The following is a 72,089-nucleotide window of genomic DNA, read 5'->3' as shown; positions in this document are numbered from 1 at the left end:
TATTTTCAAATCCCTAGGCCCAAATCCCCAATTTACACCTCAAAACATGTAATCTAGTCGGATTATTCGATGATAATTCAAAATTATGGAGTAGAAATGATCACAATTGACATACCTCAAGATTTCCCATGACTTCTCGCTCAAAAATCGCCCCAAGCCGCATTCTTTTCATCCAAAAATGTGGGAATGAGCTAAAAAACAAGACAGTTTAATTAAACAAGATTCTGGTCGCTAAAAGCCCTATTCCCATCGCTAAAAGTGCTTAATCTGGTCGCTAAAGGTGCGCACCAGATCCTGTTGCACCTGCAATATTTATTTTCACTAAAAGGCTCTAACTCCGCCATAAAAACTTGAAATTCAATGATTCTTATTCCTATGAGTCACAAATAATAATATGAACATAGACCTTCAATCGAAACTCAATTCGGAGCTCCTTTTCTCAGTGCGTTACCCAGTTCGCTCGCTAAACACTTAACTCATGTTTCGCATCAAAAACCCAATCGTGACTTGATGAAATTAGACCAAATTTTCTAGACCACTCCTATAATTCATTTTCAAAATTCCGGAAGTCTCGAAATCAAATTTCGATCTCTAGAACTAAAATGGAACTTTGGATCATTACACGCTTATGCTCAAAACGGCAAAATCTTCCAAAACTTATCCGAGCCTTATGGGACCCCGACCAAACATGACAAAACACCCCATAACATCATTCAAACTTGTTCCAACCTTCAGAATGATCGAAACAACATCAAATCTTCGAATCACCCCTGGATTCAAGACTAAGAAATCCAAAACATCCGAATCCTGAATTCGAACAAAAAGTCTATCAAACCTCGTCTGAATGACCTGAAATTTTGCACACACGTCACAAATGACATAAAGGACCTACTTCAATTTCCGAAATTCCATTCCGGCCCCGATATCAAAATTTCCACTACTGACCAAAAAATGCCAAATTTCTAATTTCGCCAATTCAACCCTAAATCTACCACAGACCTCCAAAATACATTATGGATGCGCTCCCAAGTCCAAAATTACCTAACGGAGCTAACCAAATCATAGAAATCCAAATCTAAGATCAAATACTAAAAAGTCAAAACATGGTCAAACCTTTCAATGATTTGCATAGGTCATAATACATCATATGGGGCTAGTCATGCCTAAGAACTGGCGAGCGAAGTGCAAATGCTCAAAATGACCGATCGGGTCGTTACATATGGCCAATAATAAATAATGAATGAAGAACTTTTAGTAGAACATAATAAATTCAAGCAATAAATGAGATAACGAGACCAGGAGAAAGTGTTAGAGAGCATAGAGAATCTTCTAGCATATTTAGTGTGGAGCAAAAGTGTACGCGGCGAAATTAGAGGACTTGATTTCTCACTGTTGACTCATTTTGCAAGAATGCTTCGAGACCCCGAGGACAGGAAGCCACAGACGAGTTACCGACCTCGGGGCTCGTCGAGGCCCGACTCAGAGAAGACAAAGATCAAAGCCAGGACAGAGGGGGAAGTTCTCAAAGCATACGGCTAAGTCTGACAGGGCTGGCCTATCCAGAGCCCATGCTGAGGCATCGCGTCAAGCCATCCCATCTCCATACTTTGTAATTAATTCCCACGTACTTGCAGCCGAGTTCCCCTCCTATATAAAGGGGACTCACACTACGTTGTAAGGGGTTGATGTTGCTCCATTTTCTCCACGAATGCAATAATATCTGTCGCACCTCCTTTTTGCCGCGCCCGCGAGGGTGCGTAGGGAGTTTTCTCCAATTAAAGGACAGTCGAAACGGGATTTGTTTGTTTGTTTCAGAGTCGCCACCTGGGAATTTTAAGGCGTCCCAAGTCACCAATTTTAATCCCTGAATCGAGGAGAATATGACTCTGTTTATTATTCTGCGAACCAGAAATCCGGATAAGGAATTCTGTTAACCCGGGAGAAGGTGTTAGGCATTCCCGAGTTCCGTGGTTCTAGCACGGTCGCTCAACTGTTATATTTGGCTTGATTATTTTTGATTTATTAAATAGATTTTTATTGCATGATTTTATTGTTACCGCTTCTATTTAAATTGTTTATAATTAAAGACCCTTCTTCGAATCGAATCACGCGTACGTGTATTCGTTTTATATATTAATATTTTTTAACGTGAAAATCGTGTCACGCGTACGTATACACAATATAATAATTATTATTTATTTTTTTTCGAAATTTTTTATTATATAAAAAAGAAGACTTAAGTTCGAAATTGTGCTAAAAATAAAATTAAGAACGTTCGTCGCTCTTGTATAATTAAATATTGAACCGCACATCTCGAGTTATATGAAATTAATATTGATATTCTCCGAAGAGCCCCCTTTTTATTAAATGTTCGTTCGAAGTTGCGCGAACGCATAATCCGAATTTGCTTTTAGAAATAAAATTAAGGCGAATTCTTCTTCTATATATCTTTTACATAAGATGCCACGATTTGTTTATAAATCCCATGTCCTTCTCATGTATTTGTTTTAGTCCAAAGTTATAATTATTTAGTTGATTTTTTATTACGAAGATTGAGTTTGAGATAAATAAACCAATTCTTATATTCTGCCTATGCGAATATTTGCAAACACTAACTCTATATTTTGTAAAAAATCATTGACATTATTTCATATATTAACAGAAATGAATTGATCGCGTTCCTAAAATAACTAAGCCATTTGTTATTAAGAAAGAGAACTAATCTACCAATTGATTTAATACTATATTAACCAACTAAAACAAAACTGAAACTTAAACTAATAAAATTCAAATGAGTAGAAAACATCCTTATAATCAAACTTCATTTACTTGCCATGTTGAAGATTTTCATGACATGAATTTTCAGATATGTACCTGATATTGGAAGCAAAAGAAAATGATGATGAGAATCAGCAGCAATAATAACAGTACAATAGCAACAACTGCCCAGCAACAGTAACAACCCAGTAACAGACCGGTGGAGTAATAATCCCAAAAACAAAAGCTTTTAAGCTTTAAATGAAACTACAACCATTAATACTAATTTCAAACAAAGAAAGAAAACAGTAGATTTTTTAGCTTTTATTTTTATTTTGAAAGCTTAAATATTTTTCAGAATTTTTTTTTCTCTTCTATTCTCTGTCCGTTTTTTTTTTCTCTCCATCTGTATTCTTCTTCCTATTTGTGTTCAAGACTTCACATATATATAACACATCCCATAAACCTTTTAATCAATTAAATCAATACTTTTTCTCTACCCAACCCATTATCTTTCCACTCATCCCCATTACATTAAATAAACATATCACACCACCCCATTATATTTTGTCCCCCATGCTTTATTTAAAATAATGCAAGATTCCCCTTTAATTTAAATCTTGTCCCCCCTTTATATTAAATAATCATATCACAACCCACCCCATTTCATTTTGTCCCCCATGCTTCAAATAAACAATTTCAAAATGTACAATTCCTAAACTACCCCTTCCGACCTTACTGAAATTACCAAACTACCCCTGAACGTACTACAAATTTACCAAATTACCCATCAGCTATAACACATCATTTAATCAAACATAACCAAAATATAGACAATATGATCAATCTCTAACAATGTTCAAACAACAATATGAACATGGATGAACATCATAACAACAATATCACATGAACACGATTTTAACAACATTTCAACAACAAATCACATGAACACGAATTGAACAACAAAGAACAACTAAAATTTGATTGAACAATATTTTAGCAACAACAATCCTATTTTCGGATTCAACAACAACAACAAACAAAGTATGAACATTTCTAATTCAATCATATTGAACTTAAAATCAACTCTAACAACATTACAACAAACAATTCTTATATTAAACTTAAAACAAGATTATGAGAACAATTCAAGCAATAATCATAAATGGTAAACAAGAAATCAAACTATACAAAATTCGGATTCAAGATCATCCAAACAAAGTATGAACATGAATGAATCTATTTTAAGACAACAAACATGACGGATTAAACGATTAAAACAATATATTCCTTTAATACAATTAAATTCTTTAAACAAATAACAAGATCGACGAAGAAACAATTATGAACTTAAACTCGAACTTAACAATATTAACAATTTCTAACAATACATAAACACATGAAACAAATTGAAGAAATAGTTGATTAAATTTCAATTTGAATCTAACAAACATCAAACTAACAAATACTTACTTAAACAATAATACAAACATGAAATAAACATGAAAACAACTAATTAAACTTCCATTTTAAAATCTGAAAATTAATTTAACAATCAACATGAACATGAACAAAACCAAAAAATCAAATATCTAACCATAGACATGAATAAAACAAACATTCGCCGATTTTAGATTCGAAAAATATCAAAACAAAATACGGACAAAATAAAATTCAAAAATCTACTAACCGGAGATGAACCAACGACGCACTTTTATTGTAAGCAAATCTGTCCGAGCCTCGACCAAAGCTTGAACGAAGGACGACGAAGACGAAGAAAAAGTAGAAGCAGCCGCAGCTACTGCCGTGACGGGCAGCGGCACGACGTCGAGAAGCAGAAGCAACGGCGGAGGAAGGAGTAGCAGCGGCAGCGTCACTGTTGCGACGAGGCAGCAGCGGCGACGTCCCAGCAGTGGCAGAAATGGGCGGCATCAACTCGACGAAGGAAGTAAAAGCAGTAGCACGGCACAGCAGTAACGGGCATGACAACGATGGTCGTTTGGTGGTGGTTCGGGTGCTCGAGGAATGCAACCATGGCTGCTAGAGAAGCAGTGGTCGTCCATGGATGACGCAGCTGGGTCGTTTGGTTTCTTGGACGGAGAAGATGGAAGTAGAAGGGTCATTTGGTCGTAGCAGAAGCAAAAGAAACGAAATGGAGGAGGAGTAGCCATGAACGTCGAGCTCAAGCTCGAGCTTGACGAAGAACGAAGGAGGAGGAGTAGGCATGAACGTTGGTGAAGCTGAAGGCGCAGCTGGGTCGTCCATGGTGAGGATGAAGGGCAGCCATGGGAGGTGGGGTTTGGAAGGTTTGGAGAAGAAGATGAAAAAAAATGAGAGGGGGGGGGGGCGGATGAGTTAGGTCATTTTTAGGGTTTTTGGTTTTTTTTTTGTTTTTTTTGTTTTGTTTTGTGTCTTTGAAATGCAAGATAGGGGTATTGGGTCTTTTGGGTTATGGACTGGGTTGACCCAGTTCGAAATGGACTGGGTCGTAGGGAAGATTGGGCCATTTTTTGGGCCTATGGCTTGAAATCGAAGACGAGGCCCAATTCCGACTTTCTTTATATTTTCGCTCTCTTTTCTTCTTTTATTTCTCTAAAACTAAATTATAAAAATACTTAAACTATTATTAAGAACTAAATTAAGTTATAAAAGTGCAAATTAACTCCAAATAACAATTAACGCACAATTAAGTAATAATTAAGCATAAAATTGTATATTTGGACATTAAATGCTAAAAATGCAAAAGATGCCTATTTTTGTAATTTTCATTTTTTGTAAACAAATTTAATTAGTAACAATTATAGAATTAAATCCTACATGCAAATGCGACATATTTTTGTATTTTTTATTAATTTAACAAATAAACAAACACAGACAAATACAAATAATTATACAAAATATCACAAAATCTCACAAAATTGCACACCAAAGAAAAATCATTTTATTTTTGAATTTTTTGGGAGTAATTCTCATATAGGGCAAAAATCACGTGCTTACAGCTGCCCCTCTTTGCCCGGAGACACGAAGGGTTTTCGTGCAAAGATAAAGCGAGCGATTTTTGCCCATCCGAGTACTCCGTTGAAGCATTTTTTGAAAAAGATTTGACCGAACCTTTGCTTCAAAGGTTTCCTACATATCCTGGGCTAAACAGGAATCAGGTCAATGTAGTTCGGGAAATTTTGGTAGCTGGGACTACCGTTGGACTGCAATGTTACTGTTGTTGCATGCTATTACTACTGCTTACCGATCTCCTTGTTACACCGTGCTTAAAAGAAAACAAGAAGCTAAGCTATACTGCAATTTGTTTTTGTTGCCTTGCTTCCTTGTCTGCTTGCATTTCTTCCGGTACTTTTTCTTCTTTTGACATATGCACTTGAGTTTGTGTTGTGACCTCTTGTTGCAACCTTCTGTTTCCCGGTGCCGGGGAATTTTATTGTTTCCTGCTGGGGATTCCTATTGTAACCCTCTGTTTTATTGTTCTTTGACTTGATCTTGAAATGTATGCCTCTGTTATCTGGGCGGGCTCCCAAGTTCAATGCTTGAAAATTAAAGACTGAAATGTATGCCTCTGTTCTATTGGCGGGCTCCCAACTTTAACAACAAAAATGAATGCCATTCCTCTCTTCAGGCGGGCTCCTGACTTCAACAACAACTTTGAAAATAATTCGCCATTCCTCTCTTCAGGCGGGCTCCTGACTTCCACCAATACATCGCCATTCCTTTCTTTAGGTTGGCAAGATTTCAACAACTTTTAAAAACGCCTTTCCTCTCTTCAGGCGGGCTCCTGACAACAACTTTGAAAATAATCGCCATTCCTCTCTTCAGGCGGGCTCCTGACTTCAAACCATACATCGCCATTCCTTTCTTTAGGATGGCAAGATTTCAACAACTTTTAAAAACGCCTTTCCTCTCTTCAGGCGGGCTCCTGACAACAACTTTGAAAATAATCGCCATTCCTCTCTTCAGGCGGGCTCCTGACTTCAAATCATACATCGCCATTCCTTTCTTTAGGTTGGCAAGATTTCAACAACTTTTGACAACGCCTTTCCTCTCTTCAGGCGGGCTCCTGACAACAACTTTGAAAATAATCGCCATTCCTCTCTTCAGGCGGGCTCCTGACTTCAAATCATACATCGCCATTCCTTTCTTTAGGTTGGCAAGATTTCAACAACTTTTGACAACGCCTTTCCTCTCTTCAGGCGGGCTCCTGACAATAACTTTGAAAATAATCGCCATTCCTCTCTTCAGGCGGGCTCCTGACTTCAAATCATACATCGCCATTCCTTTCTTTAGGTTGGCAAGATTTCAACAACTTTTGACAACGCCTTTCCTCTCTTCAGGCGGGCTCCTGACAACAACTTTGAAAATAATCGCCATTCCTTTCTTCAGGCGGGCTCCTGACTTCAAACAATACATCGCCATTCCTTTCTTTAGGCTGGCAAGATTTCAACAACTTTTGAAAATGCCTTTCCTCTCTTCAGGCGGGCTCCTAACAACAACTTTGAAAATAATCGCCATTCCTCTCTTCAGGCGGGCTCCTGACTTCAAACAATACATCGCCATTCCTTTCTTTAGGTTGGCAAGATTTCAACAACTCTTTTAAAATGCCTTTCCTCTCTTCAGGCGGGATTTCAACAACTTTTTTTAAAACGCCTTTCCTCTCTTCAGGCGGGCTCCTGACAACAACTTTGAAAATAATCGCCATTCCTCTCTTCAGGCGGGCTCCTGACTTCAACCAATATATCGTCATTCTGTTCTTCAGGGGGGCTCCTGACTTCTTCTTAAATTCTTCATCCTCGTTCTCCAGGTGGACGCCTGACTTCTTCTTAAATTCTTCATCCTCATTCTCCAGGTGGACGCCTGACTTCTTCTTAAATTCTTCATCCTCATTCTCCAGGTGGACGCCTGACTTCTTCTTTAATTCGTCATCCTCATTCTCCAGGTGGACGCCTGATTTCTTCTTAAATTCTTCATCCTCATTCTCCAGGTGGACGCCTGATTTCTTCTTCAATTTTTTTCATCCTCATTCTCCAGGTGGACGCCTGATTTCTTCTTCAATTTTTTCATCCTCATTCTCCAGGTGGACGCCTGACTTCTTCTTTTCTTTTCTTTTTCCTTCGCTCTGCTTTGTTCTTGCTTGCTGGGGATAATACCACTGTGGGAGTCTCCTTTCTTCCCCTCCTTCAAATTCATTTTTTTTTGAATTTTTTTTTTTTTTTGTTTCTCAACACTGCTAGGGATAAAAGTGTTATCTTCTTGGGATAACGTTGTTGAGGATAATGCTGCTGGGGAATTTTATCCCTTCAAATCGATGCTTCATTCTTCTGGAAGCTGCTGAGGATGATAATGGTTTTTGCTTTTCTGAGCACAAATGTCATCCCTTTGTTCTGTCTGCTGGGGAACAACTTCTTTTATTAAAACTTGTTATGCTGGGGGTAAAACTGGTTCAAAGACCACTTCCCTTGAGACTGATGCTATATTCATTTTACCCTGAATGGGTATCTGACTTCCAGAAAATTTTCCAAATGAAAGGAAAATTTTCTGCCCCAGTTTGACAGTCTCCCTTATGGCCTGCATCTCTGTCATCAATGCCACTTCCTTTACCTGTTTCAATTTAAACAAAATTTGTTAGTTTAAAACGCGGTGGTTGGTTGTGATACTCCCACTGGGATGGTTTTCCCTTTTCCCTTCCTTGCTCTGCGTTCCACAACTTGTTGGGGATGATATTATTTGCTGGGGATAATCCTTTTCTGCTGGGGATATCCCTCTTCTTTCGTGGCATGGCTCGGAAACTTGCATTTTCCCGACCTTTTAGTCTCGCATGAATTTCCCAAATCATGCTTATTGTTTTTCTTGTTTTGTCCACGGGCTCTGGTCTTGAGGTTTAATAACCTTTGATTTCGGCAAGGATATCCCTCTTGACACTCGTCAATCCTTTTGCTGGGGATATCTTTCTTGACACTGGCCTCGCGCTTGTTCCTTCCTGACTATATCACTTGGATGTACTAGTCAGATCTTATCTTGGAAAGCTGATGGTCTACTTTGAAGTCATTTCCCACTGGTCTTGACCAAACAGACTCTACTGGGGAAATTTCTATGAAAGGAAAAGATAAAAGGGAACAGAATAAAAGACAAAGGAAAAAATGACTCTTTAACAAAAGAAACTATAAATAAAAATCTATCAAACGAAAACACTGACTCTAATGGTCATGACATGCATATGTGGCCTATCCTTTGTCATCAATCGTCTTTCGAGGTCTTCCCTTTACTATCCCCCTCTGATTCCCAATCTTATTCGACTTGTAGTGCCCGAAGGGTTTTCACTATCAAGCCTCTCTCATTTTGGTTTTTCTCTCAGCTTGCGTCGCCTTATGGTGTCCGTAAAAATTTTCACCGATAAGACTTTCTCATTTGTATCGCTTTCCAGCTGGGGATTTGGAGTGTTGCCGGTATGACTCTCTCTGCTGGAGATTAGAGTCCTTTCTGCTGTGGAACAGAATGTTATGTTCGTCGGTAAGATTCTCATTTGTCTGACTTGGCATCTTTTGCAGACTGATCAGAAGGTCTTTCTTTGGACCGTAATGTGGATTTTTTTGGATAGGCTTAAAAAGAAAGGGTATTAAAGGCTCACAAACAAAATAAATTTGGGGTTTTAAAATTACAACCTTCGGAACCAATTTTGCTTACAACGAGTACAACTCTTGCCCCAGTTTCTTGCTTGGGGATTATTTATTTATTATTTTTAATTTCTTTTTACACCATGACCGAGCCGTGAGGCGCCTACGTATCCTCTTTGAGGAATCAGGTCAAACGTAGTTCCCAATTCCTCTTTTTCATTTGACTTTCTTTCTTCTTTTTTTTCATTTTTCTTTTTCGTTTTTTTTTTTTTTGATTTTTTCTTTACCTTCCAGGCTCGTATTTCCTAGTCATTGTTATTGATTCCGAACGAGGGGTATGAAAGAAAATAAATAAGGCTCAAAAGGGGTAACGAAGGATAAAGTGTTTAGGTAGCAGAACAAAATGCCTTCGTCATTCCAGTCTTCAAAACATGCCAAGTGCAAACAACACAATTGAACATAGATTTATAGTCTCTTCCGATGGTGCTGGACTTGACAATTATGTTAAACACTTGCTTTTTCATTTGTCATTTCTAAAGCACTGCTGGGCGACACTCTCACTCTCATGCACGACCCTCATGCCAATTTGGCGAATCTTGCATTTAACGGTTTTCTTTATGTTTTACTTGCCCCAGTTCCACATGGCTCGGGTTTCAAATAATATCAAACTGTTCTTATTTCCCTTAAATGCTTTGATCACCTCTCCAGGGTTTTATGATTAACTTTAAAGACTAGGCCCAAACTGTGTGCGCATGTCATGTCCCTAGAATCGGCATTGAACGAAAATGACAAAAGGACTAAATAAAAAGATGACTGGAAATAATAAAAGACCGGCTTTTGTATTTGACTTCCGGCGAAATGGTTAGAAAAACAAACAAAACAACCAGAATAAAATCTTAACACAATATCAACGAGACTTAAACAAACTAATACGACAAAAATGAAAAGATAAGAAGGTTTGACACAAGACAATATTCGGATTACAACCCTAAGAATAATCCGGATAACAGAAATGACAACAAAATAAACCACCAACAAATTCTCTCTTGCTAACCAAGGAACGGAGTGTCCTCCCATTTTATCAAAATTGGCATCTTAGCCACTAAGCTTTGCATTAGTATTGCCAAGACCATTATCAGCTTCCATATCATCAACCTCCGACAACAAGTTCTCGATAGGGTTTGAGTGCTCCATGTTACTGTTATCGATCACAATCCGCCCTTCTTGAATCATTTTCTCTACTTCCCTTTTCAAATTACGACAACTCTCAATGTTGTGCCCTATGACATTGGAGTGGTACGCGCATTGCGCTGCCGGATCAAAGTTTTCTTGCATGTGGATCTGGAGTATATGCGGGGAGCGGCTCAATCAAGCCAGCATGCTTTAGCCTTTCAAACAGACTTGCATAAGATACTCCGATAGGGGTGAGAGCCTTTCCTCGTTTCAGCAACCTTTCGTTCCTAAATGCTTGATTGGGCCGGAAACCTGATCCAGGGGGCTTCCGGTAGGCTTGTGAGGGTGGATAGGCCTTCTGTGGAGCTGGGTATTTGGAAAGTGAAGCCCATCTTTGGGAACCTCGTGGAGAGAAGTAGCATTGGGGAGGGGAGTAGCGTGGACGAGTGATGGAGCTACTCGGGTAGCTAGGAAAGCTGTCATAAGTGGGTTGGGATGGAGAGTATGGGGGATGGGTAATGCCAGAGTTTGAAAAGCTTGGCGGTGGTGGGGGTGGTGCTTTCCCAGTTATCCATGCCTGATACATGTCTGCCACATGTTGTCTAAGCATTTTCACTTCTTCTACCAACCCGTTGTTCTGTTCGACCAATTGTTGTCGGTCATCAGTACCGACCCATCCTGTTTTGATGTTCTGTGTCATTTGCTTTGCAGGGAGGAGTTACCACAACCAACCACTTTTCTATATATGAACACAACAAAAGGAAGCCAGCACATTAGTGTCAGGGCATTTGACAGATAATCATATATTAGAGATGCAATGCACCTAAGCAGTTAAACCGTTTTATCAGAGATGCGATGCACTTGCGCTTTCCTTTATTTTTCTTTCTTCCTTTTTTTTCTTTTTCAGTGGTGGTCGAATCTTATGGAGATTGCCTACGTATCATGACCCCGCATGAATCAGACCTTGCGTAGTTCGGACCAATAAAAGATAAGCAATACTAATCATTTTTTTTTCAATTTTCATATTGGGTTTCAAAGGTTTAAAAATGACCTACAAACTTGAAAATCAAACGACCCACATATTATAATCAAAAGTTTTACAAAAAACAAACGGCCAGCTTCCTTTCTCTGTTTGACAAATGCAACCAAACGGTTATTTTTGCAAATGCGGCCCCTTCCAAATTTTGAGGCCGGAGAGGATTATTTTATGATTCTTTACACACTTGTCCGTTATTTTACGAAAATAGTCTTTCGACAACTGAAAGATACTCTAAGGTTATTTTGGCAAGAACGGTTTAAGACGCGACCGAAGCTGGCTCGACTTATTTTGACTAAAAAAAAACAAACGGTATTCACCTGAACGTTGACTCTTTTTTTTTTTCAAATTGCAATAAAAACCAGGTGTTGCAAACACGGCCCTTCAGCGCCTCGGGGACGAAGATTTTCAAGGCTGTGTGGGTCAACTAAACATGACCCAAAAGGTGGTTGTTTATGCAAAGTCAGCCTTCCGGCGTCCTTTTCGGGAACATTCGGCTATGTCTTGATAAAAGAGCGTCACCCGACTTCTTTATGACAAAATTAAAATTTGACATATATTTTTGTTGGCTATTTTTTAGTAAATGGGGAGGTTGGACACCGCCCGACGTATTTATGACAAAAATTAAAATTTTGACACGTTTTTTTATTTATTTATTGGTTTTTGGCTATTTTAGCAATAAAGGGGGTTGGACCCGATGAGGGTTGCCTACGTATCTCACATCCGGTGAGAATCAAACCCGCGTAGTTCGGGCAGGTCGTGAATAAAGTAAGTAAACTAATTTTAAATTATTATTATTTTGAATTTGTAAAAGAACTGCTTTGAAAGGAGAAATGAAGTATGTATATTTTTTTGAATTTTTGATTGATTTTTTTTTGAAAGAAAGACTTCTAAGAATTCCTTTTCTTTTGATTTGAACTTTGAGAATTTCAAAAGTAAAAGGAAGATTTTTTTTTTTGTTCTTTCTTATTCTAAGAAGAAAGAAAATATTTTTTTTTTTGGAATTTTACCTTTAATAAATGAAATGCTTTCTAAAAAAAATATTTTTTTTTGAATTTTGAATTTTCTTTTCAATTTTTAAAGAAGAAGGAAAATATTTTCGAATTTGTTTTATTTTATTATATATATATATATATATATTTTTAATAATTAAAAAGACTTTCTTAAAGAAGTCAATAATGGAAAATATTTTTGGATTTTTTGTTTTGAAAATTGGGAGTCTAAAAAAAAACTTTTCTAGACTTTTTGGCAGGACAAATATTTTTGCAACAAATAAAGATATATATACATTTTTGGAAATAAAGAAAATTTTTTGGATTTATATATATATATATATATATATATATATATATATATATATATATATATATATATATATATATTTGCAACAAATAGTAAAACCACTTTCAACGCGACTCTTTTTATTTTATTATTTTGAATTTTTCAGAAACGAATAAAAAAAACTATTTTAAAAGTAAGACTCTTTTTCATTGTCATTTTCAGGGGAAGACAAACTATTTTCCTTTATATATATATATATATATATATTTATTTTTTTTTTGAAAAATAAGACAGAACAACGATTTTCTTTTTTTTTCTATTTTTCTTTGCTTTTATTAAAACAAACTAATAAACATTTTTTTTTCATTTTCTCAAAATTTCGGCAGAGTTTTGACAGTATTTGGGCTTTGTTTTTTTTTTTTCAAAAATAAACAGTCAATTCCCTAACCGCTATTTCTTTTTTTCAATTTTAAAATATTATTCATGATATTCAAAAGTCAGTCAACACACAAATCCGGATCAAATAAATGCGCAAGTAGCAGCAAGTAAGATGCATCAGGATGGTCATTTTTTTTGGTACACCTGTCCTAGACAGACCCAACCCCTGTGTTGAGTCTCCAAAGTCAAATGCACGTGATGCAAACAATCGCTCCTACTAGGGATCCGGCATGAAGCTGAGTTATTCTAAGTGAAAAAACCTGAGGCATATTGATCTAGCCCTGGCTTACCCAAACGGACAGTTTGAGCCGAAGCGGGGGCAACGTACCGGGAGCACGAAAGTCTACCCGGCCTAGTTACTTGTCCCAACTCCGTCTTATTTGGTATGACTTTAACAGAAAGGTGGGTCACGCGCACGTGTACACCATAAATTCAGAAGACTCAGAAAGAAGGGGGTTTCGTAGCAGTTGTATATATTCATAATTCAAATAATATTAAAGCGGTAAAAGTGTCATTTAGCACATTGGGCATATATCATGTAAAAAAAATCAGATAATAAATAAAGCCAACTATAACAATTATTTTAAGCTCGAATTCTTGAACCCTGAACCAGTGGTTCTGGGTTTTGTCCCCAGCAGAGTCGCCAGAGCTGTCGCACCTCCTTTTTGCCGCGCCCGCGAGGGTGCGTAGGGAGTTTTCTCCAATTAAAGGACAGTCGAAACGGGATTTGTTTGTTTGTTTCAGAGTCGCCACCTGGGAATTTTAAGGCGTCCCAAGTCACCAATTTTAATCCCTGAATCGAGGAGAATATGACTCTGTTTATTATTCTGCGAACCAGAAATCCGGATAAGGAATTCTGTTAACCCGGGAGAAGGTGTTAGGCATTCCCGAGTTCCGTGGTTCTAGCACGGTCGCTCAACTGTTATATTTGGCTTGATTATTTTTGATTTATTAAATAGATTTTTATTGCATGATTTTATTGTTACCGCTTCTATTTAAATTGTTTATAATTAAAGACCCTTCTTCGAATCGAATCACGCGTACGTGTATTCGTTTTATATATTAATATTTTTTAACGTGAAAATCGTGTCACGCGTACGTATACACAATATAATAATTATTATTTATTTTTTTTCGAAATTTTTTATTATATAAAAAAGAAGACTTAAGTTCGAAATTGTGCTAAAAATAAAATTAAGAACGTTCGTCGCTCTTGTATAATTAAATATTGAACCGCACATCTCGAGTTATATGAAATTAATATTGATATTCTCCGAAGAGCCCCCTTTTTATTAAATGTTCGTTCGAAGTTGCGCGAACGCATAATCCGAATTGCTTTTAGAAATATAATCAGGTTACGCGAACGTATCCCTAATCACAAAAATATTCTTGATAAGGTTCTCTACAAATTGTTATTACGTGTTGACCGCGAGCCTTATTTTACACATATGAATCATATATCTCAAATTTTAAAGAATTAATGGCGTGAAGAAGAAAACAGACAATATGTATCTAAAACTAACATTTTTTGTGGATACAACATTTGGATGTCCATAAATCGAATGGTGTATAAAATTGGGAAAGAACTTAAAATGATAAACAAATTAATAGTTTCCGCAGAATCTTCATTGTTTCATTTAAGGCGAATTCTTCTTCTATATATCTTTTACATAAGATGCCACGATTTGTTTATAAATCCCATGTCCTTCTCATGTATTTGTTTTAGTCCAAAGTTATAATTATTTAGTTGATTTTTTATTACGAAGATTGAGTTTGAGATAAATAAACCAATTCTTATATTCTGCCTATGCGAATATTTGCAAACACTAACTCTATATTTTGTAAAAAATCATTGACATTATTTCATATATTAACAGAAATGAATTGATCGCGTTCCTAAAATAACTAAGCCATTTGTTATTAAGAAAGAGAACTAATCTACCAATTGATTTAATACTATATTAACCAACTAAAACAAAACTGAAACTTAAACTAATAAAATTCAAATGAGTAGAAAACATCCTTATAATCAAACTTCATTTACTTGCCATGTTGAAGATTTTCATGACATGAATTTTCAGATATGTACCTGATATTGGAAGCAAAAGAAAATGATGATGAGAATCAGCAGCAATAATAACAGTACAATAGCAACAACTGCCCAGCAACAGTAACAACCCAGTAACAGACCGGTGGAGTAATAATCCCAAAAACAAAAGCTTTTAAGCTTTAAATGAAACTACAACCATTAATACTAATTTCAAACAAAGAAAGAAAGCAGTAGATTTTTTAGCTTTTATTTTTATTTTGAAAGCTTAAATATTTTTCGGAATTTTTTTTCTCTTCTATTCTCTGTCCGTTTTTTTTTTCTCTCTGTCTGTATTCTTCTTCCTATTTGTGTTCAAGACTTCACATATATATAACACATCCCATAAACCTTTTAATCAATTAAATCAATACTTTTTCTCTACCCAACCCATTATCTTTCCACTCATCCCCATTACATTAAATAAACATATCACACCACCCCATTATATTTTGTCCCCCATGCTTTATTTAAAATAATGCAAGATTCCCCTTTAATTTAAATCTTGTCCCCCCTTTATATTAAATAATCATATCACAACCCACCCCATTTCATTTTGTCCCCCATGCTTCAAATAAACAATTTCAAAATGTACAATTCCTAAACTACCCCTTCCGACCTTACTGAAATTACCAAACTACCCCTGAACGTACTACAAATTTACCAAATTACCCATCAGCTATAACACATCATTTAATCAAACATAACCAAAATATAGACAATATGATCAATCTCTAACAATGTTCAAACAACAATATGAACATGGATGAACATCATAACAACAATATCACATGAACACGATTTTAACAACATTTCAACAACAAATCACATGAACACGAATTGAACAACAAAGAACAACTAAAATTTGATTGAACAATATTTTAGCAACAACAATCCTATTTTCGGATTCAACAACAACAACAAACAAAGTATGAACATTTCTAATTCAATCATATTGAACTTAAAATCAACTCTAACAACATTACAACAAACAATTCTTATATTAAACTTAAAACAAGATTATGAGAACAATTCAAGCAATAATCATAAATGGTAAACAAGAAATCAAACTATACAAAATTCGGATTCAAGATCATCCAAACAAAGTATGAACATGAATGAATCTATTTTAAGACAACAAACATGACGGATTAAACGATTAAAACAATATATTCCTTTAATACAATTAAATTCTTTAAACAAATAACAAGATCGACGAAGAAACAATTATGAACTTAAACTCGAACTTAACAATATTAACAATTTCTAACAATACATAAACACATGAAACAAATTGAAGAAATAGTTGATTAAATTTCAATTTGAATCTAACAAACATCAAACTAACAAATACTTACTTAAACAATAATACAAACATGAAATAAACATGAAAACAACTAATTAAACTTCCATTTTAAAATCTGAAAATTAATTTAACAATCAACATGAACATGAACAAAACCAAAAAATCAAATATCTAACCATAGACATGAATAAAACAAACATTCGCCGATTTTAGATTCGAAAAATATCAAAACAAAATACGGACAAAATAAAATTCAAAAATCTACTAACCGGAGATGAACCAACGACGCACTTTTATTGTAAGCAAATCTGTCCGAGCCTCGACCAAAGCTTGAACGAAGGACGACGAAGACGAAGAAAAAGTAGAAGCAGCCGCAGCTACTGCCGTGACGGGCAGCGGCACGACGTCGAGAAGCAGAAGCAACGGCGGAGGAAGGAGTAGCAGCGGCAGCGTCACTGTTGCGACGAGGCAGCAGCGGCGACGTCCCAGCAGTGGCAGAAATGGGCGGCATCAACTCGACGAAGGAAGTAAAAGCAGTAGCACGGCACAGCAGTAACGGGCATGACAACGATGGTCGTTTGGTGGTGGTTCGGGTGCTCGAGGAATGCAACCATGGCTGCTAGAGAAGCAGTGGTCGTCCATGGATGACGCAGCTGGGTCCTTTGGTTTCTTGGACGGAGAAGATGGAAGTAGAAGGGTCATTTGGTCGTAGCAGAAGCAAAAGAAACGAAATGGAGGAGGAGTAGCCATGAACGTCGAGCTCAAGCTCGAGCTTGACGAAGAACGAAGGAGGAGGAGTAGGCATGAACGTTGGTGAAGCTGAAGGCGCAGCTGGGTCGTCCATGGTGAGGATGAAGGGCAGCCATGGGAGGTGGGGTTTGGAAGGTTTGGAGAAGAAGATGAAAAAAAATGAGAGGGGGGGGGGCGGATGAGTTAGGTCATTTTTAGGGTTTTTGGTTTTTTTTTTGTTTTTTTTTTGTTTTGTTTTGTGTCTTTGAAATGCAAGATAGGGGTATTGGGTCTTTTGGGTTATGGACTGGGTTGACCCAGTTCGAAATGGACTGGGTCGTAGGGAAGATTGGGCCATTTTTTGGGCCTATGGCTTGAAATCGAAGACGAGGCCCAATTCCGACTTTCTTTATATTTTCGCTCTCTTTTCTTCTTTTATTTCTCTAAAACTAAATTATAAAAATACTTAAACTATTATTAAGAACTAAATTAAGTTATAAAAGTGCAAATTAACTCCAAATAACAATTAACGCACAATTAAGTAATAATTAAGCATAAAATTGTATATTTGGGCATTAAATGCTAAAAATGCAAAAGATGCCTATTTTTGTAATTTTCATTTTTTGTAAACAAATTTAATTAGTAACAATTATAGAATTAAATCCTACATGCAAATGCGACATATTTTTGTAATTTTTTATTAATTTAACAAATAAACAAACACAGACAAATACAAATAATTATACAAAATATCACAAAATCTCACAAAATTTCACACCAAGGAAAATCATTTTATTTTGAATTTTTGGGAGTAATTCTCATATAGGGCAAAAATCACGTGCTTACAATATCTATCTCTCTTTCTCTTTTTTTCTAACTTATTTCTTCTCACTGTCCCGAGGCCACCTTATATCTATCGTTCTATTACTTGTTCTTCATTATATAGCTCAGTATTGGCCGTAAAATGACTTGTTTTATTATATACTTAGTTGTTATCCCATTCCCGATTATCCCCGATGGCTCGAACTCGACCCTGTCATCGACCCCGAGGTCTCCCATCGACCAGACCTACACTTGGGCAGCATTCCCTTCGGTTCGATTACTATCTTGTTTTGGCTTGCATTCCATCATTAAACTTCATATCATTAGCAAAAACTGCTCTAGCAACTAGCTCGGGAATAGATAACGTATTTTTAGAATCCCATTTACAAATTTAATTGTTGTTACCATTTTCACAGTAAACAGTTTGGCGCCCACTATGGGGCTAAAAATAATAGTGATTATTTTCTTATTGGTTTCATTGCACAAACGCACATTATCTTCCATACTTTTTCTTGTCCAAAGATCCTTTCATTTCAGGTCAAAATGTCTGGCTCTGTAAACGGAGTCGAGAACAACAACCTCGAAAATCATGGGGAAAATGGCGTGTCTATCCCGGCCGCCAGAGCACCACTACAGAATCCTGATAATGTGCCCGAACTGATTCTAGCAGACGCGGATTCACAGAACTCATAGTAGGTCGACGAAACCCCTCGTGCCGACAGGAACATACGGCACAACGACCGATATGAAGCCCAACAAACCCGGTTCGGGAAACACGAGAAGTTAGTCTTCACGATATTTTGAAATGTTGTAGGCAAAACAGTTGGCTATCGCTCAGCTGCAGAGCCATCTGAAGACTCCCAGCACAGTAGCAGCAGAAATAGCTCCATACACCGAACGAGTACCCGAAAGATCGGGCAACAACGGATCGATAACAGACCCCGCCATAATGAAGATGCTCGGGGATCTCTCCAAAAGGATCTAGTCAGGTTCGTGGAGGTTCATGCAATAGTTTTCCCCCGAGGAAGCGCTCCCGGAACCCGCTTCACGGAAATCCGGAATACCGGAACTCCCTAGGTGTGACAGGACCTCGGATCCCGACGAATGCACCACCACTTACACGTGTGGGGAAAAAGACAGCGACCTTCAAGATGATTAGTTCGAGCCTATCTCGTTGAAGAAACTCGGGGAAACACTCTCGAAAGAAACCATGATGTGGTGCCGCAGCCTATTGCCTGACCTCACAAACTCGCTTACCATACCAGCTGATTCCTCCGCAGAAGCACACGCCGATGCCATCGAAGCAGTAACGGAAGAGCCCGACACATCTGAGGCCAAACAAAGAGAGAATGAAACACCATGGAAGTCGCACCTGGTTCTCTAATAGGACGAATGAGATCGTTCCCGGTTTCGAATGACTAGGCAACACAGGCCCTCGCCCGAAGTTTAAATGAAGCATGCCCGATGACTCCGGGTCATTTCAAACGAAGTTTGATTAGATACCTAGTAAAGATCTGGTCGGATGCTCGTACCCGGCACCGGCCACGAATCAGGGCCGTGGACAACCGTCCGGGAACCTCTACAGGCTCAGTATATCCAAGCAGGCTCCCGGCAAGGAAACTAATGCCAAACAGATGGAGGTACCATCCATGCACTGCAGATGGGAGGAATGCCACAAGATGCAACCTACCTCGCAACGGTAGGGAAATAACTCGAGGGCAACAACCTCGAGGAACCTTCAGTGGAACCAGATCTGACAACGCACAGCCAGCAGAGGGACCCTGCCTAGCGGAGTACGATTTCAATATTGCTATACCAAACATCGTGATCACCATAAGCGAAACCAGGGGCGTTGAATGACTCAGGCCTATTCGACCAAGACCCTTCCAAAAGAAACACAACCCGGCACGGGAACCGAAGGGCGTGCGCGGCCGCGAGATAAAAAATGGCCACCAGCTCAGAAGGATGACAGTCGTGCTACTCAGTAAAAATCATCGCCGAGTACCATCGAGCAGTCAATCTCGAGTTCAGCCCCAAGGGAGGAAGGCAACCGGGAAGGATGAAGCAAACAAGCCACAATGCATTACCACGACAGTGAAGGAGCGGCGACACCCTCCGAGGAATCATAAAATGGAAAGTGAAAATGTTTGTCGTCATGGAAAAATAGGCCCAGGGAAATATTCCGGACGACACCCTTACATCCAGGGAAAAGGACACCGGGACTCCGCCTCTGCACCACACTGACGCATTGGTAACCCTCTCCCTCATTTGATATATTTCAAATAAAACATGTGTTCATGAATTCAGGTGGTTCGATCACGTACAACAACGATATCAGATCAAAGTTAATGGGGCGGTCCGGACTAACGGACCAAATGATAATCGCCACAAAGACCATTCTCTTGATACAACCCATCTGAGCTCGGGCTGGGACGTCGAGCTCAGTACCATCTGAGGGGCGCAAAGCACAAACGACTTGTTCAAACGACTGCCAGCACACCACCCGGGGAAAACTTCGACCCCATTTTGCCAAAAGAATGAAACCCCTCGCAAAGGGCAGAAGTAAAATAAACGACAGAAAGCAATACGCGACGAGAGGAAATTCTTCACCATATGGCGCGTCGCCGGCATCAATGCCCCCACCCTCGGAAGTATCAAAGGGTAAGCAAACCAAATCTTCGACCAAGACTGATAAGATACAGTGGAGGGCTATTTTGGTACTCATGCCTCGAAAGGGTAGGAACACACCAAATCTCACAACGTCTCCTACGCATACTGCTGTGACGAAGAACTGCTTTACTCCCTTGTTATTTTTTCACTAACCTGTATGCAGACTACTGGCCAGGACATTCGGAAGTTCTAACTCTACCCGGAGATCCCTAGGCTTTTAAAAAAACGAAAAGGGGCCCACCATGCTCTTTTCCCTCAATCGGACTTCCACCCCGAAGAGGGCCTCGTTAGCAAATTTATTAGCGGAGCAACGTACCCCCAGAGGAGGATCCGATAAGGTCGCACGCCTTCTTCTACAGTCTGACAATGAGTGATGATCTTCTGCTAAGGGCACCGTCCCCTCGGGAAGACCGAGAAGTACCAGACTATGTCTCAATAGGGAATTATGTACCGGATAGAATGGTCCGAGGAGCCACACCCGCGCAGGCCGAGCTCACAACAATGAAACAATGTATGTTTGACCAAGTAATAAAGAATATCTTTCGGCATCTCATACTCCAGAAAGGGGAATTTTAACAGGCTCACGGCGAAGGCCTCTCCACCAAACGCGTCCCGAGATACTCGAAGACTTAGCGTCAGCAATTAAACACCCGCACGATGCCAGGGTCGGAACTTCGGGCTCATAAAACCCCTACAAGGCAACTCCGAGCTCATGAAAAGCAGTCTTCAAGCTTAAAAAATTCGATGACTCGGAGACTGTCATTCATCGTCATGCACTAGAAAACTCGAAACTATAAGACCTATAGTAGGCAAACTCGGCATAACCAGATCTATTCTACATTACAACAAAAACTGTAAGACCTCAACAGGCATGACAAACTATAAGATCTCAATAGGCATGACAAACTGTAAGACCTCAATCAGCCTGACAAACTGTAAGACTTTAACAGGCATGAAAATCCCGAAGTTCAGGCTATACGTCGCATTTGTAAGGGTCCCAAAAGGGCATACCCTCAGTGTAGACGCCTAAGCGATCACTCAGGATGAAAAATGGCTCTGGCCAAACACATATGACTGCGGTCAAAATGGCTGATACAACCAAACTAACGCGACTCGAGGACGCCCTACCGTCGCTAAACAAAAATCGCAGGCCACTCGAATATAATTCGGAAAGAAACGGTTAAAACAGGCTTCCCTCAGCAGGCAAAAACGAGCTTCGACCATGTTAGCTCCAAATAACAAGGTATTGATCTACTCGACCTACGAGTTAAAAACCTTTCGAGATGCTCAAACGTTCTCCGGAACCGACGACGGGTCAGGCAAAACTATTTTAAAAGACCTTAACGAGCGGAAAACAAGCCTAAAAATAGGCCATGGGCAAAATAGTGTAACAATGTCACCAGCCAAGCGAGCCTATGGGCCTCACACTAAAAGGTCCCTACATCCGAAAACAACGTAAGAGCCATTGTCGCCAGGTTGAAAATTGACAACTTGAGGATTAAAATGAGCTCGAATTGTAACCCGATTCAAAGACCGGATACAAAATAGTTAACTATGCAAGCCTCCGGACCATATATCAAATGGACTCAACGACCAAAATAGCATAAGAGGCACTATCGCCGGTCTGAAAATCAAAAATATTTAAGGGTAAATTAAAGCTCAAGTCGCAACGCGACTCGGAGACTGGACACAAAATAGTTAAACTACAATAATCCTAAGGGCACAACATAAATGCCACTATCGCCGGCCGATGAGATTTCGAGCCACGCACCTGTAAGGTCACTTCGACCCGAAACACAAAAGGCTACCATTGTCCGCCCATATAGGCAGGAAAGAACATGAGGGTCAATTGAAGCTCGAATCGCAATGTGACTCGGAGACTGGACCCGAAATAGATGAAACAACAAAATGTCCGAGGGCGAGAAATGAAGGCCACGATTGTCCTCCCATGCAGGTAGGAAAGAACTTGAGGGCCGATTGAAGCTCGAACCACAATGCAACTCGTAGACTGGACCCAAAATAGTCGAAATGACAAATGCCCAAGGGCAAGAAATAAGAGCAATTACTACCTGCCCGCACGGGCATAAAGATTTAAAGGTAGGCAAGCTCGAGTCAAGGCCTGACTCGGATATTGAGCCTAAATAGCTGGGCAAAACACGTTGACCTCAACGCCTACTCTCATAAAGGATTGCACTTAAAAGCTTCCAGGCCTGCCTGATAAGTTCTGGACCTACGAGGATCCCGCCAAACTCCATAACCAGCTCACTTTGTCAAAAGCAATACAGAAAGAGATACAAAAGAAATAAAGCTTCAAGTCTCCTCTTATCTTACATACGCAAAAAAGGCACACTCTCCATCTACAAACATGCTCTACAAATATCAGATACAAAGCGGGAAAAAAGCAGAATCTACAAGGGCTAAAGCTTGCCAAATTCGCTCTTTGTGTCGTCAGCAAGAAGTGATCGCGCGTCACGCTCGTCCTCCCTTACTCGAGCCAATTCCTCCGAGAGAACGAAGCCCCTTGCACCGATCTTCTCGAGTACCTCTCTTCGGGATCTGCAACGAATATATTCCTCTATCCTCTTTTCCTAGTCGAGGGCTCGCTTCAGCTCGGCTTGAGCATCAGCATCATCCTTCATACGAATCGCCATCTCTTGATTAACCTTGGTTTGGCTTAGTGCCGCTTCATCTCGGGCATCAATCATCTCAGCCCTGATCTTCAAGAGATTGGATTCAAGTTTAGCGATAATATCCGCTTGAACTTTGGCATTGTCACGAGCCAAGCGGAGTTGGCTTTCGAAGGCAGGGACCTTGGCCGAGGCGCCTATCTACTCTAAAGCCTGAGCTTGCACCTGATCCCTTAGCTCACCACAAGCAGTTTTGACGCGGTCGATGTCGCCCTTGAGGTACTCCGAAGCCTCCGTCTTTTTCTGCAATTAATATAACAAAGAGGGGGTTAACCTTAAGGGCCAAAGGGAGTAAAGCACAAGATGCAAAAAGTTACATGCCCCATCAAATAGCTCTCATAATTCGAGCTATGGTACGCCTCATATCGCTAATGCAACAACTCAACCTCCTTCTCCTCGCTAAGGAGCCTAAGGGACTCGCCCTCGTCCAGAATTTTCTGAAGCCTAGCCCCTTGACGGAGCAGCTCAGACATAAGCCTATCACAGGCCTGCAAAAGGAAAGCTCAATAGAGGGAGGAGGACATGGAATACAGGAAAACTGTGCCTAAACTCACCATGAAGTAAAGCCGACAGACTTCCTCGATGTCATAACACACTCCTGTTGATCCTGTCTCTTCGGCCCTAGAAGAACCAGCCTCGGGCAAAGCATATTCACTCCGAGGAACCGCTTCCCGAGAATCAGATACTCTGGGAATAGCAGACTCGGATGATTCCCTCCCCTCGGAGACACAAGCCAGTTCGGCGCCACTAAAAGCTCCTCCACACTACGGGTGCCAATCCCTTTTATCACCGTCATCCCTCGGATTGGAGGCCGACGCCTCTTTCTCCACTTCGGAAGAGCAATGCGCCATCCCGAAGAACCGCCCGATACCTGCGAACGGAAAAGCCAGTACAAAAGAAAGGAAAGAAATGTTACCTAAAATATATGAAGGCCGAGGTAAAGGCAACGTGCGCACATACCTTGGTATTTCGCTCTCCATCTAGCACGGAATACAGCTTGCCACTGACGCTTATTGTAGGTTGAATGGATCACCAGCCTCCGGACCCAGCCAAGCAGGTCAAGGACTTTGCCCGGTGTCCATGAAGTTGCTGCAACAAGGGAGAAAACATTATTAGTCAACTGATTTTTGCTATAGGCAAAATCTGAAAAAGCACAAGACGCTCCGCTCACATGCGGAATTCCACCCTTTGGGAAATAGCAAAAGCTCCATAGAGATAATGTCAACCGTCTGGACCCGGATAAATTAACTAGCCCACTCTTAATCCCTGTCCTCTTCATCATCAACTACAAAGTGCGTGGACGAACGACACCTCAGGGTTAGCAGGCCCTAATGATGAAAGGGACGGTATAGCCTAACAAGGTGGTTAAGCGTGAATTCAAGACCATCCTTCTCCGCAAAGAACCTCATCATCAACACCACTCGCCAAAATGACAGATGTATTTGCACCAAAGTAAACCGATACTTCAAGCAAAAATCAAGCATGACCCTATCAAGGGGACCAAATGCGAAAGGATATAAGTATACGCTCAAGAACCCATCAGGAGAGTCAGTAATACTCTAATACGGGGAAAGCACTTGCAGCGCTATCCCCTCGCTCCATCCACAGTATCCCCTCACCATTTCCAGATGTTCCTCTCTTATCAAATACACCGTTTTAAGAGCTAATTCCCACGGTTCCTAAGCCCCGGGAGCAGCACTCCCCACTCCTTGCCAGGCCGGCCCCGATGCGGTTGCCATGATTATGGTAAAATTAACAGATCAGAGCAAGGGCGTGCGTCATCACTTTTTTTGCACCTGAAGAAATGAAGAACCCTATGCTGAAGCGGAAGGGCGGCTATCTAAAAATATTAAGGTCTTGCAAAGAAGCCGAAGCTTCCACACATCTATGCGAGAAGCAGCGACAACTCGCCTACACAAAGTAATCCCCTGGAAGCCAACAGCGTCGATACATATCAACAGAGTGATACCCGATCCAGAAAGCATCCTTTGACGAGAAGTTAGGACTCGAGAAATTGTCCGTATTATCTCCAATCTTGAGGAAGCATTCTACCTCGAGAATCCCCGCCACAAAGAAGTCGGATTTCGGGAAGCTTTCAACACCATCACTCGATTCGAGGTAGTACCTGATCTCATGTCTTCCCTTTTTTAAAAAGAGGAATAAGCACAGGAAGCTCCGATCACGAAAGCTCCACGAAGGTCCAAGGCAGCGCTTGAGTAGAGGCAACTCCTCAGTAGAAGTCTATCCTATACGTTTTAAGAAGCCTATCTACATCAAGATCAAAAGGGACCCCCAGGAACCGAAAGCTGACCTTCATTCAGGATAACATCCTCGAAGACCCCGAAATTCGGCGTATTATCTCCATACAACTCGGAGGTCCTGATAGCCCGAGCCTATCAGATCAATTCAAGATTGATCTGAGGTATGGCGATGGGTTCGGAAGAAAACCATGGTGATTGGCAGAGGATCGGAAAGAATGCTCGCGCCCAAGTCACATATCAACGATCAACAATAAAAGAAGACATGCGAAAGGCCTCGATGGGCATGAGAACATACAGAAATAAGGCAAAGATCGAAAGCAGAAGTCAATAGTGTATATTCATATTTATAAAAATCCATGTACAAACAGCCCTCGAGGGGTCATTACATACAATTACAAAAGCCTACAGAGGTCTACACCTAAAGTGGAGGAACGGGAGGATGTACATGTGATGAAACCCGAGGGCCCAGTCCACCCTCGAAGATCCATCTCCGATATCAATGTTCTCAAGTACCGCCTCCTAGAGCATGCATCCTCGAGGGCAATTCCTTCGACCGCCACCTCCTCTAGGTTCCCAGCACAATCCTCGAAGGGATTCCCACCGAAGGAGATGAAGAAGAGGAAAAGGAGGGGACGCAGAGGAGGCAGAGAAAAGAGACATAGCCCGCTAAAGCCAAAGGTTGAATATTCGGCGGGCCTCAGCCTCAACGGCCGGTAGTGCCACTTTATCCCTTGGGAAAGAAAGGACCTAAGGGATGAAGTGCCACACCAGGCCTGGGCAGGAGAGTGAGTAGCGGTGCATAGTCCGAACGACTGTCTACATAAGGGGGAAATCGTATCCCCGTCCATCATCATCTCGGGCCAACAGCAGCAGCAAAAACTAGCATATCAATGACCACAGCAGTAACGGGACAGCATAATTATGCCCGGCAAAGGGAAGTCCCGGCAAAGGGCTACAACACGATCTAAGGGAGCTCTGCCAAACGGCCTTGAGGCCATGAGCCGCTAGCATAATGTTCAAGGGTAAAAGAAGATGATAGGAAGGAATAGGCAAGCAAGCCAACGAAGGCATTGGGATAGGAAAAACAACACCAAAACACCCCAATTTATAGAAGGTTACGACACGATCATCGATGCTTTGAAAGATTGACCTACGGACGCAGTTAATACGTCCTTGAAAAACCAAATCGACGGCGGTACCTTCACCTTGGAGAGAAAAAATCGGGAGTGCGTTGAATGAAGTCAAAAATACACAAACTCGTGGATGCCATGGTTGCCACAAAGCTTGCGCCAGGAGTCGCATCATCGGTATGACGTCGCTGTAAGGAGCTCGAGGAGCCAAGTGTCAAAATCATTTCCTATTACTTCGCTCGGAGAAATGCGGATACTATCTGTATGCAGCAAAATCAGAGGACTTGATTTCTCGCTGTCGAGTCATTTTGCAAGAATGCTTCAAGACCCCAAGGACAGGAAGCCACAGCCGAGTTCCCGACCACGGGGCTCGTCAAGGCCTGACTCATAGAAGACGTAGATCAAAGCCAGGATAGAGGGGGAAGTTCTCGAGGCACACGACTAAGTTTGACAGGGCTAGCCTATCCAGAGCCCCTGCTAAGGCATCACGTCAAGCCATCCCATCTCCATACTTTGTAATTAATGCCCACGTACTTGCAGCCGAGTTCCCCTCCTATATAAAGGGGACTCACACTACCTTGTAAGGGGCTGATGTTGCTCCATTTTCTCCACGAATGCAATAATATCTCTCTCTCTTTCTCTTTTCTTTCTGACCTTTTTGTTCTCACTAGCCCGAGGCCACATTATATCTATCGTTCTCTTACTTGCTCTTCATTATATAGCCCAGTATTGGCCGTAAAAAGCCTTGTTTGATTATATGCTTAGTTGTTATCCCATTCCTGATTATCCCTGTTAGCTCGAACTCGACCCTGTCATCGACCCCGAGGTCTCCCATCGACCAGACCTACACCCGGGCAGCAGGCCCTTCAGTTTGATTACTATCTCAGTTTAGCTTTCTTTCCATCATTAAACTTCATATTATTAGCATCAACTGCTCTAGCAACTAGATCGGGAATAGATCACGTATTATTAGAATCCCATTTACAAATTTAATTGTTGTTACCTTTTTTACAGTAAACAAATAGGTTTATAAAATGACAAGGATCCCCTTTATATAAGAGGGGGAATAACAACATAATACAAGTGCATTTATTACAAAGATATGGAGATGGGACATCTAATTAATGTCGCGATATGGGCTCATACTAGCCTGACAGATTTTGTCGGCTATAGTTTCACGCCTTGGGAACTCCCCATTTTCTTCCTGTAACTGTCGATCTCATATTGTCCCGAGATCGAGCGTCTATGGCTCTCGAGGGATGAACCCGACCATGATTTCGAGCCTTCGAGACGTTATATCGATGGGAAATTAGAACCTGCGATTTTACCGTATATAGTATTTCTATTTACTCGTGATGGATTCCATTTGCTCTATGAAAAATACTTGATCTCTTTCGTATTAATCATGTATTGATTTTGTATTATTTGGATTATATATTGGTTTTAAGGATTAATTCGTTTGAATACATGTAAGTTTGGTTGGACAATTTATGTTAAATACGATATGGACTTTGTTTTAGATTTTTTGCTTATATGGTTATGTTACGTTGCCTTTGTTTTAGCATGTTGAAGTGGTGATTTAAGAGAGTTATTAAATTGGATAGATGGAAAAATTGGAGTTGTTTCTTTCTTGGCAAGGAATAGGCCATGGTTGGTGTTAAGTCAGAAGAATGTGTAACTCTTAAGCCTCACGATAATCCAAAACATAGGAACACAATTATGAACATCGTAGTTTACTTTAGGTGCGTTAATTAAATAAATCATTGTGGCTATGGGTACGGTTCCCATGGCATAGTTATGTTACATAAATTCAAATTCGAGTGCACATTTCATGTGACTCGACTATAACTTCAAATAATAATAAAAATAAACATATTGTAGATCGTGGCTTGTTTAAATAATTTCCATAACTACTAAAAGTGGTTTAAAAAAAAAAAGAAATGCACAGTAGGTTTTAAACATGTAATTTTTCAGATAATTAGCTCAATTATTAACAATTGAGCGACCATGCTAAAACTATGGAATTCTGGAGTGCCTAACACCTTCTCTCGGGTTAACAGAATTCTTTACCCGGTCTTCTGTGTTTGCAGGCCATAAATAAGAGTCAATTTCCTCAATTAGGGATTTAAAATAAATGGTGACTTGGGACACCATAAATTATTCAAAGTGGCTACTCTGAAAATAAATAAAATAATCTCATTTCGAATAATGTCACTTAAATTGGAAAAATTCCATATCCCCTCAGGAAAAAGGAGGTGCGATAGCTCTGGCAACTCCGCTGGGGATCAAACCCAGAATCTTTGGTTCAGGGTTCAAGAATTCGAGCTTAGAATAACTGTTATGCTTGACTTTTATTTATTATCTGATTTTTACGTGTTCAAGCCTAATGTGCTAAATGCCGCTTTTTAATGCTTTGATATTGTTTGAACTGTATATATAAACTGTTACGAAACCCTTCTCTCTCTGAGTCTTCTAAATCTTCTGGGAAGTGCACGCTGGCATGAATTCTTTTCTATTAGTGTTATATCCTTAATTTAGAACGAGGTTCGGACAAGTTGCAAAACCGAATGATCTTTTGGTTACCGGTATGCTGCCACCTCCCCCTCCTACTCGAGTTTTCCGCTCGGGTAAGACAGGTCTAGAACGATACAGCTAGGTTTTAAACCTAGAATAACATAGCCTCATGCTGGATCCCTAGTAGGAACGCTTATTTGCATCATGTGCATTTGACTTTGAGGACTCAAGGGCTGGGTCCATCTAGGACATGTGCACCCGAAATCAAAAGACCATCATGATGCATCTTACGTGCTATTTATGCATCTGTTGTTTTGGATTGCATGTTGACTGGCTTCTAGAATAGGGACAGAAAAAAAAAATCAAAGAGTGTGAGGTAGGTATTTGAAAATCCTGAAGCTCTATTGAAATTCTAAAAAAAAAGTCATTTCGAAATGAGCCAAAATTTTCAAGTGTCATGTTTCCCTTGTTCTGTCAAAACTGACCGAACTACACGAGTCTGATTCTCACCGGATGTGAGATACGTAGGCAAACCTCATCGGTTACGGCCCCAATTTTTAAAAATCAAAAAATATTTTTCTTTAATTCATTCTTTAGAAGCATATCCTTAAAAAATTCAAAAAAACAACAAAAAAAGATTCTTAAACTCAAAAAAAAGTTTCCTTCTATCTAAAAGAAATTAAAATAAAAATCAATCAAAAATCAAAATCAAAAATGCGAGTTTTCTTTATTTTGAAGTATTTTTCTCAAAAAAAGAATTATTTTCCTTCTTTAAAAATCTTTCTTTCGTAAATGTCATAAAAAATTAAAAAATTGAAGTCCAAAAATATTTTTGCTTTTCTTCACAAGTTCTCTTTCGGAAATTATAAAGAAAACTCAAAAATTGAAGTTTTTCTACCTTCTTTTTAGAAGTCTATTTCCCTATAAGTCAAAAAAATTATCAAAAACATTTTGTTTCTTCTTAGAAGACTTTCTTTCAAAAAATTCAGAAAAAAAAAAACAAAATCAATAATAAAAAATATTTTCCTTAAAAGCCTTCTTTCGAAAAATTTTAAAAAAAAATCAAAAATCAAAACAAAAAATCCAAAAATATTTTCTTTCCTCTTTAAAGGCTTTTCTTTTGAATATTCAATTAAAAAAATGAAATGCAAAAAAAATTATTAATTATGTTCTTTTTCTAAACGCTTTCATGGTCTGAGTGTTATAAAAAACTAAAAAAAATTGAAAAAAAGAGTTAGTTTATTTACTCCATTCTCAATCTTCCAGAACTACGTAATGATCTGATTCATCTGGTGTCATGATACGTAGTCAATCTCCATCGTATTCGATCATAGCCATAAAATTAATTGTGTGAAAAATAAACTGAAAAAAAGAGAAAGAAAAAAAGAAAAAAAAGAGAATGACAAAAAATAAAAGAGTGACAAAAATAAACCAAAAAAGAAAAGAGAGTGCCAAAAAATAAAAGGGCGACAGAAATGAAATGAAAAAAAATCAAAAGTGATTAAAGAGAGGTAGAAATAAAAGAAAAGAGGTACATACTGAAAGGGTTAGTTAAGGCCGGGATGAAACATGCAACTGCTCAAATACATGGTAGAAGCGTTTAACTGTTAGGTGCATTTCACCCCAATGTGTGATTTCCTATATGTTAAATGTCTCAAAACTAACAAGGTTGTGGTGTGAGAAAATTAGTCAGGTTCTGTTCAGGTGTCTGATTTTGTTGGTATGCGGTGATGAACTCGCAACCTTGCACGCGGACCCAATATTATACACATAATGGAGCTTCACCTTCTAGGAATGCCCATCCATACCAAGCTCTATATAATCCCCAATCAAATGTTCTCCAGTACAATCCTCGCCCAAGAGAGCCTTTCAAAAGGAATCAGTTCACCCCTATTGGTGAATCATACTCGAGCTTGTTCCAAAAGCTTGTCAGGCGAGGTTTGTTGTAGCCAATGGCCCCAAACCGGCCAAACCCAGAGTCCCCCTCTCACCGAGATGATGCTTGATGTGAATACCACTCTGGAGCAGTGGGACACAGTACAGAGGACTGTTGGACCCTCAAAAAGGTAGTTGAAGATTTAATTGAAGCTCGAAGAATCGTTCTTCGGGACGAAGAGGCTCCTAATATGATGAACAATCCTCTGCCTACTCACACCAATGGGCCAGTAGTCGGAATGACTTATGAAGATGAGAAATTTGATCCAGCACTGAAGGCCATTGCATCCATTGCCGAGACAGAAGAAAAGCCAAAAAACGATCGCCAAGCCTGAAAGTTCCCTATCAGATGGGAGTCTCGGTAGCTAGTCTTGCTATCCTTCTGCATTCGGATTATCTCAAGGTGTGATCCGGACATTTTTTTATTTTCTTACTTTCCGATGTAAACCCTTCTATCTTTAAAAAAAAAAAAAAAAAATCAGATGAAATTCTTCCAGGAATGTCTCTTTTCTTAATCTTGTCATTTTTCTTATTTTCTTTTTAGCTTTGTTAAGTGCAGATTTCAATAACATGACGTGCTTGCGGACTTCATGCCTAGATTCTAAAACGCTGTCAGACCCAAAAATGATGAATCAAGAATTAGAATGCAATGAAGATAAGTTAAAGGAAATAAATCAAAGACTCGGAATAGCTAAAGAAAAATTGGTTCCAGATTGGAAAGGTCCAAACATTGCAACAAGAGTAATGTCAAAAGAGTGCATTGTACTTGGGACACATCAAAGGAAATGACCCAGAAACAACTGTCAGTGCAAATTCAGTCAAAGGTACTATGTTAGATCCTTTATATAGCATTAGTGTTCTCCGGTTGGGATGAAACTTGTTTTCTCACTATCCAAATATTCAACCCTTTGCAAACTCTTTGAGCCAGCTCCCATTCTTTGATTACCCTCTTTGGAACTTAGAAGTAATTATTGAGAAAAATGAAATGAATGAAAAATTAAAACAAATGAAAAAAGAGAGAAGAAAAAGAAAGATGCAAAAAAAGGAAGAAAAGACAAAGAAAATGAAATGAAAAATGAAAAAAAAAAGAGTAAAAAGAAAGGAAAAAAATGAGAAAACAAAACAAAATAGAAAAACAAAAGAAAATCAAAAACAAAGTTCATTGAACTACGTTCGACTTGATTCCGAAAGGATACGTAGGCAGCCTCTCTCTGGTGGTCAGTCACACCAAAATAAAAATCCAAATTCCCCCAATGTAGAAACTGGGGCATAAGTTATAATGGTTTGATGATGGTTTCTCCTGAAAGGTTCCAAAGTTGTTATTCAATCCAAATTCGTTTTACTCCAAATCCTGTTCAAATCCTTCCGATTATTCGGTGAAGATGTTCAAAATTGGAGGATACAGTTACTTTGATCTGACACAACCAAATGAAAGAAATGAAATGAGAGAGTCTTATCGGTGAAAACCCCTGCGGGCACCGTAAGATGATGGTAAGTACAGAAATTGAAAATGAGAGAGTCTTGTTAGTGAAAACTCACAAAGAACACTATAAGGAAACACTGAGAAGAGAAATGAGAGAGGTCAGCTGGTAAAAACCCGCAAAAGGCGCCACTGATAGAAAAAAAGATCATCGCAGTCATTGGCATCGGCACAGTCCTAGGCAAGGTTTCTAGGTTTGGAAGCAAAAGTTGTGATGAATTTCTGATAGTCGAACAGTTTACACGGGTCAGGCATCCAATCCAAAAGGCATGCCATGTTCATTGAAGTCCGCAACTACTCCAGATAAGTCCTTCTTTCCTTTCCCGAAAGGGACACATCTTGTTTAAACTCATTGTTCATTTCATTGTTTGTTTTCTTTGAATCCCTTTCGGTCCAACTATGTTCCAAAACTAAGACAAAAAAAAGATAGCAAGATTGATTTACTGGGCTTTTGTTTGATACGAGCCAATATTCAAGAAGATACCCAGCCTCGCAGGTGCATCGAGTCGACTTCGACTGACCATGATGGTCGATAATTTGAAATCAAAGTCAAATGCCCACAAAGGCAAAATAAAGTTGAAAAAGGTTAAGTCCCACGTGGCTAACCATCTTGGCAAAGATTTGAAAAGCCAAGGGATCTCAAATGCTCTGAAACTAAAGTTGGAAGAAAGAAGCCAGAAATAAAAGGCCTATGAAGGCAAAATAAAGTTGGAAAAGGTTAAGTTGCACGTGACTAGCCGTTGCGACAAAGTTTGAGGAGTCAAAAGTTCCCCACTGCTCCGAAGTTAAAAAAAGAAAAAAAGAAGAAAAAAAAAGAAAAAGTCAAAAGGGAAAGGCATAGAAAAGCAAAATAAAGTAGAAAGTTTAAGCCCAAAGTGACTAATCGTCATGGCAAAGTCTGGAAAAGTTAGAGGTTTTTCAGGGTCTGAAATAAAATCGGTCCTCATGGAACAAGCAGTTGCAGCTGAGTCTTCATCAAAGAAGTCAGGCCGAGAAGGTGATTGAAATGCTCAAGGCCACAAAACCAACCATTGTTTCGAACTAACAAATTATTTTTTGTTTGAAAGAAAAAAAACAGGGAATAAGTGCAATCCAAAAGCAACCTTGCAAGAAGTAGCTGCCATAAAAAGAAACCGCGCAGAGACTAAAATGGCTCTGCAGCAATAATCAATCCAAAAAGGAAGTCTTCTCTAAATTCTTTCCCGTATTATACTCACTGTCTTAAATAAAATAAAAAATGAATGATGAAAAAAAATGAAATGAAATGAAATGAAATGAAATGAAATGAAAGAAAAGAAGAAAAGTTCAAAATCATGGTAGTATAGGGTCTCCAATCCCTAGCTGCATTTTTTCCAACATAGGGTCATCATTCCGTAGTTAATGCCAACATAGGGTCTCTACTCCCTCATTGATGCCAGCATAACCTGATGCCAACATAGGATTACCACTCTGTAGTTGATGCCAACACAGGGTCTCCACTCCCTAGTTGATGCCAGTATAACCTGATGCTCGCATAACTTGATCCCAACATAGGGTCACAACTCCCTAATTGATGCCAACATAGGGTTTACACTCCATAGTTGATGTCAGCATAACCTGATTGTCACGACCCCATCCGTGAACTGTCGTGACGGCACCTACTCTCTACAACTAGGTAAGCCTAACAAATGCGGAACATAAACGATACTTGCGGAAGAAATAATCAAAAACCAAAATAACTGAGTGGAACCAATAGTTATAATTTCGCACAACATATACAACACAATATTCTCAAAACCAAGTACATTATTCCAAAACTCGAAAACTCACGAAAACACAAGCATTTGGAACATCTAACCGTCTAACTCCAGAATATCTAACAAGAAAGAAAAATACAAAAGGGCAATGTTTAACAGCTAGAATAGAAAGTGACTCCTCGGTCTGCGGACGTGACAGATGTACCTCGAAGTCTCTAGAGAAGTCGCCTCTCTCAAGGATGGTAGGCTTGAGTAGCGGTACCTTGATCTGCACATGAAAAACATGCGTAGAAAGGGCATGAGTATACCACAATAATAATCAGTAAGTGCCAAGCCTAACCTCAGTTGGGTAGTGACGAAGAAGGTCAGGGCCCTACTAAGGTTAAATAAAATATAAAGACCAATAGTATAGAATAGAACAGTATAATAAGTACAGCAGTAAAATAGCACAGGAGGTACAAGACAACAACAGCTATACATAAGCAAGGTAAACATGGAAAAGAAATATAGCTATGCATCAATAATAACAATCGGAGATCTCCCAGGATACCGTTCTATAGTCTCATATGTACATATCCAATGGATATCCTGGGATCCCGTCCCGTAGTCCAACTCATAGCGCGCGGGGATCTACCGGAATCCCGTTTCGTAGTCCTAAATGTAAATACCCAGTACGGAGGGAATCTACTGGTTGCATTCCCGTAGTTCCATATAACTGTGCAGGGGGATCTACCGAAATCCCACATCCGTAGTCCCAAAATAAATACACAGCAGCAACAGGAAAATATACAGAAATGGCAAAATTTCATATTAAGGCAATAAGTGATTCTATCCTAGCATGTTGCACAGAATTTAGGTAAGGCAGGTTGAACAAATATGCAATTAAGTCACTTAGACATGCTTTCCTAAGCTAACAACAGGGTTAATAGTGCAAGCAATAGAAACAGGAAAGGAAACATACTAGTAGTTACTTAAAGAAAATTGGATTTCCAACAATTAGCACAAGTACGCACTCGTCACCTCACTTACAAGGCATTTCAATTACCAAATATACCAATCCTAAGGGGAAGGTCCCCCACACAAGGTTAGACAAGTCACTTACCTCGAACTGGCTCAAAAATCAATCTAAAACCACGCTCTTGCCACGATTACTCGACTCAAAATGGCTCAAATCTATTCAATTCAATTTCATAATGTAAACAAAACTTCAAGTAACTGAGTCTACAATTAAATTCTAAGCTAATACGCGAAATTAGGTAAAAATGACCAAAACGCCCCTCGGGCCCACGTCTCAGAATCGGGTAAAATTTATATTTCTAGAACCCTCGCACTCTCACGAGTTCAGTCATATCAAAAGTACCAAAATCGGACCTCAACTTGTCCTTCAAATCATCACTCAAAGGTATCCAATTAGATAAGCCCCCCCCCCCCAATTACCACTGATTTTCCTTAATTTTTCATGCTTAAATTGATAAAAATCATTCCAATAACGAGTTTAGAGATCAAAGACCTTACCCAAATGAACTCCTCTAAAAATCCCTCTTGAAAAGTGCTCCCCAAGCTTCTTCCAGTTTTGAAAAAGATGAAAAATGGCTAAATTTCGCGAAGGCAAGAATATATATGTTCTGCCCAGCGATTTTCGCATTTGCGGTCCTGCTTATGCGGAGCCAAGGTCGCACCTGCGACTTTTAACTTAAAGGTTGACTTCCGCACCTGCGGTCTTCAACTCGCAGATGCAGTACCGCTTCTGTGGTAATTATCCCGCATCTGCAGAAACTGCTGACCTCCCTCAATTCCGCTTATGCGGTCTCTATGCCGCTTCTGCGGCGCCGCACTTGCGGGACCCAAACCGCATGTGCGGTTATGACAAAACCAGTAGCTGAAGCTGCAACTTTAACTCAAAAATCTTTCCGTCAACCATCCGAATTCATCCCGAGGCCTCTGGGACCTCAACGAAAGGAACCAACAAGTCACAAACCACTATCAAAACTTGTACCAATCCTTAGAACACCTAAAACAACATCGAAACCTCGAATTAACCATGGATTCAACCCTAAGAACTCCAAAATTCTCCAAAATATGCTTTCAATCAAAAAGTCTATCAAACCTAGTCCGAATGACCTGAAATTTTGTACACACGTCACATTCAACAATACGGATTTACTCCAACTTCCGGAATTCCATTCAGACATCGGATCAAAATCTCCCTATCGAACCGAAAACTTCAAAAAAAAAATAACTTTCAGCATTTCAAGCATAAATTAGCTACGGACCTCCAAAACACAATCCTAACACGCCCCTAAGCCCGAAATTACCCAACGAAGCTGACGGAACCATAAGATTTCCATTCCAAGGCGATCTTCACACTGTTCCGACTACGATCAAATTTCCAACACTTAAGCTCTCATTTACGGACTAAGTGTCCCAAAACTCTCTGAAACACAAAACCGAACGTCTCGGCAAATCAAAATAGCAAAAATAATCTTAGAGAAAACAGTTAATAGGGGATCGGGGTATTAATTCTTAAGAAGACCGGCCGAGTCGTCACACTGATGCTAGCATAACCTGATACCAACATAGGGTCACCATTCGCTAGTTGATGATTTTCCAATGTAGGGTCTCCTCTATCTTTAGTTGATACCACCATAACCTGATGACTTTTCAACATAGGGTCCCACTCCCTAGTTGATGCCAGCATAACCTAATGACTTTCCAACATAGGGTCCCACTCCATAGTTGATGCCAGCATAACCTGATGATTTTCCAACATAGGGTCTCCACTCCCTAGTTGATGCCATCATAACCTGATGCCAGCATAACCTGATGCCAACATAGGGTCACCACTCCCTAGTTGATGACCTTTCCAACATAGGGTCTCACTCCCTAGTTGATGCCAGCATAACCTGATGACTTTCCAACATAGAGTCCTACTCCATAGTTGATGCCAACATAACCTGATGACTTTCCAACATAGGGTCTCCACTCCTTAGTTGATGCCAACATAGGGTCACCACTCTTTAGTTGATGCTAGCATAACCTGACGACTTTTCCAACATATGAGCCCACTCCCTAGTTGGTGCCAGCATAACCTAATGACTTTTTCAATATAGGTTCCACTCCCTAGTTGATGCTAGCATAACTTGATGACTTTTCCAATATAGGGTCACTTCTCCTTAGTTGATGCCAGCATAACCTGATGCCAGCATAGGGTCACCACTCCCTAGTTGATGATTTTCAAACAATAAAGTCTCCAATCCCTAGTTGATTTCATTTTAGATATAGCGTCTCCATTTCCTAATTTCTTTTGTCCCAAGGATATACAATCCTGACTTTTATTGCTTTCAATAGTGAAGTAGTATAGAGTTTTGGTTACAAATAACTCACGAAAATTTTCTAGTGAAAACTGGTGCAGAAATATTTTATTCGTTTGTTTGTTTTTGTATCTGAGCAGGTGTTACCTCGAGGCATAGGGTTCGAGATGACCAAAAGAAGGAGTCTCAATCCAGAATAAAAGAAAAAAGAAGTGAACTCAAAGTGCAGAAGCTGAGAAAAGATGTGGACTGCTCAAGACATAATTGAAGTCACAAACTTTGCATGCCCCACCTTGATCCGAAAAGTTGAAAAAAATTGAATTAGCACATGCAGCTAACAAGGATCAATATTCAGATCAGAGTCCGCATGAAAAACCAGCCAAGACACAAGATCAAGTTTCAAAAGACTCATAGATAGGAATCTTGTAACTCGTAGCTGATAGGCTTAGTTAGTCCTTTTCATTTTTTATTTTGGTGTAATAAGGAGCTCAGCAAGCAATAACAGCAGCAACAGTAGTGAAATCACAGCTTTCCAGTAGTCCTAGCTATCAAAACTTCCAGAACTACACTGACCTAATTCCTTTATAGCCAAGGATATGTAGGCAACCTCCGAAGCAAGGATCGGTCAAACTTTTTCAAAAAATGCTTTCCATGGAGTTTCAAACGAGCAAAAATTGCTTGTAATTGTTCACTTTATCTTTGCCCGAAAACTCTCCATGTTTCCGAGCAAAGAGGGGCAGCTGTGAGTACCTAATTTTTGTCCAATATATAAAATCACACCTAAAAATGTTCAAAATAGTTTTAACTGTTTCAGTAGAATTTTAGGAATTTTTCCTCTATGTTACCTTATTTGTTTGGCATTTATTTGGAATTTTAGCATATTTAGTAGCATTTCAAATCATAAAAATGACAAAAATATTTTATATCTTATTTCTTACATAATTTTATATTTTAATTGCATTTCCAAAATAATAAAATCATAAAGTGCATTAATTAATATTATTTTTTTATATTTGTAGGTTTAATGAATTAGTCAATTTGTTAGATTATAATTTAAATAGTTTAATATTAGATAAATGGGTTATTTGTGCAACATTAGAATTAAATAAGGAAGTGACTAAAATGGAAAGACAAGGTTAAGGAAAGAATTAAGAGCTAAATAAAATGGGTTGTTGTTTTGAAACTGGGCCAACCATTTTAGGTCAGCCCAATTACCCATCCCTAAAAACACCCAATCCCTCCCTTCATTCCCTAGACCTAATTTAGAAAACAATCAGATCCCTTCAACCAAAAGCTAGTCGTGGCACACCCTTCTCTCTCCTTCTCCATTCTTCCCACTTCACTAGAGATGAACGAGAATCATACACCTCCCAACGCAAAACCCTAATTCCCTTCCTCTATCATCAACTCCAAAAGACCCCTCCTCAAAAATAGCCGCAGCCGGACCTCTCTCTCCAAAAAACCTTCATCAGCCGTCCCTCTATCCTCTCATAAGAGAACCAAACAGATCCCTCCCCGTTCTTCAACCCAGCAGCTAAAAAAACTTTTAGATCTGAAAAAAAAAACAAAGAAAGAAAGAAAGATTTCAATTTCTTGGCTCGTGGTTTTCCTGGGATTTCAAGAGTGTTTAAGTTCTCCAAAATTGCTGGTTGATTGTTGAATTTGTGGCTGCTTTGGCTAGGTCTTCCCGTCTCCATTTCTGCTATTTATTTGTCTTGCCATTCTAGGTATGTTCATACCACTTTGTAATAATGATCGGTCTTTATTGAGTGATGAATTTTTGGTTCATGGCATGTTGTTGAATAAATACTCACGTGATATAGGTAAAACTCTATCTGTTTATGATGCAATTTGAAGTATTATTTCATGAATTTTCTGCTGATACTTTATTCTTGTGTGTTTGTGAGTTAAAAGTTAGGATTTTCTTTAAAAATTTGAAATCCAGTATTGTTAGAGTTCAATTCTGGACTTAAGGTATCTGTTTAATACAGACTTGCTATTCTAGAGAAACGAAAAATTGAATTTGCATGTGGATTTCAATTGAGTTCTCAAATTGTAGAGTATCTGTCAATTCCACATTTTCAGGTTTGGTCCGCAGACTGAAAATGGTTCCCTCTGACCAATTTATGTGTTCGTTTCAATGCATAGGATTGTTTACATTGCAGCATCCAGAAGTAAATTGAAATGGTTGTGATACTTTTCAATAATAAAAATACACATGTTGTAGATCGTGGGTATGGTTCCCGTGACACGATTCGCAATGTGTACAAAAAAAATAAGTGTACAACAATCGTGACTTGTTCCAGAAATAACTCCATATATAATTAAAAGTAGTTTAAAAGGTTAAAAATGCACAATAGGTTCTAAATATGTAATAAATCAGATAATTAGGCCAATTATTAATAGTTGAGCGATCGTGTTAAAACCACAGAACTCGGGAGTGCCTCGCACCTTCTCCCGGGTTAACAGAATTCCTTACCCGGTATTTTGTGTTCGCATACAATAAATAAGAGTCAATTTCCTTGATTTGGGATTTAAAATAAACCGGTGACTTGGGACACCATAAACTATTCCAAGTGGCAACTCTAAAATTCAATAAACAATTCCATTTCGATTAATGTCACTTAAATTGGAAAAACTCCCCCCCTCTGGTAAAAAGGAGGTGTGACAGGGAGAATCAAAGATACTAAGTGGCCTAGTACAATATAGACCGATCCTTCTCAAAGGAACCCGAACTTGATGTTCAAGTATTATGGCACACATGGTCATAGAATAGAAGATTGTAGGCAGCTAAGGGAAGAAATGGCTCGGTTGTTCAATGAGGGCCACCTTTGAGAAATCCTAAGTGATCGGGCTAAGAGTCACTTCAGGGATAGATTCAAGGAAAAATGAACAAGAAGAACCACAACATGTAATCCACATGATCATCGGCGGAGTCGATATCCCTCAACGACCTGTGTTCAAGCACACCAAAGTAGCAATCACCAGAGAAAAATGGACTCGGAGCTATGTGCCTAAGGACATCATATCATTCTATGATGAGGAAGCAAAAGGCATATCTCAGCCTCACAACGACGCCCTGGTAATCTCTATCCTATTGAATAAAATGCAAACTAAGTGTGTTTTAGTGGATCAATGTAGCTCAGTAAACACAATCAGATCGTGGGTCGTGAAACAACTCGGCCTACAAGATCAAATTGTACCTGCATCCCGGGTCCTAAATGGCTTCAACATGGAAAGCGAAACAACAAAGGGAGAAATTATCTTTCCAGTAAACGTAGTCGGGAACATACAAGATACGATGTTCCATGTCATCAAAAGTTATGTGAGGTATAACGCGCTCCTCGGGAGACCATGGATACACAGCATTAGGGTAGTACCTTCAACTCTTCACCAGATGATGAAATTCCCAACAGAGGAAGGAGTGAAAATAGCCTACGGAGAGCAACCTGCTGCAATAGAGATGTTTGTGAGGAGGTTGTGCCGATACTAGAGCCTTCGACCTCGAAGAAATCGAGCATCAGAGGTGAACAGGTAGCCAAATAGCAATTTGATGGAATCAGAACAATAGGTAATCCAAGGCAAAGATGAGGATTTCCTCACTCCCTGAACCTTCGTCGTTCCCGAAGAATATGATGCTACCAAATCAACTATCGAGGAGCTAGAGCAGGTCATTTTAATCGAATACATGCCTGAGAAAAGGTATACCTGGGAACATGATTGATTTCCGAACTCAGGAAAAAACTCATTCAATTTTTTATCGATAATATAGATTGCTTTGCTTGGTCCCATTTAGATATGACAGGGATTCCACGGGAGATCACCACACAGCAGTTGAGCACCGATTTCAGGTTCAAATCGGTGAAGCATAAAAAGAGGCCTCAGTCCGAGGTAAAGCATGCTTTTATAAAGGACGAGGTAACCAAACTCCTTAAAATACGATCTATTCGGGAGGTAAAGTACCTCAAGTGGCTAGCAAACATAGTTGTAGTTCCTACGAAAAGGAACAAACTTAGAATATGCATAGATTACAGGGAATTGAACAAAGCATGTCCGAAATATTCTCTCCCACTAGCCAATATCGATCATATGATCGATGCCATGGTTGGCCACGAGATCCTAACTTTTCTCGACTCCTACTCCGGGTACAATCAGATTCAGTTGAACCCGGGAGGCTAGGAAAAGACTTCGTTTATTACAAAATTTGGGACTTATTGTTATAATGTAATTCCCTTCGGGTTAAAAAATGTGGGGGGCACATACTAATTCCTAGTTAACAAAATGTTTGAAGAACAAATAGGTAAAACAATGGAAGTTTACATTGATATTAGTTAAGTCTCTGCGCGTAGAGGACCATTTAACTCATTTGCAAGAAACATTCAAAATCTTGAGAAAATACAACATGAAGCTCAACCCTAAGAAATGTGCCTTCGGAGTCGGCTCGAGTAAGTTCCTTGGTTTCATGGTGTCAAATAGGGGCATTGACATTAACCCCAATAAGATTAAGGCCAATGAGGACATCACAGTCGTGGATAGTGTGAAGGTCATACAAAGGTTAACAGGTCGAATAGCTACTCTAGGTCGATTCATTTCAAGGTCATCAGATTGGAGTCACTGGTTCTTTTCCTTGCTCAAAAATAAAAAGGATTTCACATGGACCCCGGAATATCAGCAGGCCTTAGAAGAATTAAAGCGATATCAGTCGAGCCCACCTTTGCTTCACACCGCGAAAATAGATAAAAAACTTTATCTATACTTTACAGTGTCCAAGATAGCGGTAAGTGGGGTACTAGTTCGAGAAGAGCAATGTACTCAATTTCCTATTTATTACCTAAGTCAAACTCTAGGAGATGCTAAAACTAGGTACCCTCATTTAGAAAAATTAGCACTTGCATAAATAAGCGCATCTAGAAAGCTAAAACCATATTTTCAATGTCATCTTATGTGTATTAACCATGTACCCCCTTCAAAATGTTTTGCATAAGCCCGAGCTATCAGGTCAATTGGCCAAATGGGTCGTCGAGCTTAGCGAGTATGATATCGAATATCAACCCCGAACAGCCATCAAATCTCAAATCCTAGCTGACTTTTTGGTCAATTTTAAGCCAACCCTTGTACCCGAAGTAGAGAAAGAACTCCTGTTTAGTTCGGGTACCGCATTGGGGGTATGGACCCTTTTCATAGACGGTGCCTTGAATATGAAGGGGTCCGGACTTGGCATTGTCTTAAAGCCACCCACGGGTGATACTATTAGGCAATCTATGAAAACTCCTATATTAACTAATAATGAAGCCGAGTATGAGGACATGATTGCAGGTCTCGAGCTAGCTAAAAGCTTGGGAGCAGAAGTCATCGAAGCCAAGTGTGATTCTCTATTGGTGGTAAATCAGGTAAACAAGAGTTTCGAGGTTCAAGAGGATAGAATGCAGCGGTACCAGGACAAGTTATAGGTAACTTTTCACCTCTTCAAGGAGTGGACTCTGGATCACGTACCTCAAGAACAAAATACCAAGGCTGATGCACTTGCTAATCAGGGATCTTCGATGGAAGAAAATGACATCATCTCGGGGACTGTCGTCCAACTATCAAACTCTGTGGCAGAAGAGGCCCATGCCGAGATAAATTCAATAAGTTTAACATGGGACTGGAGGAACAAGTATATTGACTATTTGAAGAATGGAAAGCTCCCATCGGACCACAAAGAATCGAGGGCTCTACGAGCCAAGGCTGCTAGGTTTTCATTAGACAAAAAGATGGAACGTTTTACCGAAGAACATTCTATAGACCATTGCGGATGTGCTTGGGGCCAGGGGACACCGATTATGTTATGCGATAAATCCACGAAGGCGCTTGTGGGAACTATTCCAGTGCTAAATCTTTGGTCCGTAAAATTATCGGAGCAGGATACTACCGGGAAAGCATGGAAAAAGATACTAAAGAATTTGTCAAAAAATGTGATAAGTGTCAACGATTTGCACCGATGATCCATCAACCCGGAGAACAACTCCATTCAGTCTTATCCCCGTGGCCTTTCATGAAATGGGGAATGGATATAGTCGGCCCTCTACCAACGGCCCCATGTAAAGCTAAATTCATTTTGTTTATGACTAATTATTATTCTAAGTGGGTGGAAGCATAGGCCTTCGAAAAGGTTCGAGAAAAAGAAGTCACTGACATTATCTGGGACCACATCGTATATCAATTTGGGATACCCATCGAGATTGTGTGTGACAACGGAAAATAATTCATCGCCAGCAAGGTGATGGAGTTCCTCGAGGCACACCAAATAAAGAGGATTCTTTCAACACCATACCACCCAACTGGAAATGGCCAGGCTAAGTTAACAAACAAACTATCTTTCAAAACCTGAAGAAAAGGTTAAGCGATGCAAAGGGGAAATGGAGGGAGGTTCTACCCGAGGTCCTTTGGGCATATCGGACAATACCAAAGCCTAGCATGGGGGCCACCCCGATTTCTCAAGTATATGGTTCTGACGCCCTCATTGTCGTCAAGGTCGGGGAACCCAGCGCCAGATTTCGGCATGTATCGGAGGAGTCAAATCACGATGCCATGAATGCCAGCCTTGAGTTATTAGATGAAAAGTGAGGAGCAGCGCTGGTTTGAATTGTCGCACAGAAGCAAAGGATCTAAAGATACTACAATAGATTAACCAACCTTCGACAATTTGGAATCGGGGACTGTTTACCTTGAAAATGGTAATTACAATTAGATTTGATTGTGTGGTTCTAAAAATATGTGATCTATTTATATGCTAGTTGTTAGGTAATGGATGCTAATTACGAATCTAGAAAATAAGATAAGAACTTGAAATAGTGTGTTTAAGCAAACCGAGCGGCTAAGAATCGGAGCCTCGAGCCTGATTATACGGGGCCTTGAGGTTGAGCTCGACACTAAGCTATGGACAACCGATGAAGGGCTAATAGTATTGAGAGTTTTAATGAAGGATATTTATGATCAATAATGAGCAATATATGAAGAACAATAAATAGAACACAATAAATGTAAGCAATAAATGTAAATAGTGAAATCAAGAGAATATGTTTAAGTTAGAGAGCATAGAGAATGTTCTTGTATTGAATGTTGGGAGTGACGATGTTGTGTGAGTAAATTAACAAGGGTCCCCTTTATATAAGAGGGGAAATCTCAACATAGTATATGTGCATTTATTACAATGAAACGTAGATAGCGTAGCTACCTAGAGGTCTGGTACAGACCGGTACTATTTTTGCAAGTGTTAATAGCTTTGACCATATCCCTAGGGAAATTCCCATTTATCCATGATTACAACCGATTTAAAACTGCCCCGAGGTCGGGGACAAAGAACCCTCGAGGTCGAAATCTCGAATCGTGCCCCCGAGCCTTCAAAGTGATGCTACGGAGAGACGTAATGATCATAAAATCGGGCTCTCCGATTTTACACGTGTACATATAGTCCCCGTGTTTCTTAGAGTAAAACAATAAGAAACGATCTCGAATATTCGCCTCTTCAGTATTTCCAGCACGACGATGGTCACGCCATATCAAGCGGTTGACATGACAAAATGAGGCGTGTAAAGGTCGCATCTGCATAGCACTTAAAAGCCTTTGAATTGACTATAGTGGTTGGATGTCCTTTGGTATGCCCACCGTGCACATTAGAACTCTATAAATACTTCTTTGTCTGCTTCTTGTTTTCCACTGCACCACCAAGCCTTCAAAAGAGTTCTTCTCACTTCTCTCTTGCGCTCTCTTTTGAAACACAATCTTCGTTTCTCTTCTGAAATCTTTTAAGAATGGAGAAAACTTCCACTTATGTTCCTCGGGAAAATGTGGCCTCCTCTTCCTCGCACTCATCTAAAGGCAAAACAACAATGCCCCCTCGTATTGGGGAATGCATTCAAGGAGCCTTTGAGATGACTTCCAATTTCAAGATCGAAAAACCTTCTTCGAAGGCAAGACGATGCGAGCATGCGTCCCAATATATTAGCTTGATAACAGACTTCAAAAGGGTGAAGATTGACTGTCGTTGGAGGGACGCGGTGCCTATGGAGATTCCTTCTCAGGAGGAGGATATAATGACATACAAGGCCGACTTTCTCAGTGTGTATACTTATCCATTTACCCTTGGCCTGGTGGAGCCATCCTTGCCTCCGATAGACCCTGTGATCCTCGACTTCTGCAAATAATATCGTGTAACCCTCAGCCAAATTCACCCTTCCTTCTGGCGCATTGTTTACATGACCAGGTATTATGCAAAAATGATTGAGGGAATGCCCTTCACCCTCGATCACCTGGTCAGAATGTATAGTCCTTGACTTTTCCGTGGGGGCCTGATTAAGCTCCACTGTCAGGCCTCGAGGGCCCTTTTTGCTTGTATCGACAAAGTTAGGAAAGGAGGGTGGATAAGCCATTTTGTCTGAGTTAGGACTTCGGACCTGATCCTAGTGGAGAGGATGTCATTCCTTGAAAGGTGGAATATGAAACGTAACTAGATATGTTAATTAAATGTTCCCTTGCTTCTTATTGGATATATCTCCCTATGCACTAACTTCCTTCGCTGATGCAGCCACCGTAGTTTACCCTAATACAGTTAAGAACCTCTCGGGTTGGGTCAACAAGCCGGATTCGATTTGCCCATACGCCGAGCGTGCGTGGTGTGATCTGTCCCAAGCTTGATGGGAAGCCAAGGATCACGGTGAGCCTTCACTTATATTGAAATTATATTTCACAAAAGAACTATTACCTATAGCGCCTTCATTCCCTGTACGTATATTTTACATCTGCACAGGTCTGGGGGAGGTCCCCTTGATAAGAGAAGCACTGCTTGGTGAAGCAGGTACCCCGAAACCTCGCGAAGAGAGGAAAAGGCAAAGGGGATCGCCGACTCATTCTCCAAAACCCAAGAAAGCCAAAGTGGAAGAACCTAAGGCTGACCCAACAACCTTAGTTTTGGAAGTTCCGAGGAGTCCCCGAGCTAAAGTCGAGAAAGAAGACAACTCCTTGGAAGCTCCCACAGGGGAAGAATGCCTGGCCGCCCCACATACCATAGAGTTGATGGCTCCTACATCGGGACTTGATTTTGTTGTTGTTCTGCCTCGGATTGAAGAGGCCTTTCAGGATGCGTTAGGTGACATCCCCAAGTTACTTGTTGGAAAAAGCTCTCCTCGAGTTGAGGTGCATTCATTAAGTGGTCTGAGGGAGCTTGGTTCTAAAGCTCTCCTAAGGACGGCCCTGGTAGATTCGGTCGTGATCATTGAAGTGAATGATTCCCCTTCCGGATTGACTTTTCCCCCGAGGGAGATGCAGGATGCCCAAATAAAGAATCTTTTGATAAGGGAGCTCCTGTTAGAGAAAAGAATGTGATTGACAGGCTTTTTATTGTGCCCAAGGAAAGGCCTGAGCTCAAGGTCTCCCTTATTTTTAATGAGATCGATAGGCTCTGTGAGCAGGTAATTTTTTTTGTAAAATTTTGCTTAGTGCCCTGATTTTTGTCTTGCTAACCTCATTTCCTTAATGGTTTCGGGCCAAGGTGATTTACAATCAGACCTTCGCCAGGTTTTAAACTGAGCTTACTCGTTACGAGGGTGAACATAAAAGACTCACCTTGGAAGCTGATGAGCTCAGAGCTCTTTCTACTAAAAGAAAGGAGAAACTCTGTGGCCTTCGGGGTTGTTTGGAGGCGGCATCCAGAGATAGGACTCATCTCACTAAGCAGGTTATATAGTTCTTGCTTGTTTTTTGTCTACATGTTTACTCGGCTTTAATGCTTTAACACCTTCGGGTCAATATTTGCAGCTTGAGAAGAAAGATGTCCTAATGAAGGAGGAGCTCCGAGCCAGGGACTCTGAAATTCTCAAACTCAGACGGCACGTGAGTGAGATAGTCTCTAAGAGAGATAACCTCCAGGGGGAGCTGGCCTCAGTCGGGCATCAACTTGACAATGCAAGGGTAGAGAGTAACAAGTACAGGGATCTTCATACTGAATTGGTTGTTGCGTTATCCAAGGTTAGGGCTGAAGCTGAGGAGCTCGTATCCTCGTACAAAGATGATGCTGCTACTGCACATGCTCAGGCCAGGAAAGTGTCCGAGAAGGCCGAGCTACGATTAACTCGGGCTGTGGGGCATGCCTGTTTAGAGTCTCAGAGGCAGACTCTCGAGGATATATATGCGGGGGGCATTGATTTGTTCGCTGATATTGAGATGGTAAAGATCCTAGAAGAGGTGGCTAGAACCCTACTTTATTCTGAAGATGAGTCAAGCAGTGACTCGGGAGATGGTGAAGATGGAGGTGAGGTTCCCGAAGGGGAAGAGGCCATGGGAAACCCGGGGGTTATGGCCGATGTTGTGGAAAGCATAGTTTTCGAGGGAGCCATCAAAAGCATAGCCCTTGTGGTGGATTGGGGTTTTTCTCACTTTTTTGCCCTTGTAATGGCTTCAAACATAGGTCTTGTAAATGCACTTCTGTGAACCTTCCAATATGTAAGTAAAGGGTTTTTGATCCTTTCTCACTTTTCCTTTTCTTTAAATTTTGGCGTTCGTCAATGGTTAGCCAAATGGACCCTTAGGTTTGCAAATTGTCCCTAAGCTTTGTTGGTTAACTGTTTGGGCTCAGTCTTCGAGTCGAATTTTGACTCGAACTCATTAACCCTTAGGTTTTCAAAATTTAAGCTGGCTCTTACGCACTAGGTCGATATGATCTCTAGTTTGAACTAGGGGCAGTGGCTCTTACACATTTGCCCTTGGGAATTTTGTAGTTAACAGTTTCGGACTTAGTCTCCGAGTCGGATTTCGACTCGAGCTCATTGATCCTTAAGTTTTTAAGCTGGCCCTTAGGCTCTTTCACGTAGGGTCGGTGTGACCTCTTAATATAGGCTGGCGGCAGTGGCTCTTACATTTTGGGTCGGTACGACCTTTAATTATAATCTGGAGACAGTGGCTCTTACGCATTGGGTCAGTTCGACCTCTTATGTAGGCTTTATTTTCCTTTTCTAAAGACTTTTTGAAGTTTTTGTATTCGTTTGGCTCTTCGACGGTTCAATCAAAACCTCGATTGTGAGCCATTAAGTAGCGATAATTGAGCACCTCGGGAGGTTTCAATCGATGGTTGAATTGTTTCAATGCCTATTGATTGGAGCTGATATGATCGAAGCTCTTTTTCTTATGCCGATGGTAGCCTTATTAACCGGTTATTTTCGAAGTAATTGAGGGCCTGTGATTTTGTATAGATGGTTGGGCATCCCCAAGTCGCGTGAGTTTGGCCGGAACTATGTGACCAGAGTCATTGAGTTTGGCCGGAGTCTTTTAGTCCCAGAGTGAAGTAGTTTCGTCATCTATATCAAGGGTGCCTTTTTAGATGTCTTATAAGTTTGGATATATAGCCTAAACTTTAAGATCGGGATTATGCCTTTTGTAAAGTCTTACGAATTTAACATGCCTTACTTGAGGTCTTACTGGGGAGTTACTTGGCACAAGTATGGTTCATGCCTTGCTTGAGGTCTTACAGGTAGGTTGCTTGGTACAAGTATGGTTCATGCCTTACTTGAGGTCTTACAGTTTTGGTGTTGCCTCAAAGAGGTCTTATATTGTTGACAATGCCTTGGGGAGGTCGTACATTTTCTAGTATTGACGCATGGAGGGCTTTAGGGCTCGAGGTTGCCCGTTTGGGGTTTTACGGCCTTGAGTTTCTGATTACTCGATAAGATGACAATTAACGACAGTCCCCGATATGTCGAATGTTTTTTGTCTCTAGGGCCATTCTTTGTAAACTTGGTGTTGCCTCATTGAGGGCTTACGATTTTGAAGTTTCCAACCCGGAGGTCGTATGGCTTCGAGTTCTTGATGTTAGTCCCCGAGTGTTCGGAATTGTTTTGGCTTTGGAGCCGTTTCATGTAAAAAATAGCAAACTTCTTTGAAGCGTAAAGCATTTTGATGAAGAAAAATATTCTTTGATTACTTGGAACAAGTATACTTGTTTTCGTCAAGGGTTCGGTTATTCTATGTAGACACGGTTCATTCAACCGTTTGGCTCGATACATCATTTCCCTATCGAGACCCTTTGTAGTACATTCTTGACTTCTCTAAGGAGGTGATCTGTCTGGGGGGATGCCCCCAATATTCGAGGATGATTGAAGGGAAGCCTTGGATACTTGTTGAGTTCTTCTTAGGTAGCATATAGATGTTTCCTCGTTAAAAACCTTGTCGGTAAAACCCTTCTTGGAATAAAACCCGATCGAAGGAAAAAAGTGCAACGTTTGCTTTAAAACACAAGGTCTTCGAGCCGGGGGATGTTTCGACGCCTTTCATCGGACACCTTAGCAGTAGTAGTGTTTGAGAATTGATATGATCCAATTGCTTGGAAACTGTTCGCCTTCCATGGTACTGAGCTTGTAGGACCCTTTGTTGATTACTCCGTGGACACAGTACGGTCCCTTTCAGTTTTGGCCTAGCTTTCATTCATTGGGGTTTCGAGTGTTTAGGGTGACTTTCCTCAGGACTAAGTCCCAGTCTTCGAAATGTCGGAGATTTGTTCTCCTATTATCGTACCTTTCGATCCTTTGTTTTCGGGCGGCCATTCAGACCAGCGAAGCTTCTCGCTTTTCATCCAATATTTCGAGGGTCGCAGTCATGGCCTTGTGGTTTGAGCTCTTGGTGGTGTGTCAAAATCTTGCGCTTGGTTCACCAACCTCCACCGGTATCAAAGCCTCGGCACTATATGCTAGAGAGAAAGGTGTTTCTCCTGTGCTTGATTTTGGAGTTGTTCGGTATGCCCATAGCACTTCGGGTAATATTTCTCTCCACTTTCCCTTAGTGCTTTCCAATTTCTTTTTTAAGGTTTGAATGATGGTCTTATTTATAGATTTAGCCTGATCGTTTGCACACGGGTGGTAGGGTGCCGACAGGATTCTCTTGATTTTGTGATCCTCGAGAAACTGTGTTACTTTGCTTCTGATGAATTGCTTCCCATTATCACATGTTATCTCAGAATAAATCCCGAATCGGCACATAATGTGGTCCTAGATGTAGTTAATGACTTCTTTTTTTCTTATCTTCTCGAAGGCCTGCGCTTCCACCCATTTTAAGAAATAGTCAGTTATAAATAAAATAAATCTAGCTTTACCTGGTGCCATTGGTAGAGGTCCGATGATGTCCATCCCCCATTATATGAACGACCACGGTGATAAAACTGAATGTAGTTGTTCACCGGGTTGGTGAATCATTGGGGAAAATCTCTGGCATTTGTCGCACTTTCGGACAAATTCTTTGGTGTCTTTTTCCATGCTGTCCCAATAGTAGCCTACTCTGATCACCTTTCGGACTAATGAATCGGTGTCGGCATAGTTTTCGCAGGTTCCCTCATGGATTTCTCGAAGCACATAATCGGTGTCTTTCGGCCCCAGACATACTCCTACGGGGCCATCGAAGGTTTTTCTGTAAAGAGTTTTGTTTCCGTCGAGCAAGAATCGGGCTGCTTTGGTTCACAGTGCCCTTGATTCTTTTGGATCCGTGGGTAGTTTCCCACTTTCTAAATAGTCAATATATTTATTTCTCCAATCCCAGACAGGCTAGTAGATTTGATCTCGGCGTGACCTTCCTTGGTCACTGATTGATAGTTGAATAACAGCCCGGGGGAGTAGGTCATCTTCTTCGACAGACGATCCCAGGTTTGCGAGGGCATCGGCCTCGCTATTGTGCTCTCGAGGTATGTGGACCAGAGTCTATTATTTAAAATAGTGCAATGGGACTTGAATTTTGTCCAAGTATCTTTGCATTCTGTCTTCTCAGACCTCGAAGCTCCCATTTACATGATTTAATACCAGGAGGGAATCATCTCTTGCTTCGACGACTTCAGCTCCTAGGCCTTTGGCCAATTCTAGACCTGCAATCATAGCTTCATATTCGACTTCGTTGTTAGTTAATCTTGCAGTTTTTATAGATTGCCTGATTATGCCGCCCGTAGGCGGCTTCAAAACTATACCGAGCCCATACCCTCATACGTTCGAGGCGCCGTCAGTGAGTAGGGTCCACACCCTAGAAGATGTGCCTGCCTTTAGTAAAAGTTCTTTTTCTACCTCGGAGACGGGGAGGGCAAGAAGTCGGCCACGAAGTCCGACAGAAATTGGGACTTGATAGCCGTTCGAGGTTGATACTCGATATCATATCCCTCAAGTTCGATGGCCCATTTGTCTAGTCAGCCCGATAGTTCGGGCTTATGCAATATTCTTCGAAGAGGATACAGTTAAAACACAAATATGAAGGCATTGAAAGTAAGGTTTCAATTTTCTTTATGCGCTTATTAATGCAAGAGCTAATTTTTCTAGGTGTGGATATCTGATTTTGGCATCTCCCAGAGTCCGACTTACATAATAAATAGGAAACTACATACCTTGTTCTTCTCGAACTAGCATACCACTTACCGCTATCTCGGATACAGCCAAGTATAAATATAATGTCCCATCCTCCTTTGAAGTATGGAGTAAAGGTGCAGTAGTTAGATATCGCTTCAACTCCTCTAGAGCACGTTGGCATTTCGGAGTCCATTCAAAGCTGCTTTTCTTTTTGAGTAAGGATAAAAAATGATGACTCATGTCTGATGATCTCGATATGAATCAGCCCAAAGCTGTTATCCGCCAGGTCAACCGTTGCATGGCCTTTACGTTGTTTACCACCGTGATTTTTTCGATGGCCTTGATTTTGTTGGGGTTGATCTCGATTCCCCTGTTTGACACCATGAAGCATAAGAATTTTCCCGAGCCCACTCTGAAGGCACATTTCTCGAGATTGAGTTTCACATTATAGCTTCTGAGGATGTCGAATGTTTCCTGCAAATGAGTCAGATGGTCCTCTGTGCATAGGGACTTAACTAGCATTTCATCAATATAAACTTCCATGTATTTGCCTATTTGATGTTCGAACATTTTATTAACTAAGCGTTGGTACGTGGCTCCCGCATTTTTTATCCCGAATGGCATTACATTGTAACAGTATGTACCGTACTTTGTGATGAACGAAGTCTTTTCCCTATCCCTGGGGTTCATCTGAATTTGATTATACCCCTAGTAAGCATCAAGAAAGGTGAGGGTCTCGTGACCGGCCGTGGTATCGATCAAGCGGTCGATGTTGGGAAATGGGAATGAATCTTTGGGGCATGCTTTATTTAAGTCTTTATAATCTTCACACATTCTTAACTTATTTCCCTTTTTGGGAACTACCACCACGTTGGCTAGCATTCAGGATATTTTACCTCCCTAATAGACCCTATCTTGAGGAGTTTTGTTACCTCGTCCTTGATAAACGTGTGTTTTACTTCAGACTGGGATCTCCTCTTTTGTTTTACCGATTTGAATCTTGGGTCGACGCTTAGTCGGTGGGTGGTTATTTTCGGTGGGATCCGTGTCATATCTAAATGGGACCAAGCAAAGCAATCGATGTTATTAATAAGAAATTGAATGAGTTTTTTCCTAAGTTTGGGGGTTAGTCCCGTTTCCAGGTATACCTTCCGATCTGGGAGATGTTCGATCAAAATAGTTTGCTCTAGTTCTTTAATAGTGGACTTCGTTGCATCTGACTCTTCGGGGCAACGAAGGTTCGGGGAGCGAGGAAATCTTCTTCATCATCCTCAGGGTTCTGTCTGCCCCCCAGCACTTTCGAGATGGAGTGTGCAGAATTCGATGCCTCCCAGTGGATCGCGAATATTTCCTTTGTCGCATGCTATTCTCCGTATGCTGTCTTTATGACATCCTTTGTCGAAAACTTCATCATCTGATGCAGAGTCGATGGTACTGCCATCATGTCATGTATTCACAGCCTACCAAGAAAAGCATTGTACCTCACGTCACCTCCGACGACATGGAACTTGGTGTCCTGAACTGTACCGGACAGGTTGACCGGGAGGGTGATCTCCCCCTTTGTTGCTTCATCGGCCATGTTGAAGCCGTTAAGGACTCGGGAGGTAGGAATGATCTGATCGAGCAGCCCAAGTTGTTCTACCACCTTTGACCTGATCATGTTGGCCGAGCTACCTGGATCCATGAGTACACGTTTAATTTGAACATTATTCAAGAGAAACAAAATTACCAGCGCATCGTTATGTGGTTGAGTCAAGGTCTCAAAATCTTCCTCGCTGAATTCAAGGATGTCTTCGGGCACGCGGACCCAAATCAACCCTTCCGTTGCAGTGGACACTTTCACCCATTTGATCATGGGTCCTTGTGGAATGTTGGTCCGCCCGATGATCATATGAATGGCGTGCTGAGGTTTTCCCACTCTGCTTCCCCTGTCTGTCTGTCTTTCTTCCCGAGTGGGATTTTCCGAGTTTCATGTTGATTTCCTTGGTACGTACTCCTGCTAATGTGGATATTGACATTAACACGTTGGGTAATACATGAGACCATACCCACGGGGATCGGTTCTGGTACGCTCTTAGGGTTTTGTGGTGGTACGGCGACGCCTGGAATAGCCACACCATTTTCTCCAAGGTCTTCAAGACCATTATTTTCATGTGCATTCACCAAGTTAGATATTTTGACCTGAAATCAAAGATTCTTGGACAATAGAAAGCGTGAAAGATAACTTGTGTTATGTGGTAAACCAACAAGAAAACAAGCACTATTATATTTAGCCCCACGGTAGGCGCCAAACTGTTTACCTTGGAAATGGTAATCACAATTAGATTTGATTGTGTGGTTTTAAAAATACGTGATCTATTATTATGCTATTTGTTAGGCAATGGATGCTAATTATGAGACTAGGAAATAAGATAAGAACTTGAAAATAGTGTGTTTAAGCAAATCGAGCGGCTAAGAATCGGGGCCTCAAGGTCGAGCTCGACACTAAGCTATGGATAACCGATGAAGGTCTAACAGTATTGAGAGCTTTAATGAAGGCTCTTTATGATCAATAATGATCAATAAATGAAGAACAATAAATAGAACACAATAAATGTAAGCAATAATTGTAAATAGTGAAATCAAGAGAACATATTTAAGTTAGAAAGCAGAGAAAATGTTCTTGTATTGAATGTTGTGAGTGACGATGTTCTATGTGTAAAAAATAACAAGGGTCCCCTTTATATAAGAGGGGAAATCTCAACATAGTACATGTGCATTTATTACAAGGAAACGTAGCTGGCGTAGCTACCTAGCGGTCTGGTACAAACCGGTACTGTTCTTGCAAGTGTTGACAATTTTGACTATATCCCTAGGGAACTTCCCGTTTATCCATGATGACCACCGATTTAAAACTGCCCCAAGGTCAGGTATAAATAACCCTCGAGGTCGAAATCTCAAACCATTCCACCGAGCCTTCAAAATGATGCTACGGAGAGACGTAATTATCGTAAAATTGGGCTCTCTGATTTTATCTGTATAAAGGGACTTAGTCCTATGGAAAGTCACCCTTAATGCTCGAGACCCAAATGAAGGAAAACTAGGCCCAAATTTGGAAGGACCGTATCGAGTCCTTGGAGTTGTCGGTAAAGGATCTAACAAACTTAGCACAATTGAAGGTCAACAACTGCCAAACAATTGGAACATATCATTACTCAAACGGTACTACTGCTAAGGTACGACTTTATCCTTTTTGTCTATTTAAGTTTAAAACTAACTCATTATAGATTTTCGATCAAGGGCACCCGGTCTCGAAGGCATCGTTCTTCTACATGAAGGCCTTAGGTTTTAAAGCATGCGTTGCGCTCTTTTTCCCTTAGATTGAATTTTATCCCAAATGGGTTTTACCGGCAAGGTTTTTAACGAGGAAACAACTATGTTCTACCTAAGAAGAACTCAATAGTATCTAAGGCTTCTTTTCAATCAACCTCGAATACTGGGGGGCATCACCCTCGAAGGTTATATTTTCAAGGAAAATACTTCACGCCTAAGAGGGCCTCGATAGGAAAATTTTATAATGGGCCAAACGGTCAAATGAACTGTGTCCATATAGAATACTCGAGCCCCGACGGCAAAGCATGCACGCATGTATCAATTATTTGAAGAAGCATTCTGTTAATATGAAAAAACACTTTGTGTCTCAAAGAAGTATACTATTATACGAGCTATACACTTATAATCCTACGGGAAATAGGTCAAGAGCCAAAGCATAAAAGCACCCCTGAATAATTGGGGACTGTCATGGACAGTTAGTACATCGGAGTCATCGAAAACTCGGCCTTATAAGACCTCAAAGATGCATCCCTTTGAAACAAATGCCAAGGCCAATATACTTGGGGACTAACGTTTTTGAACAAGTTCGAAAGGTTATCGGGAAACAAGTCCAAGAGACAAACCCAAAGGCTACGACCAAAATAATACAGTTCAGAGACATCCGACTTCCGCTATAAACTAAATACCTCCAAACATTGAAAACCCCGTTAAATCAGGCTACCCTCGGCAAAAGCAAAATATAAAGGGCTTCGATAAATTTAGCCCCTCGAAAAATCTAAGGGCTTCGATAAATTTAGCCCTCAAATAATCCAAATGCTCTAGTAACATCAGCATTCGGGAAAACCTCAAGAGGTATTCGATTATTCTCACACAAACAAATTACTAATAATGTTCCGATACGTCGAACATTCAAAAAACCCAACAGGTACAAAAACACATGCTAAGGCATAACTAAATTCTCACTAAGTCTTTTAGCCGTAAAGAAGGGAAAAATTATAGCCATTTTAGCGGCCGAAGCGGCCCAAATTAAAGAGCCTAAGGTCCAATTTTAAAATAGCCTAAAGGCCAATATATAAGAGCCTATGGGCCAGCTTAAAAGAGCTTAAGGACCAAAAGCATATAAGAGTCTGAGACCTCGTTCTCACTCAATTCGAACCCAAAAGTCCCATTGTTCTAAGCTCGCATCAAATTGATTTAAGTTTAGCTAGAGGATTACCTAAAACCTTAAAGGGTATTATATTGAGCAATAAAAACCTAAGGGTTTATTACGTTATGAGTCTGAACTGATACTCGAGTTGAGTATTTGAATTATTGAAATCTTCCACAAACGGGAACAAAATTCAACACAAGTCGAGGATTAAATAAAAAGATACTTCATATTCATAAGGGAAGTTCACAAAACATATTTACAATGCCTACAAGGGGACCTTACACAAAATAGAAAACCTAATCTATTTTCGGGGTCATACCTCGGGGAGCGTCATCTTCAGAAATTGCATCTTCAGCAGCTCTATATTCGGGGGTCTCCTCTCCCTCGGGGACATCATCTTCAATTTTCTCATCCTCGGCGCCACTTGCTACATCTTCATCATCGGAGGAGATAATAAACCTGCCATCAGTTTCCCGCGCCTTTGCCTCAGCTATCTCCTCGGCAAGGTTGAACCCTCGAGCATGGATTTCTTTGAGAGTCTCCCTCCGGGCTTGGCACTTAGCCAAATAATTGCACCGTTTTCCCCGGTCGGAGGCCTCCCTCAAATCATCTTAAACGGATGCAGCATCCCTTAAGTATATGGCAATGGATTTATCAGTCGCAGCCTTCGTCCTCTCAGCTTTAGCCTTAGCCTATATAGCTTTGGCCCGAGCTCTAGCTAGCTCAACTTCTAACTCCTCAATTTTCTTGGCCTATGTTAGACCCTTCGCTTAATGACTCGGAGCTAAGTTTCAGCTGAGGCTAGTTGGGCCGTAACAGCTTCCTTATCGGTAGAAAGCTGATGCATGTTCTTCTTCCACTGATGACAATCAACTCGAATTTGATCTACCTCGCCCCAAAACTGCCCAATCATCTCTAGTTTTTGCTGTAGCTGAGATATAAAAGTGTTAGCCTCCAAAGTAGGGCCAAGAAGGTCGTACTCTGTTAAAATCACAGTTACCTGCTCATCTAGCTCGGACTTGCTTTTTTGAGCTTTGGCCAATGCGGTCCGGAGATTCGTAAGCTTCTCTTCCTTTTGGCTACAAAGGAGCCTCAAGGCGTTATCTTTTCCCAAAACATTCTTGATCTCGGCCTCACATTGGCTCACCTCAGCTCTAAACTTTACGATGGCCTATATGTGAAATGGAGACATATCAGTCAAAAGAAAAGAAAGAGAAAAAATTACAACAATGAAAGTAAGTACTTACCGGGAAAGGAGATGTTGAGCCTCTTCGAAAATGGTGGATGCATCATTAAGGTCATTGGCATCCTCAATCCCAGTGTAGAAACCCTGAAAGGGATCGTCCTCGATAACCATGCTCGAATCGAGCATACATAGAGCGTTGGCTTCTTCGATTGCCCCCTCGGAATAAGTTGGCAAAGAAAGGGAATGACCTATTGTCACGGCCTCGAGCTCTTCACTCGGGGCATTCTCATTAGCATCGGGGGTCTCAGCATTTACCCTATCCGTTATAGTTGTTGAAGATGGAGGGACAATCTCAACCTTCGGGGACACGGGGGCCTTTCCCTCTTTTTCCTTTGGGGTTCCCTCACCATGGGATGAGGTTTCCAGTTCGGAAGCCTTGGTGGTCTTGATTAGTTTCCTGGTTCGAGTCACTAGCACCGACTCTTTACCATCATTTTCTTCATCATTCGGGGAATCATGGGCCGAATCTGCACCCGTTTGAGCAAATCTTTTCCGCAGCCTTCGAGTAGGGGTTTTCTTGTCTTGAAGGTCTTCGGGCTTCGAAACCCTTTTTCTTTTGTTGTCCTCCTCAGAATTTGGGATTGAAGGCTTGATTTTTTTCTCGGCAGAGCCGGCCTCATCTCGGATGCATCACCAAGGCCTGTGCAATTGAATGTTAGTAAGTTGACACCAACAATATACGAAGAGTGTTTGAAACTTGGGAAAAGCACTCACCATGGTTCTCGGCCTCCCACTGGCCCTTTGATAATTCATGCCACTTGCACTCATCACAGGAATAGGTGGCAGCTAACTTTCAGACCCAATCCTCGAGGTCGGGCACCACTTGGGCACCCAGGCATTGTCTACCAAAAGAAGGATAAAGACGTTATGAAATGCGAAAGCAGAATATGAATAGATACTGGGAAAACAAACTCCATTTACGATTGAAGTTCCACCTCTCCGGGAACAGCAGTTTATCGCCGGGGATGATATTTGAGGTTCTTACTATAACAAACAGGCTCATCCAACCCCGATCTTTGGTTTCATCAGTGCTGGGAAAGAAGGCTTTCATTGTTTTATGTTGTAGCTTGATAAGCCCTCGAAATAACTAGGGCTGATACAATCAAATCAGGTGGCTGAGTGTGAATTCCAACCCCATGGCCTTCTCGGAAAAATACCACAGCATGATCACGATACGCCAAAAAGAGGGGTGAATCTTACCGAGGGTGACTTTGTATGTTTTGCAGAAGTCAATCACCGCCGGATCGGGGGGAACCTGTGTGAAGAGGTAAGTGTAAACACTTAAAAACCCCTCCACGTGGGTAGTAATGCTTTCCTCGAGGCTCGGGATCTGAATCACGACCTCATCTCCCCAGCCACAGTCCTTCTTCTCATCCTTGATGAGCTTCGTCGATATCAAGCTAATATATCGAGATGTGTGCTCACATCGTCTTGGGACGTCGGGGCATTCTCGATACTAAAGTCCTTCTTAATTATGCAAGGACCGGGGGTGATTTCCCCAAGAGTTGGCGGAACCACCGGTTTGGCCAGCCAGGAGGCAGAAGAAGATGATGCTTTATCCTTTTTAGGGACCGTTTGGAAGTTTTAGCCATGATTGTAAGCTAAAAAGTACGGGTTGCATAGGGATGTGGTGTTTCTTACAAGAGCTTGGAATTTTACCACGCTTAAAAAGGCCATGGAAATGGGTAATTAGGGAAAGAGATGAAGAAGGGAAAGATGTAAAGAAAGAGTAAAGTTCTTTACTCAGAGGAATCGCCTCGTATTTATAGATGGGCAATGATGGTTAGGCAGCGCTAGTGGTCGACCAATACTGGCATGAATTTAATGTTTTGGGAAAATGGACCGATGGGACATTTCAGACACTTTGAATGCTTGCACCACGGAAATGACATCATCATAAGAGGTTCGAGAAAATCAGGGTTCAAATCGTTTCTTATCATCTTACTCTAAGAAACACGGGGACTATCTATATACGGTCGAGATCGAATGCCTTCGATATCTATACTTGAGAGGTCGTCCGAAGTTCGAGTCCGGGTAAGACCAAGTTCGAGCTCGAGGGACCAGACCCGAGTTCGAAGGAAGAGCATGATTCATACTGAGGTCGAGTCAAAATTGTACCGTTATAGATTTGTACCAGAATACATTAGATTCCTGCCACGTCCCCAAAGTCATGGTACAAATCCCTGAATATGATTGTATTATTCCGTTTAAGAGGTTAGATAGTTGTGCCAAGAATATTCCTTACTGTAAATATAAATATTCCTTATTTAGGGCTCCCCTATTATATAAAAGGGACCCCAATCATTTGTAAGACATCTTATCATCACTGAAAAAAGAATATACTCCCTACCTTTTGCCTACTATTCATCAGCATTGTCTTTAGCTCCATTGTTCTTACTTTAGTTTGATTACTTAATTGTTTTTACTGCTCACTAAGCTCGAGGTCACATCTTCTAACTAACATTGGTTAGATATATTTATATCTTTCATTTCTACTTCATATTTCTTGATTACTAACTGGTATTGAACTAAATCATATATCTTTAAAATCACTGATCAAATTTAATTGTTACTCGTATTTTCGAGGTATACAGTGTCTGAATAGTTGAAAGATTGCGATTAAAGTGGAGGTTTTGGTTGAAATTTGGATGAGGGTATTTGTGGCCAATGTATGTTTGTTTTCTTTTAGTTGGATTCATTGTCGGGCTTCACAATAGGTGGCATCTTGATGAGAAGTGGGTTAAAATAGGGGGTTTTGAATGAGGGTGGGTTGTAATTAATTAGATGGGTTAGGAAGATTTCATTGAAAATGGGTGGGTATTTAAAATTGAGTCGAACTTTTTACCGGTGGCTTAATGTACAATTAATGGTAGGCCCCTAAATCTTAAAAAAATTAAATGAATGGTAAATATGACTTATTTCTAAGAGTTGAATATGATATTTTCATAAAAGTTATTCTTCCTTCCATTAGTAGAAACTTAAATTGAGTATTTTTAAGTTGTGATAGAGTGATTGAGTTGTTTGAAGAAAATTAATGAAACGTTGCTAAAATTGAAATAATGCAACGATTACAACTATTGAAATAATAATAGTAATGTATACGGGTAAAACCGGGGTCAGTGAGCACCTCGATTTTTTGGAGGGCAAACAAAGTAGAGACATGACTATATGAAATCGGAATCCAAGCTGGGAACTTCTCGTATTAAGGCCCGAACAGAGTGCTCGCCATCGGGCCCAATAACATCCTTGAACTCGGTACGAGCCCCATGACCTCGGAAAGCATTATAAAATGGTTGCACACGACTAATAAAGGACCCTGATATCCCCACCCAGCCGGATATCACAGTGCGGATCTCAGCCCATATCGGCAACAGATCAGTAATTTACAAATAAGAAGATTTTTATCTTTATTAGAATTGTACTAAGGAGGAAACTCTCCTACTATATAAATGGGGTAATTTTTATTCAAGAGACATTATAACACGCATATCAAGGCAATACAAACTTATTTCTTTGTTTTCTAGCTATTTAAGAATTCTTCTATTGATCATTGTTCTTCATACATATTTGGCTCCAAATTGAGGGCAAAACAATTGTTAAGCTCAGATCCGAGCCCGGACTTAACATCACAACTGGTTTGGTTAATTATTTAATCTTTAATTTGTTTATCTAACGTTATTATTCACTTGTATTAAATTAATCCACATGTCCTTAAATCGCGTATAAGGTCAATTGTTATCCATTTTCAAGGGTAAACAATTTGGCGCCCACCTTGGAGCTAAGGATAATAGTGGTGGTTTGATACAAATTTCCATAACATATTCTATTTTACTCTTGCTCTTTAAGGTTTCAATTCTAAGGCAGCTTAAAAATGGCAAACTCTCGATCTGCTCACTTGAACGTTGATGTTGAGTCTGTCCATCATGGCAAAAAGAACAATATGGTGCCTTGAAATTAAGTGCCCCCTACTGATCCCAACGGAGTCCCAGTTGCATACGCAGTCGATGCTAACTCGTATGTGGCCATCGATACCAACCTGCCTACCTACCATGAGAATAGTATTCGTGGGGGGAGCCCGACCAACGGCTCGAGGAGCGCCTGAAGGCGAAGGCAATGGGGTTAGTTTACAGGTGATCTTTGAAATGTTATAGGACCAACAGGCGATGATAGCACAGCATCAAAATCAAAGGCCCACCCCCAGTAGGGTTGAACCCCAACCATTCTGGGAAACACCCGAAGAAATGAACATGTCACTGAAAGGCCAGGTGGAACGGAGACCGGTGTCAATCCTGAAGTAATGAAAATGCCTGAAGCACTAACCAAATAGGTGGAGTCAGGTGAAAAGAAAATTGAGGCAAACGACAAGAAACTAGAGACATATAATTCCCGGGTCGATCGAATCCCCGGAGCACCTCCGATATTGAAAGGCCTGGACTCCAAGAAATTTGTCCAAAAGCCTTTTTCTCCGAGTGTGGCACCAATGACAATCCCGAAAAAGTTTTTTATGCTGATATTTCGAAATATAACGAAACCACGGATCCAAATGAGCATGTTACCTCCTACACATGTGCCAGCAAAGGGAACGACTTGGAGGATAACGAGATCGACTTAGTTTTGCTAAAGAAGTTCAAGGAAACTCTGTCAAAGGGAGCAATGATATGGTATCACAACTTACCCCCAAATTCTATCGATTCGTCTTCTATGCTTGCATTTGTGAAAGCACATGTCGGGGCTATCAAAGTCGAGACTAGAAAATCAGATCTTTTCAAGGTTAAGCAAAGGAACAACGAAATACTAAGGGAGTTGGTATCAAGGTTTCAAATGGAGCGGATAGATTTGCCACCGGTTGCAAATGATTGGGCCGGTCAGGCATTCACCCAAGGGCTTAACCCCCCCGAAGCTCTTTGGCTTCGCAGCAGCTAAAACAAAATTTGGTAGAGTACGCGGCGACAACTTGGGTCGACGTCAACAAGTACCAGTCAAAAATCAGAGTCGCGAACGATCAGCTCAAGGTCCTTCTGGGTCCTTTTATCGCATCCAGACCGAAGACAAATCTATGAGAGTCACCGATCATGACTCGATATCGATCCGAGACCGGTATTAAACATATAGCGAAGATCAAAGGTGTAACACCCGGAAAATTTTGAAGTGTTTTAAGACCATTAAGAAGATTGCAAGTGCTAATTATATTAATTCGGGTATGAGCCGGACTAATAATTTGAATGATATCAATTGATCGTGAAAATATATATATATATGGGGTGCATTAAGAATAGTGTATGGTCTAAGAAGAGCCCTAAGGCTAAGTCAAGTTGAAAATTATATGATGGGATAAAATTTCAAGTGAGTTTGTACAATACCTAACTTCAAACAAGTATAACTATCAAGATATGAAGAGTTATATGGTTTATAACCTATTAAATGAAAGTTCTATGTGTGTATTTTCTAAAGCTTCAAACCATTTGTCATTTGGAGACTCCTACAAGAAGTTATGACCTTTTTACTAAAGGGTGACAAACCAGTTACGTGAGTCTTGCGTAGCATCATAGCAGCGTAGCCTATGCACCATTGCGTAGGCAAATCCAACAGCTTCCACATGAAGGGGGATAGAAGTCCACCCTACATAGTATTTATGTGTAGACTATGCAGGGAGGCTACGCAGGTTTAGGGACCATTTTAAAGGGGCTGAAATAAGGGGTTTAGAGAAAACAAACATTGGCTTCAACCTGGAATTGATTGTTAGAGAGAAGGAGGAGCTCTTCCACCATGGATACACTTCAAAGTAAGTTATTTTGTGCAAGGATGATTACATAACATTATTTATTGATAACACTAAAATTATTATGGATCAAACCCATAGGAAATGGGTTGAATCTTCAAGAACACCAAAAAGAGAAAAAATTAGATTCTCCCATCATGAGGTAATCCTTCAATTGAGCTTCATATATACGTCATATTGGAGCATGTGTAGCATGTTTATGTGTTTTATTTGAAGTTGTAATTGGATATTGTATGAACCATAAATGAGGGTCTTGAAAATGATATTTTGGGCAAAGAAGAAAATGAATAGTGATGAATTGATATAAAAGGAATTGTTTTGAGTTTCTAATGATTCCAATAGACTTGATAACTTAACTGATGAATGAATTGAATTGGGAATCACCATTTGGATAAGATATAACACTAGTTCTTGAAATGGATGTTCTTAAACCTAGAGTTTTGTTGGAGAAGACAATGAATAGTGACTTGATGATGTTGGGTAATTAAGATAGTATGATTAATGACTCCAAATGTGTATTAAATCATAAGAATGGAATTGAATAGGCTAATGGGTGACCCTATTGGATAATTTGGGATGGTTGAAGGCTTGTTGCCGAATTGTGAAGCTTAAATAGATATTTATGAATATTTTCGATTTCTTTTGATGTAGTTAGGGTATCTAATGGTAGATATTGAATTGTGAGCGATATTTGGACATTCTAATCAATTGGAGCATTGTATTATTTTGGAGATTGAAGTTTGAGGTAAGTGGATTAATACTTACTCTTTCTTTATGGATATTCTCTAAAATCATATTTGAGTTATTACGTGAGTTGGTTTGTAAATGTGCATCCGTACTTGTGAGAACAAGAGAGAAAGATGTCGTCATGTGTTTATAAATTGTTTCTTATGAAGTGTCATGAGATTTTATAAAAAATTTGTTTTCAAAACTTGTTGGCAAGATGACACTTATGGAAATTTTTATAAGTCTTATTAAAACTTGTTTGTTTGATAATAGTATAAAATACTTGAGTGCTAAATATATATTTCTATTAAAAAGTTTATCTTTTGAAATTTTAATGAAGGAAGAACTTGTTGTATCTTAAAATTGATGTTAATTGCTAAAGGCTTTAACAAGAAAAAGGTTATTCATTTGATTTTGTTCTAATGGTTTGGATTGGATATGAAAAGCATGATTTGATAAAAATAGATCATTTGAGGCAATTATGCTATGAATGTATTTTTGAAATATCAAATATTTTGGGAGTTTCTAGTGGAGACCACCGAGATTGGTTCGAATGTTGAAGTCATTACCATACAACTACATGTGCCAGTGTAGGGACACATTCTAAGGCAAAGCCAGGGTTTGTGGGATAAAGTCCTCCATTGAGAGGGTAAATGATCATTACTTAAAGTAATGAGGTTAAGTCGACTCGTATGGCACTATAAGAAGCTGCCCAGACAAGTAAGGTCAAATATGTCTTACTAGGTCGATCACCTAGTAATTATTTATTGTGTCGGTGTCGGTATAGTACTCCCGGTGAAAGGTAAAAGAGAACTTTCTTATGTTTAGACCTAAGGAGCCGAAAAAGATTTCAATGACTTAATGAGATTGAAATGGTTTTATATGATTTCTATTAAAATCTTGGTTGATAGAGACGTTCTAAAACTTTATACCATAACTTACATTTCACTTATCTTTTATTTAAAATGATAAATAGCATGATTTGTATAACTCTTTATCACTTTATGTCCAATATTGGTTGTATAGTTTTTGTAAAATCTTGTCCCATGAACTTGAGTTAGAGAGAGTCTATGACACTTACTGAGTATCATTGTGGTACACTCAACCCTTAGGGGCCCCCCTCCAAGACCCCACTTACTTTACATGTTTCAGGATGAGGTACGGTACGTGGAATACAAACATGGCTAGAATGACTCTCTTCCTGAGGTATATGGCAAGGCACCACTCCTATTCCATGGTAGCTATTATGTTATATCTTAATTTATGTTAGTCGGGCATTAGCCCAAGTGTTTAGTTCTATTCCTTGGTATAGAGGCTCCATAGATAGTTGTGAAAAGTTGTAGTAATGGGATTCTATGCTACGTACATGAAAAGATATTTATTTTACTTACTTTCATTGTTACGATTTTGAGAGGCTTCAGGTATGATTTTGAATTGTTCCATTGTTTAACTTGAAAATATATATAAAATTTTCAAAGAGCTTCCCAGTTAAATTGGGTTTTCATGCATATGATTTGGTTCTATCATGTGGGTTAGTTCTCTTGGGTCGGATAGTGTGTCGGGTGCTGGTCATATGAATTTGGGTTGTGACAGACTTGGTATCAGAGCACTAGGTTCTAAGTCAAGTCCTAGGATGTCTATGGAGCTTTGTCAAGTAGAGTCCCTCTTATCAGTGTATCTGTGGCCACACTTAGAATAGGGAGGCTACAAGGACATTTACAGGGTTTCACTTTTTTCTTACTCTAGTTCGCGCGTTGTACCTGAAAGGAGAGACATGATTCTCTATCGTATTGACTACCCCATATAGTAGATACAGAAGTGACAAGCACAAACCTCAAGGCTCAAGATATTACACGTGTTGCTTGAAAAATAGTTGGGAAGGATCTGACTATCCATGAATGGATTAAATGATGGGTTAAGGTTTAGAACATATTTAGAATTGATACAGTCAAGATATACAACTAAGTGTTGTGCCTCCTTTTTCCTTTGCAGAATCGGGTTTATGACATTTTGGTTGGGACAACTATTTCCTTTTGGAGAGGGTGTTTGAATTTTTGAAGAGTCGCCACCTAACGATTTAAGGTGTGTTAGGATACCTATGGGGTTCATTTATAACTATGTTTGGTAACCAGAGATAGGGTAAGGGCTTGAAATTATCCTAAGGGGAAGGTGTTAGGCACCCCTCAAGAACAACTAGTGTGGTTCCCGGCCAAACAGTTTTTGTGAATTTGAACAAGTAGCAAATAAACAAGTATGGCTCAAATAGTAGGGGATTTAAGTTTAAATACACAAGTGTTTCAAAAAAAACAATTAGTGAAAAAGCGAGATTTTTGAAAAGAATTACAATCTAAGCATATTCGTGAATGTAAAAGGGGGTGTCCTAGGTTTGTTTATAATATGGATCACATCAATGCAATACCCAGTATGACATTCCTCTAAGAGGGTCTACACGTGGTATTAACGCACCGATCATCATGTCCATATCTACCATTTCCCGCCCCGTAAAGATAATTAAAGCAAAGGTTGGTCTCGACACCTATTGCATGATGTTACCCATCCTTTCCTATTAGTCCTAGAGGAATTTAGGACTCATATCCTATAAAGGGGGGTTCTAGGAAGACCCTCAAGTTTAAAGGTAAAATACTAAGACGACATAAAATAAACAAGTAGGACTTCAATAAAGGGGAGCATGGAAGACAAATGAAAGGCTCAGATATACCTCCACACATAGTACACATAAACAGTATGACTCATACGCAATTAAGGTCTAAATTCAGATCCTAACAAGGTATCTAAGTGATAACAGCAGAACCAGATTTATTACATGACTCAGAAAAGAAGTCCAAATCAGGCTTGCCTACTGATTTTAACACGTTTACAGTTAAATACTAATCATAAAGACGGTTCTGGTTTTATTTTAAAGTTGATTGCCTAAGGCTTGCCTAGGCATAAAATAACATGTAGCAGTTATTCAGATTTCTTAATAATTCCAGGTTGTTATACCTAATAGCATTCAATGTTGCAAACATCCAGAAACTAATAACCAGTTTGTTTAGAACAGGAGGACCGTCTATACTTCTGTGTTTAGACTAGGTGTGATTGAATAAGTGTTATCCTATAACATGATGTCTAATACAGCATGATGCATAATAACTCAAACAGGATTTATAAATGCATATCAAGTTATGCACAGTTTCAAAATAGGCAGGAGTGACCGCTTTTTTTGTCGTTTACCTTAAGCAGGATTTCTAAGTGCGGAGCATGGTTGAAATATGGTGAGTGCATGAATAACAAATTATGTTAACACGTTTACCCTAAGGCAGGATTTCTAAATGTGGATGAGATGCTGAAAGCAGTACATATAAATCATAAATAGCATGATATCTAATGCATGGCATGCTTGGCATGTTGTACCTAAACATGGCTACTATTGCGCATAGAGAAAGTAAACCTAGGAACATGATTTCTACCCTGGATTATACTAAAGCATGCATATTACCCACCCCTTTTCACTATCCAACCCCAGAGTCGTTTCAAATTATTACAGACCAATACTGAAATGAATTATATAAGAAAAGTAAAAAATTACACTATAGAGAGCTTGAAACAGGCCCAGACTTTCAGCACCTGATTAAGACTTCCTCCCTGAGTTGTGTAATAAATCACCTCAAGTGCCAAGATTGTTCCATAGTCTTTCTTATATCTGGGTGTGTCAGAGTTCCCTAAGGATCTCAAGGGATCCCGGATAGTGCTCACACCAAGATTTCATAGCCAAGACAGAGTAAGTGTAGTGTGGAAAAGCCAGCTTTTATGTGTCAAAGTTCAGAGGGAGCTCAAGGATCCCAAGGCAAGGCTCACACAAAAGGGTCAGAACCTAGTGGTCTAAGAGTATATGTGAGAGTGCTTGACATAGATTTAAAAGAGTTGAGTTGGAAATAGTTTTGACAATGATTAGTTTGAAATAAGCTTTGGAAAGCAATAGAAGAGTTTGCCTTGGTGAAAACCAGTATGAAGAAGAAAAAAACGGACAATCAGCAATTCAAAACCAAATCAACATACATAGTTCAAACACAGACAGGGAAAGCAGGAATTGGGGACAAGTAGTTCATATGTGAAAGCATATTTGCACACAGGTTAACACCATAGAAGTACTACAGAACTTAAATAGTCACAGCAATAGCCTATCACAAAAGGTTCATGCCAGGAGCTTAACAGTATTAGATTAAGGGGTGCTAAACAAAGTTACTCAGTAGGTTTAGGGGGAAGGGTTCGAAATCACATAGTGACTAGGTGTCATGCTTAGGATGTATTGGGGGTTAGGGGTAAGGCAGAATAGTAGTAAAAAATGTAAGAAAGCAGTAGACATGCTGAATTACAGGGAAGGGGGTAATCATATGGCAAAATAGGCATGCTAATTGCAAGGGAGACAGCAGAACCACAAGTAGAAGCATAATAGATACAAAAGGAAGTGCAATACAAATAGAGACATATTGTTTTGGGTGTTGTAAGTTCAACTGAAAACATACCAGTAAAAATAAAAGAATAAGCGCAGAGTGAAGAGTGAATTAGCAGTATAATAAAAGGAAGTATAGCAGTAGTGTGTAGAGAAGTAGAGCGGTAGAACAACATAATCAATCAGATTTGGCTTGCAGCCGACTGAGTATCAAGTCAATAGCAAGAGAAACAAGAGAGTATGTATGTGTGCAAGAGAGAATTCAGAACAGTGTAATTGTTCATGTCCTATGCTAAAGAGAGGGTAGAGCATTTATAGTCTGAGAACAGGCAGGAAAATAAGGTAATAAGTACTGACTTACCACAATTATAGAAATAATACAAATCAGAATCAATTAAAGACCCGGACTCCCTTCAATTAGGGAGTAATAGTTCAAATGGGTACAAGTTGTATCAAATAGGGAAAAGAATTGCTTATAAGACTGATTTTACCAAAGTAGGAGTAGTAAAATCATGTAGCATGTAATAAGGACTAAGTACATAATATTTTCAAATAAGGAAAGTACACGTTAAATAACTAATAGCATATTTGTGCACATAAATAAGGTAGAGTACAATTTTAAATCTGAAGGTTAGTTCAAAGAATCACGAATGAGATTGAAAATCACAGGGAATTAGCACTAACTAAGGAATGTATCACAAAAGTAAGGAAGCAATTTGAAAAATCAGTACAAAATTACAAGGAAAATATACAAAATCACATATTCAGGGAAGATATCTCAGGTCTAAGGAGATTACACAAAATCAATATAAATTATGTGAACAATCAATAAAACAAATAGTCGGACCTATTAAACGATAAATAACACATGTTGAACAAAATCAGAGAAACCCTAAGAACAAAAATCAGAGAAACCCTAAGCGGGAAGCACAAGAGCATATAGAATATACATGAAACCTAGAATGTTCATGAGAGACATGCAAACATATCGCAAACAGACTCAAACTTCAAATCGAACCCAGAAGTATTAGGGTTTCTTAACAAAAATGAATCGAGGAAAAGGAAAGACTCAAGTGATGTTTGAACATGCTAAAAATCACAAAGTAATTGCTAAAAATAAGAAAGAAATCGTTTTTGCAAAAGGGTTTTGAAATCCTAGTCTGGAAAATGAGGAAATCGTTTGAAATCAGAGAAAACTTTTGAGGAAAACAGGTGAGAACCTTAAAAAACACATAGATCCATCACAGATCTAAAAAGATTGGAGGATTTAAAGCTAGGGTTTCCAAAAAATTAGTAGAGATGATAGAATAGGTCAAGAATCTATAGATCCGTAATAAAACAAGAAGAAGTTCTTACTCACAAACGGAAAATGGCCTGAGACAGGCTGATAAACAACATTCCAAACCGGAACCAGTTGGGGTTCCCTTGAGAAAATCTCAAGGATCCATGAAATCAAAGAGCCATGGCGTGTGGAAGACCAGGTCCGGTCGGAGAAGACATAGAAACATCGTAGGAGGGGTCACGCTGGTGACGGCATTTTAGTGTTAGGGTCAGAGAGAATTTGGAGAGGAAGGGATTCAAGGGTGGTGCAAATGAGAGAATAAGGTAGGGTTTGGGGGTCGTTGGATTAAAAAAGGAAAGAAATAACGTGGACCGTTGACCTGGGAGATCAATAGTCGAGATTAAATGGGGTAGGTGGGTTCCGGGTTTGGGTATGGGTTAATAGGGTGTGGGTCGGGTTTATAAATTGTAAAATTGTGCTAGGAATTGGGGTTCGATTTGGCTATAATTGAAAGCCAATTTGGCTATAATTTAAATAGCCAATTTTTCCCTATTTAATTTATAAAATATAGTAGATAATTTCTGAAAAAATAATTTAAAATGCTAAAATGATTTATAATACATAATTAGTAATTTAAAATACAGGATCAAATTTTATGCATATAACACATAATTAAATATTAAAAGGGCTAATATTGCAATTATGTGTAATTTAGCTTTAAAAATACTAAATTTAATTATAAAAATATATAAAAATTACCTTAGCCATATTTTGGCATACATATAGAAATTCAATAGATTAATTATCAAAACAATAATTTGGAAATAATTATTGGGGATTTTATGGATAAAAAGGGAGAAAATAAATCAATTTAAAACCTTAAAATTATAAAAATAAAAATAATAATAACCTTGGACATGCTTATATATGCATATATATGTTATTTTGAAGGTATTTTGCATATTGAAAATATATAGGAAAAAATTGGGTATCAAGAGCTGCCCCTCTTTACCCGGGAAGAATAAAAGAGTTTCCGGGTAAAGAAATGATGGCCAATTTTGACCGAGCGAAACGGTTTGAAGAGGTTAGGCTGCACCTTGGCTTCTGAGCTACCTACATATCCCTGGTTTAACAAGAATCAGGTCGTATGTAGTTCAGGATCCATCGGCGGAGTATACCGACGAAGACCTTTCAAAAACGGATGCAGTATCTAGGGCCGGGTGAGTGAGAGGTTTATGGGGGTGTTAGGTTTGATATGGCTGCGTGTACTGGAGCGGAATTACTCCTATTGGGGTAGCCATTGCTTTCCAGTTTACCTGGAATTAGAAACAATAAAGCGCATATTGTGCATAAATTTAAACATGATGCAAATTCTCGTTGGATCATGAAAGTTGTCTTTGGACGGTTAGGATGACGTCCTTAGACCATGATGTCCTTGGCCATGAAGCTTATGATAAGGGACTCGCAGGCCATGAAATGATGTTCTCGGGCTATGAGGATGGTGCCTCCAAACCATGACGCCTTTGAATAATGATATGCAAAAGATTGAAAGAGATCATCAGGCCATGACATGGTGTTCTCGGGCTATGAAGATGGTGCCTCCGAACGATGACGCCTTTGGATGAGTTGGCAATATTTTAGCCCATGAAGGATGCAGTAGTATGGTGTGGACAAGATAGAGTTTAGTCTTGCGAATTGAAGGGCAGAGCTTAGCCCTTAAGAGAAGCGAGATAAATAGTGCTTGGTATAGTGCTTAGTTTCAAAGAAAATTGGAGGCAGAGCTTAGCCTCGGAAGGCAGAATGATAGCCTTATGCAAAGATGCGAAT

This window comes from Nicotiana sylvestris, chromosome 8 (assembly GCF_000393655.2).
Source record: "Nicotiana sylvestris chromosome 8, ASM39365v2, whole genome shotgun sequence".
Classification (NCBI taxonomy): domain Eukaryota; kingdom Viridiplantae; phylum Streptophyta; class Magnoliopsida; order Solanales; family Solanaceae; genus Nicotiana; species Nicotiana sylvestris.
This window is presented reverse-complemented; position numbering follows the sequence as displayed.